At 51.7% G+C, this 60,827-nt stretch overlaps 1 protein-coding gene across 3 annotated transcripts; it reads left to right on the top strand.

Moving 5' to 3' along the window:
• Positions 1-3,668: 3,668 nt before the first annotated feature.
• Positions 3,669-59,048, top strand: RHBDL3 (rhomboid like 3). 3 transcript variants are annotated; one of them, XR_015148230.1, is made up of 10 exons: positions 3,946-4,184; positions 5,768-5,791; positions 24,328-24,486; positions 28,615-28,839; positions 32,599-32,747; positions 34,577-34,689; positions 40,745-40,845; positions 51,680-51,740; positions 52,141-52,225; positions 55,192-55,323. XR_015148230.1 is itself a non-coding variant. In XM_086360253.1 (9 exons), the coding sequence occupies exons 1-9, from the start codon at positions 4,080-4,082 to the stop codon at positions 55,461-55,463; spliced, it is 1,209 nt and encodes a 402-aa protein (XP_086216379.1). In that variant the 5' UTR covers positions 3,669-4,079; the 3' UTR covers positions 55,464-59,048. The 3 variants fall into 3 exon arrangements, 2 of the variants coding, with proteins under 2 accessions (XP_086216379.1, XP_086216378.1); XM_086360253.1 differs by lacking the exon at positions 52,141-52,225 and having other exon boundaries at positions 3,669-4,184; positions 55,192-59,048; XM_086360252.1 differs by lacking the exons at positions 5,768-5,791; positions 52,141-52,225 and having other exon boundaries at positions 55,192-59,048.
• The last annotated feature ends 1,779 nt before the right edge of the window (positions 59,049-60,827 follow it).

Genomic DNA, 60,827 nt, shown 5'->3' on the forward strand with positions numbered 1-60,827 from the left:
TTCTCACCCATCTGGTCATCCCCCGTTTGTGCTCACCCACTGAGTTGTTCCCAAGACAGTCAGTGGCTTTCCTGTCTCTGCTTTTACTGCTTTGGTTCTGTCCCCCGAGAAACCCTTCCACACTCTACTGCAAAGCTGCCCCCTCTGTCCAGGTTCATCTCCATAGCTCATCCTGTCCCTCTGAGTTGGGTTTGCCGCTTCAAGGTTTGAACCGCTTTCTCCCAGGCTCTTATCCTGTTCAGCGTTGACTTAGTGTCTGGCTGTTGTGTGCTTAGTAGCTCAGTCGTGCCCGACTCTTCGCGACCCCATGGACTGCACTCCACCAGGCTCCTCTGTCCATGGGATTTTCCAGGCAGGAATACTGGAGTAGGCTGCCATTTCCTTCTCTAGGGGATCTTCCCATCCCAGGGATCGAACCTGCGCCTCCTGTGTCTCCTGCACTGCAGGCCGGTTCTTTACCCACTGAGCCATCAGGAAACTTCATAAGAGGTCATGGGTGTCGAGGTCTTACACAGTGAAGAGCAGAGTGTAAATGCCAGTCGGCCTCTGCTGACTGTCATCTCCAGGCAGACCAGGGCCCTTGGGCAGGGCCCTGCAGCATCCAGTGAGAGTGGGTGGTTGCTGTGCCCTTTCTCTCCTCTGTCCCCAGTAGGGCTCCGGATGGGCTGGTCCTCAGGTCTTCTCAGAGTGGGACAAGAGCTCTCAGACAGCCTGGCCACTCCTACCCCCCAGGGGTTCTGGGCCTTGGGACCCAAGGTCCACGTCCCACTGCCTGCTGAGGGGCAGGCTGGCCCCAGCTGCATGTTCCCCTGGGCTGAGGACTGCCATGGGCTGGCTGGTGAGGCAGAGGCAAGGCTGAGGGCAAAAGGTGCGTGCGGCCTCAGGTTCATAGGAGCTGCCGGATGTCACAGCTGGTCTCCAAGTCCAGATGGTGGTGCTCCTTCCAGCGGGGACCGGGGAGGGACGGGAGCGGGCTCCTGAAGCGAGAGCCCTGGCTGGAGTTCAGGAATTCCTCCCTAGGAGACTTGGGAACTCTGTTTGCCAGGGTTGGGTGTGATGTTCCTAGGACTGATGAAGGAACAACATCCCCTTCTCGATACTTCCCAGAGCCCCGCTCTCCACTTTATTCTAACTGGTGCTGCCCTCATGACTGCTTCCTTGGATCGTTGTTCAGTCGCTGAGTCATGGCCGACTCTTTGCAAGCCCATGGACTGCAGCATATCAGGCTTCCCTGTCCTTCACCAACTCCCAGAGGTTTACTCAAACTCATGTCCATTGAGTCCTTGGATGTCACCTCCCATCTCCCTATGCTTAGGGTTAGAGAGGCCAGCCTCCTGGACAGATTTTTTTTTTTTTTGGACCAGCTATTGAAAGGCAGTCGTAGTGTGGAGTCCTAAGCACTGGACCACCAGGGAATTCCCTGGAGGGATCTTTTCCAGTGTTACTTCCCTGCTCACAATCCTTTGGTGGCCTCCCCATTGCTCTTAGGGCAAAGTCCAAATCTCTTTCTCAGGAAACTCCTCACAGCCCTTTAAACCTTCAAACCCTCTGCTCCAGGCTGGGTTCTTTTTTTTTTTTTTTAAGACTTTTTTTTTTTGATGTGGACCATTTTTCAAGTCTTTCTTGAATTTGTTACAATATTGCTTCTATTTTATGGGTTTTTTTCTTTTGCCCTTGAGGCTTGTGGGATCTTAACTCCCCACCACCGATTGAACCCTTACCCCTTGCATTGGAAGGCAAAGTCTTAACCACTGAACCACCAAGGAAGTCTCCCAGTTTGGGTTCTCTACATTTGAGTTCCTTGCTCTAATTTCCAGCCGTGCCAAATTGATTGTAGTTTCTTTTCCAAACCATACTGCTGCCCAAGCCCAGCCTCTGTCCATGCCGTTCCCTCCACCTGGAAGGTTTCCCCTCCAGCTTTCCCACTTTGCTCTGTTTTGGGGCATATCCTTTGGGAAGCCCTCTTGGACCCACAGGAACCCTCTCCCTTGATCTTCCCTGGCTATCACTCCCAATTAAACAGCTTCTGGAGGTCTGGGTCTGGATCCTATCTACCTCTCTTCCCAAAGTTCTGTCTCTGGCACTTAGTAGGAGCCCAGCAAAGGTTCAGTGAACTGAATGGAGCCTGCTGAGATCCCTTCTACTGGAGGGGATAACAGAATTGGATGGGTTGATAAGAGCTGTCCCTGGGCTGAAGAAAAGGCAGAACCCAAAGGGCAGCTGAGGTCAGAGACTGCCCAGAGACCAAGCCCTCTCAGCTCTTCACCTCCCCTCTTCCCTGGAACTTCCCATTTCCTGACCACTTCTCCAGCCTGGAAGATCTAAGTGTAAGACAGCCAGCACCCAGGCAGGTCCTGTAAATGATAGCAGTGGGGGTGGTGGGGGCAGTGCCACTGACCTCAGGGCCCCCAGCTGCCCCTTGTCCTTTGGGCTTCTTTCCATAAAGGAGTCCATCGGCCTCTCTCCTGTCCCCTGAAAGCTGTTTCCAAAATCACATCCTATGCAGACAGTTTTATTTACAAGGAAATCTTGGCAGGATCTTGACTTGTTAGTAGAGTAGGGATGGGGGAAGGGTGGTGAGAAACAAAAATAGTTGGAATGATCACACTTTCTGAAACCAGAGATGAAAATTGGTGTCTGTAGCAAACTCACCTAATTAGAATGGAGTTAATTTCCTTCTCTGGGTTTAGGGGGAGCAGTTATTGTCGGCTGAGATGGTCACAGGTTGGATCCTGGGGTTATGTGTTTGCTTTATGAAGATGAGCACATTAATTGCAACTTGCACTACTGGAAAAGAGCATCCACTTCTGAGAGGTAGAGAGAGGAGCAAAGGCCAGTGGGTGAGTGGGTGGTGGTAAGAGGAGTGGAAGGAGGCACCTTTAGTATGGGCTGGGGGCTGACTGGGGAACATCACCAGAAATGAATCCCTGAGAGGGCACCTGTCCCAGCCAGCCATTGGCACCCTTTCCAGGCAGAGCCTCTGCTTAAGGGAGACTGCCTCTCCTGGGAGGTCTTTCCTGCAAGCAAACAGCAGCAATTTTTTTTCTTTAGAAGATCCCCTACTCCTCTGTCTCTAACTCGGTTCCTACTTGCTGTAGTTTCTTTACCTCCCATCTTGCCTGGTCCTACGTTTGTCAGCCTGGTTCCGTGAAGCCAGGACACTGTCCCATAGCTCTGGGTGTGCGGAGGGCAAGATTTCAGGGTTTGGGGTCCGGGACTCCCCTGATTTCTCCCTACCTGAGCCTACCTGGATCTCCCAGGATCTGGGACCGAAGTGAGGGAAGGGTGGCGGTGGGGGCGGGGATCCTGTCTTCCTAGCGTCCTGCTCCCATTTCACTCCCAGTTAACCCCGACATTGCCAACTTAGTGAGAACCTCGCCCCTGCCACCTTCACGCGTCTGCTGCCTCCAAGTCATGTTAGCCCGGTGGGTCTCGGCAAGTAGACACTGCACCCCGCCATCCCTCACCCCACCCGGTCCCGCACGGAGAGACAAACCCGGGCCGGGCTGGAGGCAGGTGGTGATGGGGCCCGGGCCCGCGCAGCCCCACCCCCGCCAGGGCCATGCAGCCACTTCCCCGCCAAGCCCGCCGCAGCCCTCCTCCTCCCCGGGCCGCGGCGCTCTGACCGACTTGGCCCGGGCGGTGGCGCCCGGGGGTGGCGGGTGGGGGGCGGCGGTCCCGGGAGCAGCCCCGCCCCCGCCTGCGCACCGCCCCCGAGGAGTCCGCGGGGAGGAGGAGACTCGGGCGCAGAGCGGGGGCCGCGGGAAGCGAGGAGGGAGCGCGCGGGGAGCCGCGGGGCCGGGGCCGGCCCAAGGGCGCCCTCGCCTCGGAGCCGGGCGTTGGGGCCGGGGTGGAGGCGGAGGCCGGCGGGGCCGCGGGCGCCGAGAAGTTTGCGGCGGAGGGCCTGGCGTCCCGGGGTCGCGAGGCTGCGGCGCGGGGGCCGGGACCATGGGGGCGGAGGCGGAGGCGGCGCGGCGCGCACAAGCAGCCCAGAGCCGCGCGGCCGCTGCGGCGCAAAGTTAGCCAGGCGCCCCGGGACGAGCCCCGCAGCCGCGCCGGGCTCCGGACGCCGCCCCGGCATGGGCGAACACCCCAGCCCGGGCCCCGCGGTGGCCGCTTGCGCCGAGGCGGAGCGCATCGAGGAGCTGGAACCTGAGGCCGAGGAGCGGCCGCCGGCGGAGGACGTGAGTGCCCCCTCCCCAGCCCCGGCAAACTTTCTGGGGGGTGGGGGCCGCGGTGGGGACCGCTGCCCCCGACTTGCCCCCCGCGGGGTAACTGGGAGGTTTCAAGGTGACGCGGGAGCGCCCCGGATTGGCCGGGTCCCCGCGGGCTGGAGGGGGCGGAGGGAACCGGTCTCCCCGAAACGCGCGCGCGCCATCCCCTGCTCGGGCTCCCGGGGCTTCCCGGCGGAGCGCAGCGCCCGCCGCTGCGCCGGGGACCCGCCGGCCACCAAGCCCCCTCCCCGCGGCTGGTGCAGTGCCCGGGACACGGCGTTTTCCCGCAGAGGCGGCCGCGTCACAGCAGTGGCTCCCCTCCCCTCCCACTCGCGACCTGCGGGCTCTCGGAGCCGGGGAAGGAGCGGGCGCCGCAGAGTCCCCGGAAGCCGGCGGCGCAGACCGCCCTGGCGACCCCTTCTCCGCTCGCTGATGAGCCCCGGCCCGGCACCTGCCCTGTCCAAGACCCTGATCGAAATTCTAGCTGGCCCCTGGCCCTGAGCCCGGCTGGAGGACCCACAGGAGAAGTGCCAGGGAGCTTTCGCTCCCAGAGGGGGGCTTAGGAGTCCCAGACCGCGTCGGAGCCAGGGACGATCCCCTGGGTGAGGATAGGGAGGGGCTGCCCCACAGGGCTTCCCTGCCATCTGCTGCTGGAGTCTCCCCACCTCCCTCCGGTCCTGGGAGCCATGGGCAAAGCCGGCACCGGGGAGTCCTGGGAACTGGAGTTTCTTAAGCTTCTCCCTCCCCAGGTTAACCTGCTCCGCAGAGGTGAAAAACTGGGCAGACGCTCTGCCCTGCCCCTGACCTCTCAGTGTGGGGACCGGGAAGTGAAGCCCGCCCCCCCCCCCACCTCCCCCCACCAGCCCCGCCGGTCTACCCAGCCTCCGCGGGGAAGTCTGAATAGGGTTGTATCCCCTCTGGCTCTTGTGCTTAAACCCCTTCTGTTGCTTCTGGTCCCATCGCTTTGGCTGACTCTTAGGGGCTCCTCACTTAGGCTCAGCCTGCAAAGAGACAGGGGTGGGTTTCAGAGCATGCGGGAATCCCCTCCTCCCAAAGTAGAGGCCAAACCTTAATGTTTATGCCCGGATGTGTTTTCCGGATAGGGGGTCTTTGACCCCCAGCAGGTGGAGACTGCTGCAGCGGGTCTGATGGAATTGCAGGAGATGCATCCGGGCATGCATTCCCAGGCCTGGGAGTAGACACCGAGATAGCTAAGCAGCAGAAGTTATTAGAGGCCCTTGGACAGAATGGCACACTTTTTTCTTTTTTTTTTAAGGAATGTTGAGAATCACCCTTGCTCTGCTCATGTCCCCTCCTGCGTGTCCCAGAATGAGGGATGCTCTCCCTCCCCAATCTGAGTTCTCCCACCTTTGCTAGGTGTAGACTCATTTGGGAAACTCTTCCCAGGGATCCCTGGCCTCGGGTCCCTGAGCCTGGGCCCGCAGCGGGAGGCTAGGTCAGAAACAGCAGGGGGCTGCAGAGGCCTTGGTGATAAGTGTGTTTCTTTCTTTCTCTCCTCTTCCTCCTCTCCTGCATGGCTCCTTCTCTACCAGCACTGGAAAGTCCTGTTTGATCAGGTAGGTGAGCAGTTAAATGCCCCCTCCCTTCCTGCCAGCCCTCCCCGCAGTCTCCCTGCCTGCGTGGGCTTCCCCAGCTCCGCACTCCTGAGACGGTGACGTGGGGGTGGGGGTGTGGCCTAAGGCAGCTCTGGGTCTGAATGGTACTGCTCTCCAGGTTTCAGGAGGAGGTTGGGGGGGCTCCCTTAAGAGATCCTTACCTGCCTCCTCCCAACGCCACTTCACGGGAACCAGCTTTATACCAGGGAGAAATCCGATAATACGCATTGAAAGCCCTGGATGTATGTTCTCTGTGTGCCAAGGAATTGGCCGTTTAGGCTGAGGAGGTGGGGGAAGGGCTTAGGTGAACATCCCCCCCCCCCCCGCCCCTTTTTTTTTTCTCCCTCCACCGTCACAGATCCACGGCCATCTCTGAGGTCAGATCTCTGCCATCCTTGGTGGGTGACTCAAATATGAGCCCTATTTGAAAGCTGACCACTCTTGATTTTGCCTCAGGGATGGGGGAGCTATAGGGGGAAAACAGGATGTGACTGCAACACCTCAAGTCGAAGTGTGGGCGGTGGAGTTGTAAGTGCCCCATTGGCTTTGGAACAGGGAGACCAACTCTTGGCCTTCAGCAGGGAAATGGTCTTCTTTGCTGGGAACTGCTTTTGCGTGCTGTTGTCTGTTTCCTTCTCCCTCCCTGTTTCACAAGCTGCCCGGGTGTGGGGGAACAGTGAGCATGGTGCCCTGGGCTGAAGATGATTATGCCAGGAAGTGTGTGCGACTTTAAGACACCAGTCTGGTTGGGTCAGAGGGAAGGTGTTGGGTTCCAGAGGCAGATAAAGCTGAAAAAGTAGCCTGCACCAGACCTCATCCTGTTGAATGCAGGGGAAGCCTTTCAAAGTATTTTTGGCAAGTTTGTTACAAGATCCAGGGGTTACCTTGGGAAGATGCTGTGTGAGCGTTGGGTGGAGATGAGAAGCTGGCTAGGAGCCTGCAGCAGTGCATGGGGACAAGCACCGTGACTTGGAAAAGTGGGAAGGGAAAGGAAGAAGGACATGGTGATGGGCGAATTGGAAGATCTTATTAGACTGGAATAGATGAGGTGAACCCCATCTGTTACTTTGAGATTCTAAATGAAGATTTGGGACTTCCCTGGCGGTCCAGTGGCTAGGACTGTGCACTTCCGGTGGAGGGGGCCTGGGTTTGATCCCTGGTTTGGAAATTAGGTCCCACATGCCACAGCTAAGAGGTCCGTGCTGCAACTCAAGATGCTGCAGCTGCAGTGAAGATCGGAGACAGATCCGAATAGATGAGGCAGACCGCGTGTACAACATCGAGCTTCCGAACCTGATAGGAGAAGGAAATGTAAGGGTTCATAAAACTGACAACTTTGATTTCAGACCAGTTCAGTTTGAGTCAGCTAAATGCAGATGCCGAGTGGGACTGAAAACAGAATTCAGGGGACTTCCCTGGCGGGCCAGTGGTTAAGACTTCACCTTCCAGTGTTTGGGGGGAGTGGGTTCTATTCCTGATGAGGGAGCGAAGATCCCACATGCCTCTGGGCCCCCAAAAAATCAAAACATGAAACAGAAGCAACATTGTAACCAATTCAATAAAGACTTTAAAAATGGTCTGCATCAAAAAAATCTTAAAAGAAAAAACATGGAATTCAGCTTGAAAGACAGGGTGGGCCTGGAGTGGAGATTTGCGGGTGTCATCATCTTAACACAAGGCCTGACTATGATGTGGGGAGCTTCCCACCGCTCCAGTCCCGCTGGGGTAGACCGACTCCCCCTCGGGCTCCTAAGAGCACAGCAGCTGCTGGCCTGATGCCCTGAGGCAGGAGGGAGCCGCCTGCTGCCACCGATGCCACGACCAGCAAGCTGCCAACCCTTCACACCTCCTGCCAGATTTAGAATCGAAACCTAGAACAAAGTGTATCGTTCGTTTTTCCCCTCTGTCTGTGTCTTTCTCATTTGATTAATTTCCTTCCCCAGTCCCTGCCTGTGTGTTTACACTGTGAAACGAACGATTTGGAGGAATGGAGGGAAATTTTTGGGAGGAAGGATTTGGAACTTGAGGGAGCAGAGAAAATGCATGGCACCGGAGAGCAGTGGGTGGTCCACGAAATCCAGTTTTTCCCACTGGAGGGAGATCCCGAGTGTCACAGAGTGCATCCCCCTGCTTCTGGGAAGGCCCACCCAGAAACCATTCTGGACAGACACACTTCTAGGAAAGAAACTCTCCAAGCTTACTCTGGACAGTTTTTTTTCTCTCACTATAAGTTCTGCCTTATGTTTGCTCCCCAGCCCTCATACGGCTTTAGGAGCCCATTTCTGTTGTCTTCCTTCCTATCGGTGCTTTGTGTTTGAGGAGAGCTGCTTGTGAGCAGGGGGCCCAACCTCTGGCAGATACCCATCCCTCTGCACCTGCTCCCCTCCTTTGTGCAGCTCCCCTTAGACCAGCCCCTATAGGGCTGAATGCAGAGCAGGTGTGAGGCTCCATAAATGGTTGTACAACTTCAGAAGGGCCCCAGGAGAGCTGGGGGGGGGGGTCTTATCCTCTCTGACTCTTCCTCTGGGCCTACTTGAAGGCAGGATTTGGTGATGGTGAACTTGTTGCACTCAGGAAGGAATATTTGTCTGGGGGTTACAGGCAGCCTCCCTACAATTTCTTACAGGAATAGACCTGATGGATCGACCTGTGCTGAATGGAGTAGGATTCTCCTGACACTTGTCAGAATGCCTACTGGCTAATGTGGCCCTGGAATTCACCTTTCTGAGGTCATGGGATGGGGAGGCTGGCCCCAGTCAGTCCGCCTTCCTTTCCTGGGTCAAGGGGATACCAGCGATCACCTGGTTTCAAACTGGGATCTGCTGCGACCTTTTTCCAGTGTTAGGGGTGGTTTTGGAGCAGTCTCTCTGTGCTCTCTGGTTCTTCAGCGTGTAGAGTGGCTTTGACCCAACATGATGCTGATTGGAGCCAAGGGCTAGAAACCATGACCTTGGCCTTTTGATCCTATGTGGACACCCCCTCACCAGAATGCCTTCTGGGTAGTTGGAGGTGAAGAAAACAGGTGACTCCAGCCCCATGGAAATTCACCCAGCTGGTCCTGGGTGTTCGTCTGGTCTGTTCAAGCAGGACTGCAACACGCCACCCAGCCTCATCCCTTCCCCTATATTTCCCTGTGGATCCCAGAAGTTATAACGGGTAGGAAGCCTGAAGATCATCACTTCAGCCCCCAGATATTCCAGGTGTTTGTTTCCTGTTTGAACTTCTCACTGAGGAAATGATCTTTTCATTGCCTTGGAATCAGAGTGGTTTTCCTAAATACTGGATCTTAAAGTTTAAATATTAACCTGTTGTTATGGTGTAAAATAATGGTAAAAATGTCTTCTTTTTCTGCAGTTCAGTCTATTGGGCTTTTCCTTCATGATTCCTTATGTTGCTTCAGAGCTGAGACACTTTCCATCCCTCTTCAGATCTCGTAAATTGCTTTTGTTGTTCAGTCGCTCAGTTGTGTCTGACTCTTTGCAACTCCATGGACTGCAGCACATCAGGCTTCCCTGTCCTTCACTATCTCCTGGAGATTGCTCAAACTCACATCCGTTGAGTTGGTGATGCCATCCAACCATCTCATCCTCTGTTACCTCCTTCTCTTCCTGCCCTCAATCTTTCCTAGCATCAGGGTCTTTTCCAGTGAGTTGGCTCTTTACATCAGGTGGCCAAAATATTGGAGCTTTACCTTCAGCATCAGTCCTTCCAATGAATATTCAGGGTTGATTTCCTTAAGGATGACTGGTTTGATCTCCTTGCTCTCCAAGGGACTCTCAGAGTTTTCTCCAACACCACAGTTTTTTTTTTTTAATTTATTTATTTATTTTAATTGGAGGCTAATTACTTTACAGTATTGTAGTGGTTTTTGCCATACATTGACATGAATCAGCCATGGGTATACATGTGTTCTTCATCCTGAACCCCCTCCCTCCCCATCCCATCCCTCAGGGTCATCCCAGTGCACCGGCCCTGAGCACCCTGTCTCACGCATCAAACCTGGACTGGCGATCTGTTTCACATATGATAATATACATGTTTTAATGCTATTCTCTCAAATCATCCCACCCTCACCTTCTCCCACAGAGTCCAAAAGTCTGTTCCTTATATCTCTGTTTCTTTTGCTGTCTCACATATAGGGTCATCATTACTATCTTTCTAAATTTCGTATATATACGTCAATATACTGTATTGGTGTTTTTCTTTCTGACTTACTTCACTCTGTATAATAGGCTCCAGTTTCATCCACCTCATTAGAACTGATTCAAATAACACCACAGTTTGAAAGCATCAGTTCTTTGGCACTCAGCCTTCATTATGGTTTAGCTTTCACATCCATACATGACTACTGGAAAAACCATAGCTTTGACTATATGGACCTTTGTCGGCAAAGTGACGTCTCTGCTTTTTAATATGCTGTCTAGGTTTGTCATAGCTTTTCTTCCATGGAGGAAGTGTCTTTTAATTTCATGGCTGCAGTCACCATCCGCAGTGATTTTGGAGCCCAAGAAAATAAAGTCTGTCACTGTTTCCATTTTTCCCCATCTATTTGCCATGGAGTGATGGGCTTGGATACTATGATCTTAGTTTTTTGAATGTTGAGTTTTAAGACAGCTTTTTCACTCTCCTCTTTCACCTTCATTAAGAGGCTCTTTAGTTCCTCTTTGCTTTCTGCCATTCAGTTCAGTTCAATTCAGTCGCTCATTCATGTCCGACTCTTTGCAACCCCATGAATTGCAGCACACCAGGCCTCCCTGTCCATCACCAACTCCCGGAGTTCACTCAAACTCACGTCCATCGAGTCGGTGATATCATCCAGCCATCTCATCCTCTGTTGTCCCCCTCTCCTCCTGCCCCATTAGGATCTCATAATAGGTGCTTCTATTTCCTACTTCTTTTTCTCTGATTAAAAAAAATCCTCTAACCCTTTACTCCCTCCAGATCTAATTCCTATCCAATTATACCAGCATCACTTATTAAGAAAGCCTTCCTTTACATAGTGAGAAATTTTATCATTTGGTAAGTTTTTATTAATATACGTGGTGAGGTTTATTTTTTATTTCTGATCTATTCCCCTGATATTTACAATTTTGTCCAGTTACCCTTTAGTTATTGCTTTACATTTCTTCCATAGGTTTCCTCCAAGCTTCTCTTTTTCAGGTTATGCTTTGATAGTCTCCCAGTCCTTCCTGGACTCCAGGGAGGTACCCTCAAGGACCTAAGGTCAAGCAGCAGGTTGTGGCAGACATAGGACTGGAGTCTGCTAACTCATAAAAGGCTTTGGGGTTGGAAAACCATTGCCACATTCACACATACAAGTGCCTCCAAGATCTCCAAATGTTTAATGAGCAAAACGGTTTGGAGCAGAGTTCTGTTAAGTCAACAGAGCACAATTGCTTTCCAAGCTCAAGCATGTGAGAAGGAAAAGGGAGAAATAGAAGGAAATTGATCATGTTTCCCGTTTTTCCCCTTCCCACTGGGAGCATGCATTTTTCAGTCTCCAAGAAGAGACCCCTAACTTTTCCAATCTCCCAGAAGGGAAGCAGGCAAATCTTGACTCTCCCTCCAAAATTATAAACATGTTACAACCACAGCAGGAGGCTGCTTGGGTGGGCTGCTGGAGAAAACCCTATATGTGGGGCAAATAGTCCTGGGTTCAAGCCCTACTGACTCTGTGATTGGGGTCAAGTGACCTTAGCTCTCTGAGCCTCAATTTCTCTATCTCTAAAATGGACAGGATAATCTTTAAGTCTAGGGATGATTGTGGGAGTTAAATGGAAGTGGAAACTCTCTTAATAATGTCTGATACCCAGTGGATATTGGTTGGTGTTTTTGTTTGTTTGGGTTTTCCTGTTTTGTTTTTGGCTATGCTGAGTAGCATGGGTGATCTTAGTTCCCGGACCAGCGATTGAATCCACGCCCCCTGCAGTGGAAGCATGAAGTCTTAAGCTGTAGTATACCTTTGACAGCTGTTTTTTGATGGGGAATCAGAATTTGCTAGAATAAGCCCAGAGTCATTTCTGAGATCCATTCCTCCATAGGGAAGGTCTCTGCCTCTAGACAACCTCCTTCCCAGCCCCAACTCCTGGAGACAGAGCCACTTGTATGCTCAGAGGAGTTTTCTGCTTGCTTTCCCCAAGTATCTCCTCTACTCAGTCCCCTTGCCCCCAGCCTGGGGTCCTTCCTGAGCCTGACCCTAAAGCCTACCTCATTTACTCTCCTGCTGGCTGGCTTAAGACGATTCTGGGAGCTGAAAAGAGGTGCAGATGAGACTGCTGTATGGATTAGTGAGGAGCCGCAGAGAAAACACGTGCCCCAGACTCGGGGGCCTTGGCGGCGCCCCTGGGGACACAGGATTAACCAGCAGAGAGGGGTTGCCTTGCCTGGGCTCTGTGCCTCCAGCCCCTTATCAGGTGGTGTCCAGGTCCCTAGAGTCTGTGGACTCTCCTCCACCACAAAGGCCGCTCCCCTCCCCTGCCCCCAGGGACCCCAGCAGTCATGCTGCATTAACACTTTTATGCCTGACTCCCAGAAAGGCACTGGGTAGCAGCTGAGCAGTGAGGCTGAGGGAGCTGAGGTGGTGTGCTGCCCGGCTGCCTGCCTGACACGGAACAGGCACACACATGTGGAAGCGAACAGGTCCAGCTACATCCCTGCCCACGCCGTCTCTGGCTCTGATGTCCTCTCCAGGCGCTGGCCCTGGCTGTGGGCCACCTCGCCCCGGTCGGCCCCTCTGGGGCTGCGGCCACCTCGAGGACCTCGGCTTATCAGGAGGTCGATGGAAGCAGCTTGTCCAGTCTGCTCATTTTGCAAATGAGGAAACAGAAGTCTGTGACCTTAGGAGGTCACTTGGTGCTGGAGTATCAGACTGAGACAAGAGCCCAGCTCTGCTTTCTCTCTGACCTGTGTTTCTGCCGCCGGGCCATGCAGACTTCTGGCCGCTTCCTCGGCACCCCGAGTGACTAAGGGACAGGCGAGGACACGGAGTCTGGCTTGAGTCCCAGTTCTGCTTCTCCTTGCTTGCTACGTGACAAGGGGCCAGCTGGGTGATGTCTCCAAGCCTCAGTTTTCTCATCTGTCAGCTGCCTGCCCTCAGGGCTCTTTCGGGGCCTGATGAGATGCTGGGTGCACAGCAAGTGGTGGTGTGTAGTGAGCCCCTGGTAAACACATGTGGTTGTTACTGTGTTACTGGAATTTGAAGAAATTGACACCATTTTCAAAATTACCTCTGGGTAATAGTTCTAGGTCTTGAATCAAAGTGTCCAGATCCCCATGCTGGGGTTCCTTCCAGCTTATCAAGCTGATTTCTTCAGGGCAAGAGCTGGAAAACCATGTTCCCTCTGAACTTTGCACAGAGAGGAGAGAAGTTTTTGGATAGAGACTGCGGAGGGTAGGGGCTGGGGGGATGGACGTCCAAGCGTTTTTCCCTCCTCTCACTGGCTGTGGGAAAGTCTGTGGCGAGAATAAGGCTTCAGGCACCAGGTGATCAGAGCCCAGGGCAGGCCTCCTCTACCCAGGGTTCCCATTTGACAGTTCCTGGTGAGCCTGGGCACAGGGCCCTGGTTTGTGTTACGGAAATGAGCTGATGAGCGTCTCGAGCTGTGGACAACTTGGCCAGCCTTGTTCCACCGGCTTTTTAAATTTATTTTGAAAATGTATTTATTTATGGCTGCACTGGGTCTTCGTTGCTGTGCGCGGGCTTCTCACTGCAGTAGATTCTCTGGTTGCAGAACACGGACTCCAGAGCGGTCTCAGTAGTCGTGGCACATGGGCTTAGTTGCATCTCGGCATGTGGAATCTTCTCAGACCAGGGATCCGATCCATGTCCCCTGTGTTGGCAGGTGGATTCTCAGCCCCTGGACCACCAGGGAAGTCCTCCGCCAGCTTTTTAAATTTATTTATATCTTCTATTATTTTTTGGCCACGCCACATGGCAGGCAAAATCTTAGTTCCCCAATCAGGGATCAAACATGAGTGCCCTGCAGTGGAAGCCTGGTCTTAACCCCTGGAGCACCAGGGAAGCTTCCCATCACCTTTTTTAAAAGGACGGTAAGGTTTGAGTTGGAAAGTATTCCTCTGAGAGAGCAAACACTGAGCATCTGCTGTGTGCACACAGGTCATCTCATTTCGCTCTCTTAATACCCCTGGGAGGTGAGTGGTGCAATCCCCTCTTTACAGAGGAGGAAACTGAGGCCTGGGGGCGGGGCCCAAAACAAAAAGCAAATGAGGACCCTCTGCAGAGGGGTTTGTGTGAGTGCACAAGGCTCCTGGGTGGCTTCAGCATCGGGGCTGAGGGCCACAGGAGACGAAGGAGCCTGGTGACCCTGCATCCTGCCCACCCTGCTCCTGGTCAGAGGTCTGCATCCCACTTCCCTCCTCCCTGCATCCAGCGGGACCCGTTGGTAGTTTCCAAGAGAAACAGCAGGAGGACATGGGTTTAGGCTGAAGCAGGTGGGGTGGGGAAGATGTAAGACCCCCTCCCCACTCGAACCCACTCCCACCTCTCCCTGCCAGCGGCCGCCCTGCCTTTACAGCTGTGACTTGGCCTCAGTCCCCCAGGAGCCGTGACGGCCGGGCCTGGATGAGTCAGCACAGGCGTTCCGTCTGCCTCTGGGACCCAAGGGGCCAGCCTGAGTCCCAGCCCCCAGCTGCCCCCCAGGGCCTGTGCATCTCCAAGGCCTTCTTTGGGGAGGGGACTCCTGAAGGGGAGAAGCAGGGTCCTCCAGGAGGCTCTCTTTCAGAGAGGAGATGGGCAGGGCCTGGGGAAGAGGTGGCCCCCATGCCTGGGCACCCACCTGACCCCCGTTTCTGCACCCCGGAGGGGGAGTCTGGGAGCTCGTCTTCCCCTCACGGCCCAGGTATTGAGAGAGAGGGCCGGATGGTTTTCTGGAAATAGACCAGCTGCCCAGCAGCTCAGCCTGGATCCAGGCCAAGACATCCCCGGCTTCTCTGCTTGAGGGAATGTGTTCCAGCCTCCTAATCAGCCTGCCAGCCTCAGATCCGGGGGATCAGCTCTTCGACTAATGGGGAGTGATGTTCAGGAGTCTGGCCTACAGCTTCTGGGAGAAGCCCCTTGGGAGGGATGGAGCCCTGGGCTGGCAGCTGGAAGGACAGAAATAATAAAACTGGGAATTCTAGAATTGTGGAAGGTTCACTCGCCGTCAGATGTCTGGCCAGACCTCAGGGGAGCTGAGCGCCCCTCATGCCTCCAGGTGGGGAGACTGGAGGGCAGAAGAGGTCGGAACCAGGCTTTTAAAAACTGGTCTCTCCTTCCCAGGGAGACTCGAGGTCTTCATAAATCCACTCCTAGCTTCAGCTGCTTTAAAGCAGGCCAGAGGGGTACCCTGTTCTACTCACTGAAGTGCCTCTGGGCAGATCATTCATCTTGGTGTGCCTCAGTTTCCATATCTGTTAAATGGGACTAATCACACTTATACTCTAGGATTGATGTGAGAATAAAAGTGGTCAGAGGAATTCCCTGACTAGGAATGGTTAGTGTGGTTAGGACTCCTCTTTCACTGCCTAGGGCCCAGGTTCAGTCCCTAGTCGGGGAACTAAAATCCCACAAGCTGTGTGGGGCAGCCAGGAAAAAAACAAAACTGTGAAATTATTGTGAAAATATGTATTTCAGGTCTGGGGGAAAAGACAGAGCGGATGGTGTGAGGTGGTTTTCTCTATGGGGCGAATTAGCATCCTCATTTGCAAGGCAGAAGTGCTAGGGAAAGCTGCTACTCCCATAACCTCACCTCCTGACCTCGGCAGCTGCAGGCCTGGACCTAATTTATGGGGCTGTAAATATCCATGAATGGACCAGAGTTCCCTGGTGGGCTGTAGCTGCTGAGTGGGGACAACTCTGCTGAGCCCGAAACCCTAGGGCAGCCTCATTAATTCTGCCCAGCCCAGAAGCCGGGTAATGGTGCAAGGAGCCAGCAGAGGAGCTGTGATAACCCCCTGAGTTGGGAGGGGTGGCTGTCTGCACCCTCCCCTGCCCCAGCATTCACACTATGTGGTCCTTTCCCAGGGATCTTTTTGTCTTGGTAAACAGGGGACAGTGGGGCCGAGATGGAAGCCTTCCTTAGACTCTAGGTCCTAACCTTCTGGGTCTGAGAGGTCTGTACCAGGATGGCTCTCTAGGTGGGGCTTCCTGGGTAATGCTAGTGGTAAAGAACCCTCCTGCCAGTGCAAGAGACATGAGAGACAGGTGTTCCATCCCTGGGCCAGGAAGATTCCCTGGAGGAGGGCATGGCAACCGTCTCTGGCATTCTTGCCTGGAGAATCCCATGGACAGAGGAGCCTGGATCACACATATAAATGAGCCATCCAGTAGGCGTGTTCCTTCCTCTTTCTCTTGTGCCTTGCTGCTGCTGAAGCTTGGCTGGGCTCTCGGGCCTGCGGCAGGGAGGGAAGTGGCGCCGCTGTCCTGGGTGCTGAGCAGGCAGATCTCAGCTCAGCGGCTCATTAGGCCCATCACTTCCTCCTCTTTCTCTCCCAGGGTCTGGTACCCTCCTCAGCCCTCTGCCTGGGGCCAGGATCTGGGAGATTTCTAACTTTGCTGGAGGACACCGGACAACTGCCTCAAGGGCCTGCCATTCATGAGGTGGGGGTGAAAGGCTGGTTTGAAACCACGGACAAAGGGGCCTGGTTTCAAAGAAGGGAAAAGCACCTCTATTATGGATTCATGCATTTCCCCCAAAATTTGTTGCATGGAGTGTTGCTGTGAAAAAATATTATGATCAAAGATCCAATATGTTTAGAAAATGCTGGGCTGAACATTTCAGACAGGTTTCTCCACTTTATAAGACCTTGAAGAACTGTTTATGCATCATGCCCTTCCAAAAGGGTTTCCCATAATTTTTTAATTATATTTTTTGGCCACCTTGCCTGGCATGTGGCCTCTTCGTTCCCTGTGTGTGTGCGTGCCAAGTGGCTTCAGTCGTGTCTGACTCTTTACGACACTATGGACCGTAGCCTGCTAGGCTCCTCTGTCCATGGGATTCTCCAGGCAAGAATACTGGAGTGGGGTGCTGTGCCCTCCTCCAGGGATCTTCCCAACCCAGGAATCAGCCTGCGTCTCTTCCATCTCCTGCCTTGGCAGGCAAGTTCTTTACCACTAGCGCCACCTGGGAAGCCCCTTAGTTCCCTTACTGGAGCAAACCTGTGCCCCCCACCTTGAAAGCATGGGCCATTGGACCATTAACCATTGGACTGCCAGGGAAGTCCCAAGCGTTTCCCAAACTTACAGGACCACAACACCCTTATTACATGCACCACCTTGGGCCTGGTGCTTCATGAAACACACACTGGGAAGCACTGAGCCAGTTATATTTCAAATGCCAGAACAGGGCAGAGAAAAACAAGGGAGAGCAAAGCTGCACCAGCTAGCCCCCATGGAGGAACACTGAACTGTTTCCATTTTGGTCACTGACTTGCTCTGTGACCTTGAACTAGTTCCTTTTGCCCTCTGCACCTGTTTCCCTGTCCATAATACAAGCATGATACCTGACACATAGTTGATCCTTGGCAAGTACTTGTTGAATGAATGGATGAGAAGACTGAGTTGGGGTCTCTCAAACCCTTCAGGATGCCGCAGCATCTGAAACTGGGAGAGTGTAGGCTCTGGCCCCTCCACCTGGATGTGAGTCCACCTGCCCAGTTACCAGCTCTTCAAACCTGGGCAGCTCTGTGCTGGATGCCTCGTCTTTCTCCCGTATAAAATAGCACCTCCCTCGTAGGACTGTTGTAAGGTTTAAATGGGGGGATCGTTTAGTGTCCACCCTGGGACTGTTTTGAGAGTGAAAGGGGGCACTGTTAATAAACATGCTGAGGGACTTCCCTGGGGGTCCAGTGGTTAAGAATCCACCTGCCAATGCAGGGGATGCAGGTTTGATCACTGGTCATGGAACTAAGATCCCACAGGCCTTGGGGCAACTAAGCCAGTGTGCAGCCCTACAACTGGAGAGCCAGAAGACAGCAGTGAGGTTCCCACGTGCCACAATGAAGATGGGACGCAGCCAGATGAATAAGCTGGAATAAACAAATAAATCATCCTGTCATCTCCAGTTCCTGCTCACCCAGTTCCTTCTGAAACATGCTGAGACGATAGGTGTAAACCAGGACTGTCACAGACAAACCAGGACGTAGGGTGACCTGAGGTTTCCACGAGGTAGCGCCTGATGCTTGGCTGCTAAGTTGCTTCAGTCGTGTCCGACTCTGTGTGACCCCATAGATGACAGCCCACCAGGCTCCCCCGTCCCTGGGATTCTCCAGGCAAGAACACTGAAGCGGGTTTCCATTTCCTTCTCCAGAGCATGCAAGTAAAAAGTGAAAGTGAAGTCGCTCAGTCCTGTCTTGACTCTGAGCGACCCCATGGACTGCAACCTACCAGGCTCCTCCGTCCATGGGATTTTCCAGGCAAGAGTACTGGAGTGGGGTGCCATCGCCTTCTCCTGATACTTGGCAGGCACTGCATATGCAGCTACTATTGCGTCTCTGTTCAACCAGGGAGCCCGCAGGAGACCAACAGAGAAAACAACTCAGGAACGTCCCTGGTGGTCCAGTAGTGAAGACTCCAAGTTCCCGAGGCAGAGGGCATGGGTTTGATCCCTGGCTGGGGAACTAAGATCCCTCAAGCTGCACAGTGCAACTAATAAAAAGAAACAAAAAACTGGAAACAAACAAACTCAGATGGGGCCTCTCTGGCTGAGGAGGCAGAGGGGGCTGTTCAGCAAACCCTTCCCCACCTCTCTGGGCCTCAGAGGTCCCCCCAACTCCTAGAACTCTGCAGAGCAGCTTGAAAACCACTGAGGTTCCTTTTCAGCTCCCGTGGACCGTGAGATAACAATCTCCTGATCTGCTGCCTGTCTCCCCAGTGTCACCAGGTCCCTCGTGCAACACAGACCTCAAGCCCCACCCCTCCACCCCTGCTCCTACCATGTAGCTGCCTCATCCTGAGTCCAAATTTCCCATCAGCCCTTTGACCGAGCAAGGATGCAGAACTGAAGATCAGCCGCTCCACGCACTGTATGGGTCGTGAATTTCTCTTTCCCCGGCCATCATCTGCATACGATGTGTTTATGTGTGCAGGGCTGGGGACAGACCCCCTTACTTCCATCCAAGAGGGGAGAGTTCCTTCCACATGATGGATAGAGAAATCCAGGCAGTGTGGCTAATGCTCTGCCCAAGATGGCACAGCAGCTAAGGGTGGGGTTCTTTCCAGAACTCTTCCCCAGCTCTTCGCCCCAGAGGAGGGGAGGAGCCCTCAGAGAGAATGTGGTGGGTCCTTTCCACAGTCGGCTTCCACAGTGGCTGAGATGATAAAGAATCGGCCCACAATGTGGGAGACGCAGGTTCAATCCTGGGTCAGGAAGATCCCCTATGGCAACCCACTCCAGTATTCTTGCCTGGAAAATTCCATGGACAGAGGAACCTGGAGGGCTACAGCCCATGGGGTCGCAAAGAGTCGGACAGGACTGAACTGCTAACACTTTGCACAGCTGAGGTTGTAAGTAAGCCAGGAGGGGGCCCAGGGCGGGAGACAGGGATATATATGTACAAACGGCCGAGCATGCGTGGGGCCCCAGGCAGGGGAGAAACCGGCAACCCAGAGGATTAAGGGGCCAGGGGGCTGGGCATTCTGGGATTAAGCGCCCACCACCCCAGTCTCGCAGCTCTTTTCAAGGTCCAGGCAGGTGGGCGGGGGCTGCTGGAGGATCACTCCTCATTCTGTGTTTTCCTCTCTTTCTGCCCCAGCAGCCCCCACACAGGCTGAATGTGGGTTTGGCTTCCCCTTCACCCACCTCCACAGTCGGGCCTATCCAGGAGGCAGCTGCGAGGGTGCTCCTGGCTTCTGACTCCCAGGGGGCCCTCTGCCTGGGGCCTGTTCACAGCCCCGCCACCCTCAGACCAGCCCCAGTCAGGCTGTCTCCAACCCACCCAGCCTGGACCTCACCCTGAGAGCGCCCCACCCAAAGTGGATGAATCTGGGCTTGGAGCACCCAGGACCCGCAGTTTCGGGGCCTTCGGTACATTGCGTGTGTGCTCAGTCACTCTGTCGTGTCTGACTCTTTCGTGACCGCATGGACCGTAGCCCCTCACGCTCCTCTGTCCATGGGATTTCCCAGAATTTGAATGAGGCAAGAATACTGGAGTGGGTTGCCATTTCCTCCTCCAGGGGATCTTCCCAACCCCCAGTTTGAACCTGCTGATTGGCAGGTTCATTGGCAGGCTGATTCTTTACCACTGAGCCACCAGGGAGCCCCATTCGGTACATTATTGATGAGGAAATGAAATTGCATTCGTTTGTTGGGGTGTTTGTTTTTGGCCATGCGTTCTGTGGGCTCTTAGTTTCCCGTTCAGGAATCCCCGCCCCTCGCATTGGCTGCGCGGAGTCATATCCACTGGACCACCGAGGAAGTCCCAGAAACTACATGTATAGGGTTTGTCTCTCCCAAAGCTCCAAACCACTGTGCTCGTATGATCCTGTCCCCATCGCTGCCCTTGAGGAGGCCCAGGGTGGGAGTCGTGTCCAGGAGGGTCGGCCAAGCCTCCGTAACACGGCTGCTCTCCCTTCCTTTGAATGAGGCAAGTGGAACTGGACACTGAGTCCGGCCGACCCTGGACCCTGGAGAGCCCAGCCCTGCGTTTGCTTCAGCCCACTGCACCCTGCGGAGAGGCTCGCTCTGCTTGATAAGTGAGGCCGAGGCAATTATGGGTCGAGATCATTACCCGAAATTACGCAAACTGCTCCATGGCCGAGGCAAGAATGGGATTTTGCCTTGTTCGTTGCAGCCTTCTTTAGAAGCTCTCAGCATCCTCCCGGGCAGTGGTGCCTACCTCTCTCCACCTTCTGCATGAGTCCTCTCTCTGTGTGTGTTTCTGTCTCCCCCTCACTCGCTCCCTTTGTTCCCTGGCTCCCCCTGCCCCATCCATGCCCTCTGTCAGCCTGTGCTCTTGCCCTCCTCTTCCGAGGTGTCAGGGGTGGTGGTTGGAAGGTGTCCTGTGTCCATTCCTGTGGGGCTCAGGCAGCTGGCCCCCTCCTTTCCTCTGCCTCCCCCCAGTCACCCTCCTTCATCCCTGAGGCCTCATTATTAGGGTAGCCATGACCTCGCATTGTCTGGCCTGTCTGGCCCTGGCATGAAAGGTAGAGTTTTGGCAGAGAAGGGGAAGCTCGGCCAGCTTCCAGCTCCTTCTCTGTAACATGCTGGGGGCAGACACGGCGGGGCGGGGTTGGGAGCTGGGGCAGGAGCCCCAGGGCAGCCCCTGTCACTAGGGCAACAGCAGGGAGCCCTGGGTTGTGAGGGGGGGGGAAGGAGACCAGGGGAGCAGGTGGTTCTTTGTCTGGAGCCGGAATGAAGGAGAGGGGCCCTTGCCTGATCCCAGCCCCTTCACCCCATCCCTCGGGAGAGCCTTGGATGGGCCCCCCGGGGAGGGATTATCTTCCCCCCACCCCAGGCTGATGCAGGAGACGCTCCCTGTGGTGCTCACCAGAGGAGGGGCGGGGAAGGGTGAATGTTTTCCAGGATTCAGGGCTGCTTCTGAACACCCCCTACTTGGAACCTCCCCCCCCCCCGCCCAACCCCCATCAGCCCACCCAGGACGAGGGTCACAGGGAACCAGGCAGGGCCAGGCTGGTGAGTCCCTGTTGCCGGAGGGGTAGGGGCCCAGGCAGAGCGGGAGACCCCCACCCAGCTGCTGCCACTTGGTCACCACAGGCATCATTTCCTGTCTGAGCTGTAAGGAGATCAGAGCTGTTGCTGTGTGAGCGCTTTCCTGCTTTAAAAATCTGTTTAGAGTGGACCCTGGAGGCTCCTGGAGCCCCTCCTTTCCGGGCTTTGCGCTCACCTCTTTGATCCTTACATTTGGCTTCTGAGCAGCAGAGCAGGCTCTGAAGGCTGACAGGCAGCGGCAGCCGGTGGTGATGGTAGGGCCGGGCTGTTCGGGCCTGGAATTCTGGGGTCTTTGGCTCCGTGGCTCGCAGGCCTGTCACTTAACCTCTCTGCGCTCATCTTCCTGAGTCTTCACTTCCTCATCTGTGAGACTGAAACCATGTAACTCGGACTGGGACTCGAACCCACGTCCCAGGACTTGAACCCACGTCCCTGGACTCGAACCCACGTCCCTGGACTCAAACCGACCCAGGCTTTTAACTGAGATCGCACACCTGGTTTCAGGACTTAATGAAGCTCAGGCTCTTGATGTCTCATCACAGAAAGAATTCAGTGAGAGACCAGCTGATAGGTAAGAAGTGGATTTATTTAGAGAAAAACACAGTCCACAGAGTGTGGGCCATCTCAGAAGGCGAGAGTGGCATCGAAATGGGGTGGGGTTACTTTTTATGGGCTAGCTAATTTCACAGGCTAATGCGTGGGAGGATTAGTCCAGCTATTTGGGGGAAGGGGTGGAGATTTCCAGGAACTGGGCCACTGTCCGCTTTTCAGTCTTTGATAGTCAGCCTTGGAGCTGTCATGGTGCCTGTGGGTGTGTGACTTAGCTTGCTGATGTGTTACAGTGAGTATATACTGAGGCCCAAGGTCTAGTGGACGTCGACTCATCGGCCACCTCGCGGTCATTTAGTTCTAATAAGTTTATGTCATGTCATTTGGCTATGTCGTTCTCTTAAAGGCTGTGCCCTGCCCCCTTCCCTCTGGTTTCAATATGAAGATAATTATATGACATACTCGTAAGGTTGTGGTAGGAGGTTAAATAAGTCATATATATGAGGTGCTTGGAATGGTATTTAGCCCCATAAAAACACTCAGCAAATAGTAGGTGTTTTTGCTCCTAGAGATCTTTCTGGAGCAGGGTGGAGGTGAATTTCCTGCAATACTCCTTGTTGGGACCCAAAGAAGTGTCATTCCTGAAATCTGTTTTTTTGGGTGGAGGGTGGGGAACAAGTGCAGACTTTTCAATAGGCCTCCTTGGAGATGTCCCCTCTCACTGAGTTCTGGGGAGGATTGAAGGAGTCATATCTCCTGGGCTGTCTTAGAGAGGCTGCACACAGAATCAACCTTTCCAAAAATAGTCTTCACTGACCTTATCCAGGAAAGGCGGAAAAGTGGGCTTGATTTTCCAGGCTCCCTGTCGTGCACATGCAGATGTCCGAAATGTCTGTTCGCTCATTTTTTAAATGCCTTTTTAAAAAATATATATATTTTATTTATTTGGCTCTGCTGGGTCTGAGTTGCATTCTGTGGGTTCTTTAGTTGCAGCCTGTAGCATCTAGTTCCCTGGTCAGGGATTGAACCTGGGGCCCCCTGTATTGGGAGCACAGTCTTAGCCACTGGACCAGCAGTGAAGTTCCTATTTGCCTGTTAAAATCGAAGCAGCCCGCAGAAGCATCTCCAAGTGCAGTGAGTTCATGTGGGGAGGCAGTTTGTGATCAGGAACTGCTCTGGGTGTCTGTAAAGCCAGTTAGTGTGCGCTGACTGGGGACACTGGGTGCGTTCTGTGGGGAAAGAGATGGGGCAGTGAAAGGGGGACCTGAAGGTCACGGGCCTCTCTGGGGGAAATGAATAAGCCCCTTTTCTTTTCCTTTTCTTCTCTTTTGGCCACTCTGAGTGGCACGCGGGATATTAGTTCCCCTACCAGGGATTGAAGCTGCAACCCCTGCAGTGTAAGCACAGAGTCTTAAACCACTGGTCTGCCAGGGAGGTCCCAGTCCCTTTTCTAATGGAACCCCTGAGCCGTTCCTTGGAAAATGACTGCCCATCTTTTCACCCAAACATCCACTTATTCACCCAACAGATCTTCAGTGGGTGTCAAACTATGCCAGCCTCTGTGCTGAGCCCCAGGGATAAGTTGTGATGCCAACCTTCAAGGAACCAGTGTCCAGAGAGGAGTTGAAAATAGATAGTGGGGTGGAGGCTGGAGAGCTGTTGGAGATTCCAGGGAAGCAGATCATGTGTTGGGGGAAGGCTGGCTGGACATGGGACATCTGAGGAGTTGGAAGGGTGAATCCGAGTCTCCCAGGGAGATGAGGGGCCAAAGGGCAGCAACCAGACGTTCAGAGCACGGGGTCTTTGGGGAGCCTTGTGTGTAGGGTGTGGGGTGCATGTGGCCTGGGCATGGGAGAGGGGCTGGCAGGCTGTGTTCCCCACTGCCTGGGGCCTCTTGCCTTCACCCACTCAGCCCCTCCAGCCCAGGGTCCAGATTTCTTCCTCCACTCATCACCTTTTCATTCCCACTTCCCACTTGTCCTGGGTCAGAAGTAGGGCAGAGAGTCACCTCTCTGAGCCTCCATTCCCCTTTTCTGTGCACCAGCTGGTTGGATTGGGCGATCTCAGAGGTCTCCAGGGCCTTCTAGGGTTGTTCATGGTTGTCTGCCCTATTTGGATGTTTCCCCTGGGGGCCTTGGGAACAGTCCAGATGCCGTCTGGTCCTCTGTCAGCAGAGGGCTGAGGATGAAAGCCACGAGTGGTGGCAGTGATGGAGCGCCTGGGGCCTGCAGGTGGAGGGACGGAGCCCCACTGACCCTGCTGCTGTGTGTGCTTCTCCCTCAGTTTGACCCTGGGAACACAGGCTTCATCAGTACAGGCAAGTTCCGGAGCCTCCTGGACAGCCACAGTTCCAAGCTGGACCCGCACAAGAGGGAGGTACTTCTGGCTCTCGCCGACAGCCATGCCAACGGGCAGATATGCTACCAGGATTTTGTCAACCTGGTGAGCACTCTGGGTCCCTCACCACTGGGAGTGGCCTGTTTGGGGGCGTGGCTTAGAGGGCCCTTTTGGATAATTAATTACTGGGATTGGTGGGTCTTCAGCATTGAAAAACTCCAGGACTATGGCAGCAGCAAAGTGGCTGCAGCTGTTCCAGCCCTCACGCCCTCAGACCTCACCCCAAAGGAGAGGAGAGGAGAGGAGCTCTTTTTATGGGAGCTCCCACATGAGGCCTGGGATTTCCTTCCTTCCGTTGGCCTAGATTGGGTCAGTGGGATGTGCTGATTGACTCAAACTGATCAGTGCCCACCCTGGGGGCTCAGAGGAGAGTCACTTCCATAGAAATGAAGGGCCGGAAGTGGGAAGTCATCGTTGGCAGGAGAAGAGCTGGGGAGTGGATGTTGGGAGGATCTGGCCAGGCCTTTCAGGAGCAATGGGGCATGTGGGTGAAGGCTGAAGCTCTTCAGACCTGCTGGCAGTGGTCCTGGGTGATCGGAGGGGCTGGAGACAGGAGGCCCATGCATCCTGCTCGGTGGTCTGGTGTCTTGGAGTCAGGACATCCTCCTTACTGGGTACTGCTGTGATGTTTCAGGGCTACAGTGGCAGGATTGGAATGGGGTTCAGTGGGGTTGAGCAGGAAGCAACCCACCATGGGTGAATGGGATGTGAGCAGAAGCCGCATGAACTAGCGGGATGAACACAAGGCTGGGAGATTCCACGCGGTTCCCTCTTGGTGGAATGGAAGAGTCGCCTCTCTTCTCGTCGCCCATTAACTAAATGACTGGTGTGAACAGTCAGTTCTTGAACATCCAGGCTCCTGGAATTCACAGGCGTCAGTGATGGGGGAGCCAGGACTTGCCATCGTGCCAAGTCCGTTCTCTGATGCGAAGGCTTTGGTGGTGTTTTAATTGCCTCTTAACTGAGGACCTGCCTTCATCCAGAGATTAACAGATGGCAGCGAGCAGCTGTGAGGCTTTTAGGGATGAAGTAATCTGCTGTTCAGATTGGACCCAGGGAGCAGACCTTTTAGAGGGTGGGAGGCAGAGCTCAATTAAGCAGGGAAGCTGGGGACATTTGGGATTCACGGGATGGGTCATGGAGGTGAGTTGTGTGGCTGGGAACCCAGCAGCGCCAGCAAAGATCAGGCCACAGGTTCGAGCTCGTGGCTCCTCCACAGCCCCAGCACTAGCATGTTCGACGCGTGCTCTGGTCAGCCCGGGGCAGAGCGAGGGCATGGCAGAGCCAGTGAGTGGCTTCTCTTCAGCTGGGGGTTCAGGAAGTCTTCTGCGTGAATTCGCAACAGCAGGTTGCTTGTTGCCATCAAGATTTCTCTGTTCAAGTTCTGAGCTGGAGTGGCCAACCAGAGCCCGGATTCCTGTGAGCAAGGCTGCCCTGGAGGGCGGGACTAAGAAGGGGCTCACCGGGAGGGAGGATCTGGGAAGGGCAGAGAGCTCGGGGGCTGGAGTCAGGGGGACCTGGGTCCTGCTTAATGCGCTGCCTTTGCCACTCAGTGGGAAAGATTCTCTGAGCCCATGTGTAAAATGAAGCCAAAGTACACCTTCTTCAGAGTGGTGGTGGTGTTTAGTCACTAAGTCACGTCCGACTCTTTGTGACCCCATGGACTGTAGCCCGCCAGGCTTCTCTGTCCGTGGGATTCCCCAGGCAAGAATACTGGAGTGGGTTGCCATTTCCTTCTCTGGTTGATCTTCTTGACTCAGGGGTCAAACCTGTATCTCCTGCATTGGCAGGCACGCTCTTTACCACTGAGCCACCTGGGAAGCCTCTTCAGGATGGTGGCAAGGATTAAATAAGATGAAATGTTTGAAAGTTTTTGTTGCCTCTTAATGTTCTTCCAGGTTAACTCCTCGGCATCTTTTGTGAGCCTTTTCCCACGCCCACCCAGGCAGAATGAACTAACCTTATCCTGAGCCCTCCAGTGCTTTGCGCAAGCCTCTCTTCTAACACAGACCACATTGCATTACAGCTGAGTGGTCAGGGTTGTCATGTATGGGTCTACAGGTTGTGGACTGTATAAGGATGCCAGGCAGAGAGACGAATGACTGAAATCTGCCCTGGGCTTTGTTCAGCAAGGCCTGGAAAGGGTGCATCCACCTGGAAGAAGAGGCTTCCTTATCTAACTGGCATGAAAGCACCATATGGGCCAGCATAGGCCCCAGAGTCAGGCGGATCTGAATCTGAATCCTGACTCCATGATTTACTAACTATGGGTCCTTGAGAAAATTACTTTCCAAGGAAAATTACTCTCCAAGCTCCCATCTCCACCTTTATATCACGGGGATAACACAGTGCACCAGATAACAAAGGAGACATCATCTTTTGCTGCTGATTACACCTCTGTCTCTCCTATAAGCTCCGTGAGGCTGGAGACCATGGCCGCTGCTGTGCCTAGCACAGTTCTAGGCACATCAGGGCAAAGGTCAATGGTGAGTGTGTGTGTGCGCACACGCACTTCTTCTCCCATACTCATGCTGAGCGCCTCCCCCCATGAGTCTTGCAACTGTGTGTTTGTGAGTGCATGTACACACCTCGAGATTGGGGGAGAGGATGGCTATACACTAATCGGATCACATGATCTTGTCTTGGGCTTGCAGCGAATGCAGAGCCCTAAGCCCTGCCTAAATTTATAGAGCTGCCAAGCCACTGAGAACCAGGCCCAAGCTTTGCAGGCATGGAGGGGATGGGAATAAGGAATCGTTGGAAGGGGTTCATCCGGGAAGGCCTGCTAGAGGGGGAAGGCTTCAGCCAGATTTTGCAGGTGTGTGCAGAACCCAGGAGAGGGGATGGGAACTGCTGATGGAGACTCATTCGTCCTGGCCTGGTCTGAACCCAGATCTTCCCCAGCTCTCTGCCCCGAACAGGGCTTCAAACCCCTATGCCTTTATCCGGCTGGCTCCCCTTTGCATCCCTGTCTGGACTCCTGCCTTCGGGTTTAGCCTGATGTCCACTTCTGGGCCCGCAGTCCCAGAAATGCATTGATAATCCCTACTCAGTGACCGTGGGGCAGCCCCTGGGCAGCACTGTGGACTCTGGTTGGGAGAGCTGTGTCTCTAGAATATTTCCCTGTATGGAGGGTCTAGAGTGTGGTCGGGGAGAGTGTGTGGGAGGTAGCAGAGGCCTCTGGAGGCTGAAAATCAGCAGGTCTGCCTCTGGGAGTCAGGTTGCCAGAGCTCTGTGGGGGAGAGACCCGGCCTGGGGCTCCTCGAGTATCACAGTTCTCTTGGGGTCCTTCAGGACTGATGACCTTCCACAAGCACAGCTTTGGGTTCTGGCTCTAGGGGCCAGGGATGCAGACTCCTACTTGTCCTGTAGTTCTCACTCATGCCACCTCCTCCAGGAAGTCCTCCATGACCACCTTGGGACCAGGTTGGGCCTCCCTCCTGTGTGCTCCCACAGCAGGCTTCACTGTGAACCATGATTGCTGGTTACTTAGGTGGCTCAGACAGTAAAGAATCTGCCTGCAGTGCAGGAGATCTGGGTTCCATCCCCGGTTGGGAAGATCCCCTGGAGAAGGGAATGGCTACCTACTCCAGTATTTTTGCCTGGAGAATTCCATGGACAGAGGAACCTGGTGGGTTCCAGTTCATGCAGTCCCAAAAAGTTGGACATGACTGAGTGACTAACACCTTCACACTTTCTTCACTTTCACTTATCGGCCTTCGACACCTCTGTATTCCAGTGTCTGGCAACACCTGATGCTTAATAGTTGCTCAGGAAATTGTGAGGGATGACAGGCTGGTGGGTGGGAGGAGATATCGTGGATATGAATCCAGGCTCTGGAGCCTTGCTGGGTTTGGACTTGATGGATTCTTAGAACTCTACGCTTTGGGCTCGTCATCTGGTGGGATGGGGATATTCATGGTCTTTATCTAGCAGGTAGACTAGATGCATCAAATGAGCTGAGCTGTGATGTGCTTAGAACAGCCCCTGACACAGAAGAGCTTGGTGAATATTGCTTGTTAACTTACATTTAACTCCTTGCAAACTATTACAGAAGAAAGAGGAAGGTGGCCTCAGGCCTGGGTGGTCTAAGGAACTGGCTGGCTGGGAAATGGGATGGGGCTCCCCTGAGACCCCGGTTCTGACCCCCTCCCCTCCCCTGTTCCCATGTAGATGAGCAACAAGCGGTCCAACAGTTTTCGCCAGGCCATCCTGCAGGGGAACCGCAGGCTCTGCAGCAAGGCCCTGCTGGAGGAGAAGGGGCTGAACCTCTCCCAGCGACTCATCCGTCACGTGGCCTACGAGACCCTGCCCCGGGAAATTGACCGGAAGTGGTACTACGACAGTTATACCTGCTGCCCCCCGCCCTGGTTCATGATCACGGTCACACTGCTAGAGGCAAGGATGGGGGTAACGAAGGGGCTGCTGGAGGGTCAAAAAGATATAATTTTTTTTTTCCCTGCACCGTGTGACATGTGGGATCTTAGTTCCCCAGCCAGGGATTGAACCCACACCCCATGCAGTGGAAGCATAGAATCCTAGCAATTGGAACCACCAGGGAAGTTGCAGGAGGATATCTGAGATCACAAGGGGAGGGGCAGCACCTTCACCACCGAAAGGTGATGGTTGAGGATCAAATAGCAGTTGTCACGGCAGGTCAGGCCCTGGTACAGGGCATGCAGGTGTTGTTATAACCCCTCGGCCACAGAGGTATTACAAAGATCATGACTTGAAGTCACATGTACTGCAGCAAAACTCCTGTATGACCCTTCCCCCCGCCCAAATCAACGGCAACACGAACAGTGTCAGAAGGTCTTTGATTGGGGGCATTTCACCAAGCAAACTCATTAAAGCAACTTCTGTTAGTTCCTCCCAGAGTGAGTGGAGTGAGCCTCGTGGATGGGTCATTTGTTCCCCCCGGACTCCATCTTCCACCTGGAAAGTGGGAATAACCAGACTTGCCCTCCTTCTCCCACGTGACTCCTCTGTTTAGAGCCAGAGAATTGCTGGTGGTGCTTTCTGAGCACAAAAGCATTATATCAATACGTATGGGAAGGAGTGTTTATGAACAGGTAAATGTGGGCTTCACATATTTTGCAGGAACATTCTCCCCTTAGGGAATCATCCTTACCTATTGTAATTCTAAAAGTCTCATCTTATGCAACATGATCCAAAGTACCACTTTCTGAATCAGCACTCCTGTATGAGGGACTCTGAATGCTTCCGGCTCTTCAGCCCCAGAACTTGCGGCCCACCCCCATCCCCAGCGCGGGCTCTCAAACGGATGCTTGGCTTCCTTTTGGCATTTTATAATCTCCACCGTTTCTCTTCCAGAGCTAGGGGCCTAATTACCGCCCCTGCGTACGTTCATATAAAATTCCTGCCGAATCAAACTGCAGGATCATTAAGCCTCATGGCATCCTGCTTCTTCCTTTCTTTAATCAGAATATCTGGACTGCAGACCAGAGCTCCTCGGTTTGTTGTTCTGGCTTCCTCCAAGTACGTGTTGAAGTTGCGATTTTTCCGAGATATTCTTGGACTTGTTCTCCAAGCGCTTACTGTGTTGGTCTATTTATTAACTTCTATTTGAGGACCAATAATAACGAGTTGGCTTGCAAGCTGTGTTTGCTGCCAGGCCACCCGCACGCATGGTGTTAGGTGAACAGATTCGGCTCCCAGGGAGTCCAGCTGCTGGGAGCCCTGAGCCATTCCCAGGCTTAGCCCAGGAGGGCTTAACCCCAAGCTAATTACAGCTGCCTTCCCTCAGCTGATGCTGCTCACAGGGCTGGCTCTTCGTGTACTTTATCTTTTAAAAAAAAAATTATTTATTTTGACCACGTCGGGTCTTAGGGCTTCCCAGGTAGCACTAATGGTAAAGAACCTGCCTGCCTATGCAGGAAACGTGAGACGTGGGTTCGCTCCCTGAACACAAAGCTCCCCTGGAGTAGGAAATGGCAACCCACAGTAGTATTCTAGCTTGGAGAATCTCATTCTAGCTTGGGGAATCCATGCTGAATCCCACGGACAGCAGAGCCTGGCAGGCTACAGTCCATGGGGTCACAAAGAGTTGGGCACGACTGAGCATGCAGAGAGAGATCGGGTCTCAGTTGCAGTGCACAGGCTTAGATGCCCACAGCGTGTGGGATCTTAATTCCCCAACCAGGGGTTGAACCAGGTCCCCTCCATTGCATGGTGGATTCTTAACCACTGGACCACCTGGGAAGCCCCTGGTGGGAAGCCCACCTTTAAAAAAACATTTTATAGTTTATCATTTTTAAGCCTCACAATCACCATGGAAATGTAGACATGAGTATTCCCATTTCCAAATGGGAAAACCACGTGTGTGCTCAGTCTGACTCTTTGCAACCCCATGGACTGTAGCCTGCCAGCCTCCTCTATCCATGGAATTTTCCAGGCAAGAATACTGGAGTGGGTTGCCATTTCCTACTTCAGGGGATTTTCCCAACCCAGGGATCAAACCCACATGTCCTGCATTACAGGGGGATCCTTTACCACTGTGCCACCTGTGAAGCCCCAGAGAAATGGACGACCAGTGAATTAAAATAATTTGCCCAAGGTTATCCAGAGGAGCTGGATCTTTTGTCCAGATTGGTTTCTGATTTTCCAAAACCTCAGCTGTGTAAACTCAAATCACCAATCTAGAAGAAACTGGAAAATGATGAAATAACTGTTTCAGAGTCCTTATACCAAAGCCCAAGCCTTTTGTTTTATATCCTGTTCCAGTAACCTAACTTTCTGATTCCGTAACAGTGAACATAATGGGAAGCTACTGGAAGAGGGCCTCCTCCCTGCCAACAAGAGGAAGTAAGAACCTGGTTGTGGTAACTGGTTAACAACTTGCTGACACCCCAGGCATGGCAAGAGAGGACAAGAGAAAATGTACAAGCAAACCTGAGTCACAAAGAAACAAGAATTTGGGATCATTTAGTGCAGGAGCGAAACCCCCGTCAGTTGCTGGAGAAGACATTGCTCCTATAGCCCAGATCAATACCTGAGGCATCCTTAAAATTAAGAACCTAGGGACATGAATTATGCATTGTAGAGAGAGTTCCAGGGAGAAATAGTTAAAATAAACACCCTTTTCGGGCTTAAACAAGTATGCTTCAGTCATCTTCACAAATTCTTATGTGAGGTGTTGATGAGAATTCAGAGCAATTGAAATCCTTGTGTACTGTCGGTGGGAATGTAAAGTGGTATAGCCATTGTGGGAAACAGTATGTCAGTTCCTCAGAAAATTAAACCAGAATTATCACACGATCGTGCAACTCCACTTCTGAGTGTATACCCAAGAGAATTGAAAGCAGGGACTCAGATATCTATACATCCATGTTCACAGCAGCATTGTTCACAGTAGCTAAAAGGTGAGCGCAACCCGAGATCCATCGACAGATGAATGGATAAACAAAATTTGGTAGCTACATCCAGTGGAATATTGGGAAGGAGATTTTGACACATGTTACAACGTGGATGTATCTTGATGACATTATGCCAAGCGAAATAAACCAGTCACAAAAGACAAATGCTGTGTGATTCCACTTCCACACAGTCCCTGGAGTAGGCGCGTTCGTAGAGACAGAAAGCGGAATGGTGGTTGCCAGGGGCTGGGGGGCAGGGAATGGAAATTAATGTTTCATGGATATAGAGTTGCTTTCATCACTTGTACAAGATGAAAAGAATCCTGTGAATGGATAGTGGTGATGGTTGCCCATTATGAATGTATTTAACACCCCTGAACTCTACACTTAAAATGGTTAAGATGGTAAATTTTATGTTACATGGCTTTTGCCACAGTTTTGTGTGTTTTTTTTTGGAAATCAACTTATATGGCATTGCCTCAACCCCAAGTGGGTATGTGAGTTATTACTGGAATTAAAGTTTAAAATCCTCCAAACCCTTTCTGCTTAGCACCGAGGAAATGTGGGCAGAGACCTTGAGACCATTTTGTGAACCGTGAACACACAATGAACAGAAGTGGAGTGAGAGGTGGTAGAGAGCTAGCTTGGGTGCTGGTCACCGGGGTGTGAGAAGGACAGATGGCAACTTCCCTAGGGATTCCGCATGATAATAAGCTCAAGAGGGCTTCCGGGCAGTTTCCTGCCTAGTAACGGCCTCTCTGTACTCTCTGCTCTCCTCCAGGTTGCCTTTTTCCTTTACAATGGGGTGTCGCTGGGCCAGTTTGTACTGCAGGTGACCCACCCACGGTACCTGAAGAACCCACTGGTCTACCATCCACAGCTCCGAGCACAGGCTTGGCGTTACCTGACATACATATTCATGCATGCAGGGTGAGTACTGGTGTCCTTCACTCTATCAACAATCCCTGCAGAAAAATAACTGGTCCAGAGAGCCTGGATTGAAATTTTATTTTTTTTTAGTTTATTTTTGTCTACCTGGACACAGGATTTGAGATGGCTTCTTAAAACTTATCTAATACCAAACCGGTATGTGTAAATTATTTGGAGTATATGGGAGATGAAAATGTTTTACAGTTGGTGGTGGTGATGTTTGTGCATACCAGGCCATTAAAACTATACGGTTTAGGGGACTTCCCTAGGGGCGCAGTGGGTATGAATCCACCTGCCAGTGCAGGGAGATTGATCTCTGGTGGCGAAGATTCCACATGCCATGGAGCAGCTAAGCCCGTGCACCACAGCTACTGAGCCCTGTGTGCTGCAGGTACTGAAGCCCATGTGCCCAGAGCCTGTGCTTTGCCGCAAGAGAAGCTACTGCAATGAGAAGCCTGCGCACCTCAACGGAGAGTAGCTCCCACTTGCTGAAAATAGAGAAAGCCTGTGCAAAGCAATGAGGACCAGTGCAGCCAAAAATAAATAAAATTATATATTTATTATATATATATATATAAATTGTACAGTTGAAAAAAAAAAGAGTGTATGGGAAAGAGAAAGCAAAGTGAGATCAGCATACACAGCATGTGATTCTATATCTTTGCTGTAAGTAGGTTATAGATTTATTCTGAGCTTCCTGGTGGCCAAAGCAAAGAGGGAAATGTGGTCAACCACCAGGTTCATTGTCCATAAACTATGTGTGAGAGCTCCTATAAGTTGAAATAAAGCACTGATTTGTTGAAAGGAGGTCTACCTATATGGTGACATGAGTCTTCTGGAGGAACTCTGGAAATATTAGAGTTTCTGTTTGCAGAGCCATGTGACCTCTTTTGGGACCTGGAGTGCCACCAGTTCTCAGGGATGCATTTTACCCCATGATAAGGACCTCCTAGCTGGCCAGGTGACCACCCAGGTCCAAGTCTCTTGAATGCACGATCTTGGCTGGAGAGTTTTTACGTAGTGGAAGTGTGGAGTTGGAAAGTCAGAATCCCCGGACCCCAGACCTCTGCAGTGTCTTCTACAGACTCTAGAGAAGTGGAGAGAAAGCGTGGAAAAGCCCTGAGGGTGCCTGTCCCTCAGGCAGTGGGGATGCCAATGGGAAGAAGATCACCCGGGCCCTCATGGTTCTTTCCTTGGGAGAATGACCCACAGTGGCCACGAGGAAGCTCCACTGTGAACCTCTGCTCCTGCTGAGCTTCTAAAGGGGCCACAGAGCCTCCCCCAGCTGGCTGCACCTGCTGGGGAGGCTGCTTTGGGGTGAAGAGACTTCTCTGGTGGTCACTGATGAATGTCTCTACTCTGAGCCTAAGGGGATGGCAGCCTGGCCTGCTATGTCTCAGCTTCGATTTCAGGGCTGAGGAGGAGAGTGGGGGAGGCCCTTCATGCTTGGGTATCCTCATGAGCCAAGATGTGGACACAACAGGAACTGGGGGAATAACTTTGACTTACTAAGTTGTTTTTTTTTAAGTATTTATTTATTGTTGCACTGGGTCCTCATTGCTTCATGTGGACTTCTCATTACAGTGGCTTCTCTTGTGACGGAGTCTGGACTTCAGGAGCACAGGCTTCAGTAGTTATGACACGAGCTTAGCTGCCTGGCAGCATGTGGGGATCTTCCCAGACCAGGGATCAAACCCGTGTCCCCTGCATTGACAGGCGGATTCTTCGCTACTAGGCCACCAGGGAGCTCCCAGCCGTAGGGTCTGGTCCACTTCTGGATGCCCAGCCTCTTGACATGCTGACTGAATGACTGTGGTCTCTCTGTACAGGATAGAACACCTGGGGCTCAACGTGGTGCTCCAGCTCCTGGTGGGGGTGCCTCTGGAGATGGTGCATGGAGCAACCCGCATTGGGCTTGTCTATGTGGCCGGTGTCGTGGCAGGTAGGCAGGTGGGCCCAGAGTTCATAGGGGTGTACCTCCCCAGGGCGGCTGATGAGACCCTGTGCCGTCAGGCAGGCCCCAGGCTTCCAGCGGACGCTCATCACCCAGGCTCCCGACTGCTAGGGTTCTCCTCCGGGTACCTCTCCCCACCTCCCCAGGGAGACCGGACGGGGATGCCACCCAGAGGGGGAGGCGTGTGATGGCAAAGCGGGTGGAGGGGTGTGATTTGGAGCCGGCAGACTGACCGAGGTTTCAGTCTCTCACTGCCGTGTTGTAGCCGTGTGAACTTGGGGAAATTCCTTACCTTCTCTTGGCGCCTGTTAAGCTTTAAGAGGGAACTAATGAGATCTGCCACAGAGAGTCGGACACAACTTAGCGACTGAACAACGAAAAGTGAGATATGCGTGCAGGATGTGAGGAGGGCGGGGCGAGGTGAAGAATGAAATAAAGCAAGGGTAATGAGATCCCAGGGGTGGGTGGGGGGGCCACCTGTACCCGAAGGGCAGTCTTGCCTCTGCCTGGGCTGGCCCTTGATTGACCCACTGCAAGCAGGAGATAGTCTGGCCCAAGAAGTCGTGAGCACTTGTGCCAGCTGGAGGAGTCTGGGCCCTGGCTGACTCAGCCCACGTGGCAGGTGATGCGTGTAATCACTGTGGCCTTGAGGACAGTGTCGCAGCTCCTGGGCCCCCGCCCCGGTGGGAGGGGAGGTGGACCGGGGCAAGGTGGGGAGAGCGGAGGAGATTTCTGCAGGAGTCTGCACCAACTGTGCTTCTGAACAGAGGAATCTCCCTGGTGATGTCTCCAACTTTATTGCTGGCTTTTTTCTTTACAAGGTTTGCTGCTTCAGCTCTTCACCTTGACAGCGGTGCCCAAGGGAGCTTTGCGTGTGTGTTTAAGTAAGATCTTAATCCTTTCTGAGTGGCATTAAAGCTGTCATCAGGAGAGCAGGGCAGCGTCGGCCTTGTAAACAGAGGGCAGGCAGGAACCCCGGGAGTGAGTGGGAGGGCTTCCGGAATCAAAGAGGGAAGGCTCCCACCCTGCCCGCCCACCCGTCCATCCCGGGAGAGGCTGGTCTGCTAGTTTGTAAAGCCTCAGCCTGGGAGGTTGGCCCAGCGCTGTTCTCCTTCACTCCTGGGCTGAGGTTGAAAACTTGGCCACCTTGGACAGCGCCCACACCAGCCTCTCTTCTCCCAGAATCCAGCACCTTCTGCATCCTTGAACAAAGGTCTGAGGAGCGTCTCTGTGCGCCAGACTTCCTCAGTCACCCACACACTCCTGAGCGTCGACATGCGGGGATTCAGAGCCACGTCTTCCATACCTACTCAGAGACCCAGATGGTTAATGGCGAGGAACAGGGAAATGCTCGTAACACTTGCAGTTAGTAGTCAATTAAGTGGGCGTGCCGGAGTAACCTAGAAGACAACACAGATTCAAGATGACTCAGGTCTCGTCCAAACCAGATGATGCCCAGCGGGGAAACAGTGCAGATATTACTTCCCAGGGACACCAGTGCAGAAGGGGTTGGTGTACAGGCAGAAGGGGGCTTGCCAGCTGAACCTGAGGGTGTGGGTCTGTACTGCAAAGCAAACGACGTGCACTGTCCTATTTGAGTCATTGATTCAGAGCAGAGGGCATTCTGGTCACCACATGTCACGCCATTGATCCCCAGGATTGAGCTGATTGATCCGCCTGCACCCTTTCCTCCTCCTCTGCTCTGTGTGTGCATCGCTCTTCAGAGAGGGGGTGCCGGTTCAGACAGTCAGGCTCTGACCAGATAGCCAAGTGCGTGTCCTGTGCAGGCTGTATTTAATCCCCGCAACAACCTCCTGAGGCAGGTACTATTACCCTTCACCTGTTACAGATACAGAAGTCAAGGCTTGGAGAAGGAAAGTGACTTGCCTAAGAAGATACAGTCATAAGTGGTGGAGCTGGGCTCCGATCAGGCTGTCTGACCCCAAAGGCTATGCTCTAACATGACCTTAGTGTTATGAGAACCAGAGGCAAGACTTATCCTTCATGCATGGAATTTATTGGAAACCAAGGGAGGTCATTGTTTTCATGTTAAAGATTTTTTGATGTGGGCCATTTTTAAAGTCTTCACTGAATTTGTTACAATATTGCTTCTGTTTTGGGTTTTGGTTTTTTGGTCGTGAGGCATATGGGATCTTAGCTCCCAGACCAGGGATCGAACCCACACCCCCTGCATTGGAAGGCGAAGTCTCAACCACTGGACCACCAGGGAAGTCCTCCAAGGCGGGGCAGTCTTCATAGACATTAAGCCCTGCTCTTTAATTCCTGCCCAATGAAAATATTCCAAATCCAAGGCCATCGCATTTTGTAACAATTATAACTAATCTCTGCTCAGCATGTCTGATGGTCCAGGCATGTGATAAAGGGTTCACGTGTATTATCTCATCACATTCGTCTGAAGTGGCTACTGACACCCCCATTTTATAGGCAGTTCAAAGAAGTGGAATCACCCTGTTTGCTCAGCCAAGAAATCCTAGAACTGTAGTAGAAACTTCCCCAAACCTGTGCTTCTAGCCAATGCTTGAAGCCAAGATGTATCTCACTTCTGCTAATGATTATAGGGCTGAATTTAAATACTTTAACATCCAGTCTTGGGACTTCCTTGGCAATCCAGTGGTTACGACTCTCAGCTTCCACTGCAGGGGAAATGGGTTGAATCCCTGCTCAGAGAACTTAGATCCTGTAAGCCATGTGGTTCGGCCAAAAAAATCAAAATAGCCCGATCTTTTCACTGTTTTGCCCAACTTTGATGATAAATTCTGTAGATCAGAAGCCATGGGCGCACCCCCCAGAGCCTAGCACAGGCTTTGGCACATGGCAAGCACTAAATGAGAGGGTACATACATAAATAAAGTTATACTGCTTAAAGGTAGGTGTTCTGGCAATTTTTATTTGGATTTGCTTTTCTTTAGCAACCAAGGGCGGAGAAGGTGATTGGCAACCCACTCCAGTACTCTTGCCTGGAAAATCCCATGGGCGGAGGAGCCTGGTAGGCTGCAGTCCATGGGGTCGCTAAGAGTTGGACATGACTGAGCGACTTCACTTTCACTTTTCACTTTCACGCATTGGAGAAGGAAATGGCAACCCACTCCAGTGTTCTTGCCTGGAGAATCCCAGGGACGGGGGAGCCTGGTGGGCTGCCGTCTATGGGGTCGCACAGAGTTGGACACGACTGAAGCGACTTAGCCGCAGCAGCAGCCGCAGCAACTAAGGGAGGTGCTGGAGGACACCTGCTTTAAATTTTCCAGGCTAAAATTATCACAGCTGTGCGTTATGGCAAAGTCGCCAGTTCATCACTGTGCTGGCATGGACCCAGGGTTTCGGGGAGTGGAAATTCATAGCCCTGACTAGCACTGGTCCTTTGGTTTGCTGCTGTGCAGAGGTGTGGCTTGCTTCTCTGTCTTCTACCTTCCTGACCTCCGTGGGTTCACACTGCATCCCATAGGTTTGTCAGGAATCCTCCCTGGCCCTGGCTTCCTACCCTGGAATGGCTTTGCTCTGTTGATATGCAGAGCAGCCCACATTTCTACTTGACTTCTCCCAGTCCCTCTGAAAATGAAAGTGTTAGTCACGCAGTCCAGTGTGACTCTTTGTGACCCCATGGACTGTAGCCTGCCAGACTCCTCTGTCCATTGAATTCTCTCCCACCAGACTTCTCTAACCATGGAATTCTCTCCAGGCAGGAATACTGGAGTGAGTAGCTATTCCCTTCTCCAAGGGATCTTCCTGACCCAGGGATCGAACCCAGGCCTCCTGCATTGTAGGCAGATTCTTTACCATCTGAGCCACCAGGGAAGCCCATAGTCCACGACTAATTTGCAGTCATTTAAGGAAAGTCTTTCTGCCACAAATGGAGGGCAAGTGGGTCCAGATCATTTCCTTCTAGATTCTTATATCAGTATTCAAACCCCAGACCCTGGATCTTAGGCCAAGGCTTTTATTATTGTATTTCTGATCTGGAAGGAACCCTGGAGGTCCCCTCCAGTGAATGGCAAACTTTACTCCCCATGTCTCACCCCCATTCAGCCTGAGCAGCTGTCTGCCCTCTGCTCTGTGGGATAGGGGTATAGGTCAGGTTTCTTTGAAAAGAGAGTCTTACTGCTCAAACATTGGACAGCCTTAGAACTAACCTCCTCATTTCACAGATATGAAAACTGAAGCCCAGAGAATTCAGGGGCTGTGTCCGAGGTCACACAAGTAGCCAGTCTCGTCCCCAGTCGACCATCCTGCCACCATCCAGACTGACCTGTGGCCCTGCCTGGGGTCAGGACTCCCATCCCTGGATAGGGTGAGGGAAAGGTCAGTGCATGGAGGCTGGACCCTGCCGCCTCCCTGCTCTGGTGGATCCCGCCGGTGAGGCCGAAGGAGCAGAAGCTGGGCCCATCTGCAGGGACTCACACGGAGGAAAGAGGCCAGCCTGGGAGCTTCCTCTGTCCAGACGGTAATTAAGAGGAGCCCAGCCCTGCAATGCAACCTCCTCCACCAGCCCCAGCCGGGAGCGTGGGAATCCTTTGTCATGCAGATCTCTGCTGGCCTGCAGGCCACCCTGAGATTTTTTTTTTTCCCCTCCTGTTATATAGGGTTGACCCCATGGCTCAGCAGTTAAAAAAAAAAAAAGTTATCTGACAATAGATCAATACCTAATTAAAGCCGAAGGGGAAGCATGAAAGGAGAGAGGAAAGATTTATAGTTGCCCTGGGAGGGGAGAAGGACTCGGGTGTTCTTAGTTCATGACAGTTTATGTTTTCCTTGAGAGATGACATCCCCCTGGAGACGAAGAACCTGTTGTGGGGAATCTCTTCCTGGTAGGATCACAATAAGCTCAGAGCCTTGAGAGCGATCTGGGGTGGCGGCAGCAAGCGATGGGGGGAGAAGGCAGATGACATTGCTGCTACCTCTCCAGGCCCAGGGTGTCAGGTACCCTGGTTCCCAGGCGGGCCCCAGCCTCTTCCTTAGGAGCTGACCCTCCACCCCCATAGGGCCTGCAGAACTTGGCCTTCTGCCTTGCCCTCCTCTCTCCACCCAGGCAGTGACTAATTGGCTCAGGAGCCTGCGGGCATTTTCCAGTGGTGATTTCTGCACACTCACCCTGCCAGCCACCTCTCATCCTCTGAGCCCTGAGTTCTAACTCCCAGTTATTTTTAGTCTCCTGTGTCCTTCCCTGGAAGCCAAAGCATTGATCACACTTAAATGAGACCAGAACAATGCATTGCCCATCTCCTCTCTGCCCAGCTTCCCTCCCAGGACCAAAGTTTCTCATCCTCCAGACCTAGAGTCTGTACCATTCCTTTCCCCCAGGGGGTATGACATCATCTTTCTTTCTTCCCTGGAACTTCTCAAGGACATTTTTCCTCCAAAGATGCTCAGCTCTAGAGATCCTGTTGGTCTGTTGCAGTTTCACTCAGTTGGAGGTGATGCATGGCAGGTTTCTGGGTGCTATTGAGAAAGAGTGAGGGTAGAGGGTGGGGATTGACAGGTTAGGGAGTGGCTGCTGGAGAGGCCAAGAGTACACGAGTTTTGTGTTAGGCAGGCCTGGACTCATGTCCTGGCTCCAGCCATTCCTACCAGGTGACTGAGGCCTCAGCCTCCTCATCTCTGCGATGAGGCTGTTAGCGCCCGCCTCAGCGAGTGGGCTTGAGGGTCACACAAAATGTTTGGCAGTTGTCTGACACATAGCACCCCATAAGGGTGGCAGTTTCAGCAAAACTACTGCTACCATTTTCTTGACATCGCTCAGAACCCTGAGATAGCACCCGGTGAGGCCAGATCACCAGGCAGATGGTCTGGGTTGGAGCTCTACTGTGGACAAGTCACTTCCCTCCTTGAGACTTTGCTTCCCAGTTGTAAAAGGAGAGGTTTGAACCAAATGGTCCTTTCGGTCGTAGATGAATCTTTCAGGAAGCTCCAGGGTGATGGAGCTTTCGCTCTGGAGTCTCAGCCCTGAGGCTGCAGCATCCCAGCGCCTGGGACTCGGGGTGGGGAGCGACTCCAGCATCCTTGAATTCTCCGTCTCTCTCTGTACCAGGGTCCTTGGCAGTGTCTGTGGCTGACATGACCGCACCAGTGGTGGGCTCCTCTGGAGGGGTGTATGCGCTCGTCTCTGCCCATCTGGCCAACATCGTCATGGTGAGCACCCCTGTCCCTGAAGTCCTTTCTTGGCCCACCCCACCCCTTCCCCGCCGTCACTGGGCCTGGATGTTAATCTACCGGAGTTGGGTTTTAGATTCTTTTCTGTGCTCCAGCCTGGGCTCGGAAAGCCCCAGGTGGCCTTGGCCAGTAGCCAAATTCAAGGAAACTTCCTCACCCTCTGCCGGGCCATTTCCAATGGGTCCCTTCTGTATATGATTCCAATTTTCTCCAGCCTGGCTTTGCCTGTCTCCCTATTCCAACTCTGCTACCCGGTGGCTTTAAAAAGTGAAAATTCTTGACCACTAGCACCCATCAAAATTGTAATTTGTTGTTTCTCATAGTTTGGTAAAAGTAAAGGGCCTTAAGGGCTTCCCTGGTGGCTCAGTGGGTAAAGAATCTGCCTGCCAGTGCAGGAGACACAGGTTTGATCCCTGATCTGGGAAGATCCCAAATGTCACGGAGCAACTGAGCCCGTGTGCCACAACTACTGAGCCTGTGCTCCAGGGCCCAGGAGCCCCAACTACAGAGCCCTCATGCCCTGCAGCCCCCACAATGAGAAGCTGTCACACCGCAACTACACAGTAACCTCTGCTCACCACAACCAGACAAAAGCCCCTGAAGCAGTGAAGACCCAGCACAGCCAAAATAAATAAAATTACAAATAAAGAAGTAAAGGGACCTTAGAGATGATCTCACCAAAATTCTCAAATAGGAAAGAAGGCCCCGACAGGTTAAATGATTTGTGCAAAGTCATAATCAAATTGGTGACAAAAATACGGTCTTGAGCCCACATCTCCTGGCGACCATTTAAGTGCCACTGTCCTCCACCAGCCCGTCACAGTGTCTGGACACCGTCATCCCGTTTCTCATGTCCTTCCTTCCCTTTTCCTGAAAGGCAATCTAGTGAACTAGCTAACAGCAGGGGCTGTTATTCAGCTTAGATCTGAATGGCAGCCACCTACTTCCTGAAGAGTGACCTTGAGCAAATGACTTCAGTGCTTTGTGCCTCAGTTTCTACATCTGTGAAATGGGATGGGGTGGGACGAATGAGATACAGTGAAAATAACCACTTGCTGTAAGTGTTAGCTTCATGCCTGAGCCCTCACAGAAGAGGCTGGGGTGGACTCAGAGTAGAGACAGGACCTTCAAGGCAAGAAGTTGAAAGCCATCTGATAGTCTTAGAGGAGGCCAAGGAAGACAGCTTCCTTGTTTTGGAAGCAGTCTGAAGTTTGGAGGCTGAAAGAGGAGTCGTTGGCAGTGCTTGGTTCACTCTGCCTGATGCCCCCCACACAGGCACAGCCCAGGTCTTACCTATCTTTTCCCCAGTGCCTGGAATAGGGCTGAACGCATGGCAGAGGGTACCCACTGAATCTGGGGGCAGGCGGGAAGGAAGAACCCGGGGTTAGGGGAGCAGGGACCGTGTCCAGGAAAGGAATTTCTCTTTGGGAGCCTCTTGTTCTCACTTTCCTCCCCCATCACTGTCTTCACCCACGTGGCAGATATTCAGATGCTCAGTTACAACAGTTCATAGAGTTCCTCAATTCCCCCACGTCTTATTTATTTTGCCTGCACTGCCAGGCATGTGGGCTGTTGGTTCCCGGACCAGGAATCAAATCCGCGCCCGCTGCAATGGAGTCTTAACCACTGGACCACCGGGGACTCTCCTCCATTTCTTCTTTATCACTGCTACTGTCAACTGTCCTGCTCCTCAACACGATTCCCTCTTTTTGCACCAAAGTCCCATTTGTACCCTGAGAGAGAAAGAGAGCTGCCGCAGAGGCTGGAAAACCCATGTGAGGGCGTGGCGGGGTGGGGGGCGGTTGGGGGCGGTAAGTGTGTTTACACACAGGGTGCGTGCCGTGGTCTGCTGAGCACCTGGGAGCCCAGGGCCGCCTCACGTGGCCCTTTAAATGGGTCGTTCTGTATCAGCGCCACCGCTTTCCCCAGACACAGCTTTTCCTCTGCTTTTCCTCTGAATTCTGCTTCCGCCACTCCCCCCTCCCCCTGCCCCAATTCCTTTCTGCAGGGGGAAGAAATGCCACCCTCCCCCAGCTGTTCCCCCCAGGATGTGTCTGTGTGGAAGGACATGAACCAGCACAGCTGAGAAGGGAGAGGCAAGCAGGACTTCATAACGATGCCCTGTTTCCACCCCTTGCCGCCACCTGGGAAGTAGCTCTGGTGTTCTCAGAAGTTCCCACTGTGAGAGCAGACCCAGGGCCCAGGGTGGGGCGTGGGGTTGAGGAGGGGGTATTTGAGAGCAGTTTTCTTCCAGTTTGTACTTCTTTCTGCAAGTAGCCAGTGGTGGTGCAGCTGAGCCCAGTGCTCTTCCAGAAGGACATGGCTTTCTCTGGCCAACAGGGAGCTTTGGGGTCCCCTGGAGCGTGACATTTGGTAGCCCTCCTTTAAAAAGCTGTGTGCTGTTTATTGGACAGTGAAGAATGCTCATTTCACTCGCTTCCTTCTTAGAAAGGTCAGTTTCTTTTCATCAAGAGGCTACCTTTACCCAAACTAGCTCTGTGCCCAGCGATTCGGAGATGCATTAGGACAAGCCAAATGAAATTGGTATTTCTGTGGGTCAGAAGCATTTCAACCTTGGCAGTTTGATGTGGCTCAGCCTAATAGATGACATATTTTTTCTCCCTAGAATGTTAGCAAACGTAAGAGGAGAGTTCTTTTTTTTTTCTTTATTTTTATTTTATATTGGTGCTTTCAAACTGTGGTGCTGGAGAAGACTCTTGAGAGTCCCTTGGACTGCAAGGAGATCAAACCAGTCAATCGTAAAGGAAGTCAACCTTGAATATTCATTGGAAGGACTGATGCTGAAGCTGAAGCGCTGATACTTTGGCCACGTGATGCAAAGAGCCGAGTCCTTGGAAAAGACTCTGATGCTGGGAAAGATAGAAGGCAGGAGGAGGAGGAGACAACAGAGGATGAGATGGTGGATGGCATCGCTGACTCAATGGACATGAGTTTCAGCAAGCTCTGGGAGATGGTGAAGGACAGTGAAGCCTGGTGTGCTGCAGTCCATGGGGTCACAAAGAGTCGGACATAACTGAGTAACTGAGTAACAAATAGTTGATTTACAGTGTCGTATTAGTTTCAGGTGTACAGCAAAGTGATTTACTTATATATATCCTTATTCTTTTTCAGTTCTTTTCCCGTGTAAGTTATTACAGGATACTGAGTAGAGTTCCCTGCGCTGCACACCAGGCCCTTGCTGATTATTTTGTATACAGTGGTGTATATACGCTTAGTGGGCTTCCCAGATGGCACTAGTGGTAAACAATCTGCCTGCCAGTGCAGGAGACTCAGGAGACATGGGTTTGATCCCTGGGTCGGGAAGGTCCCCTGGAGTAGGAGATGGCAACCTGCTCCAGTAATCTTGCCTGGAGAGTCCCATGGACAGAGGAGTCTGGCAGGGTACTGTCAATGAGGCTGCAGAGTCAGACATGACTGAGCGGCTGAGCACATACATTTAGACTGTTGATCTTTAATTCCAAAATGAAGATTTGGTCTGTGTGTATATACCCAATAAAGCACCTCACTGGAGCAGAAGGAGAAAGAGCATGCACCTGTCAGGAAATGTGGATTTGAGGTCTGGTATTACCATCTATTATGCTGTGAGTTCCTTAACTCCTTAGGGATTCTGTTCTCTCATCGGTAATCCTTTCTTCACAAAGTAGTTGTGAGAAAGACATGAAAAAAAATGCATGTGAAAATGTCGTTTATGTGGCAGATCGTCATCCTGGGAGATCCTGTAGGTATATGTGTGTTTATATTAGTCAGTTCAGTTGCTCAGTCGTGTCCGACTCTTTGCGACCCCATGGACTGCAGCACGCCAGGCCTCCCTGTCCATCAACAACTCCCGGAGTTCACCCAGACTCATGTCTGTTGAGTTAGTGATGCCATCCAATCATCTCATCCTCTGTCGTCCCCTTCTCCTCCTGCCCTCAATCTTTCCCAGTATCAGGGTCTTTTCAATGAGTTAGCTCTTCGCATGAGGTGGCCAAAGTGTTTGAGTATCAGCTTTAACATCAGTCCTTCCAATGAACACGTAGGACTGATCTTTAGGATGGACTGGTTGGATCTCCTTGCTGTCCAAGGGACTCACAAGAGTCTTCTCCAACACCACAGTTCAAAAGTGTTTATATATATATATTTTTTCTTTCTAACAATTTGTTCCTTTATTTAGCCTGAAACTTTTTATAAAGGTAAAAAATAATTTTAAGGATGAATATCATCATCATTTTATTTGAGCTCTTTTGATTTAAATTTTATTATTTTTCTTTATTTTCTAATTGAAGGATAGTTACTTTATAATATTATGTTAATTTCTGCCATACATCACCATGAATCAGCCATAGGTATACATATGTCCACTCCCTCTTGAACCTGCCTCCCTCCTCCCACCGTCCACTCCTCTAGGTTGTCACAGAGCCCTGGTTTGAGTTCCCCGAGTCATACAGCAAATTCCCAATGTCTGTTTTCGTATGGTAGTGTATATGTTTCCGTGCTTCTCTCTCGATTGGTCCCACCCCTGCCCTGGTGTCCATAAATCTGTTCTCTGTGTCTGCATCTCCATTCAGTTCAGTTCAGCTCAGTCGCTCAGTTGCTGCCCTGCGCATAGATTCACCAGTACCATCTTTCTAGATTCTATAGTGTGTCGTGTGCTTAGTCGCTCAGTCGTGTCCGAATCTTGCCACCCCATAGACTGTAGCCTGCTAGGCTCCTCTCTCCATGGGATCCTCCAGGCAAGAATACTGGAACGGGTTGCCATTTCCTTCTCCAGGGAATCTTCCAGACCCAGGAATGGAACCTGGGTCTCCTGCATTGCAGGCAGATTCTTTACCAACTGAGCTGGATCCTATGTGTATGCGTTAATATGTGATATTTGTTTTTCTCTTTTGGATTTATTTTACTCTGTGTAATAGGCTCTAGGTTCATCCACCTCATTAGCACTGACTCAAATGTGTTCCTTTTTATAGGTGAGTAATATTCCATTGTATGTATGTACCACAGCTTCTTTATCCGTTCATCTGTCAGTGGACATCCAGGTTACTTCCATGTCCTAGCTATTGTAAATAGCGCTTGAATGAACATCGGGGTGACATGTGTCTTTCTCAATTATGGTTTTCTCAGGGTGTATGCCCAGTAGTGGGATTGTTGGGTCATATGGTAGTTTTATTCCTATGTATATATTTTATACATATTCTTTAATTACAAATTCCACCGGATGTCTGCACAGGGAATAATCTGAAAATGTGTACTTTATGCTTCAGATACATAACAGAAAAATGTCGAACCCTCCTGTTCTCAGGACTGTACTTAAGTGAAAGAGTCTGCCTGAAATGAAAGCGTGTCCTATTTTTCATAAAAAAAAAAAAAAAAGCACTTTGAGTTTCAAAAAGCTTGTTTACATCTGGGGATTAAATCTAGAAAATATTTCAACAAACGATCTGGATGGCATTAAAGACCTGCAATCAGGACTTCTTATTTGAAATTCTAGAAGTATAAAGACGCACATAATTGAATAATTTATTAATTGCTTTTTGCTGCGGCCCATAGAGCAGACTTTCATTTTTAAGTATACAAGATATTTTCTTATACTTTGCCCCACTCAATAGATGTTTTTCTAAAACGTTTTGAGATCGAAATTTTCACAAATTGAACCGTACTGTCAAAGCACAGGAGAGATTGTTGTCTGAAAGTCGCAGAAGATTGCTGCGTTACAAGGTTCAGTTTATTAAGTAAAAAGCCTGCTGTAAGATTTTTACTTAATGACATCTAATTTTATCTGTGTCATGCTTTCTTGTTTCCTGTGTTGGGTTTTCTTGAAGTGATTTGACAAGAAGTTGTTTCCACTGGGGGTATGTAAAGCAGTCTGGGAACAGAACCTCCCGCCTGGGTTTCAGCCTGTGAGCTCTTAGCTGGTTGGATGAGCAAGATGCTGAGAGGCCTGGTTCCCGTCTTGTTTGCCGTTGGTGAGTTACCATCTCACCCTGCAAGGCTCTGGGAGAGAATGAAATTAAAGGGCCTGAAAAAAGTATATATTCCCCAGGGGCCTGCAGGCTTTTCAACATTTATAGCAGCAGCATGGCTGGCGCTGTGTGAGGTTTTTCCCCTTCTCCTGTTGTTTCACTGTGCTTATTTTATTGGAGAGAATAATGGGGAGGGGGCTGGGAGATGAGGCAGCTGGTGCAAAGGAGTGACTTTCTAGTTTAACCCGTCAGCTGCTGGGAGGCTGGTCACTTACTGACTGTTCACTCAGCTTTGGGGGGCAGCTGGGGGCAGCCGGCAGGGACAGACAGCACAGACAGACAGAACATAACCTTGCCTTGGAAGTGTGGGCAAACAGAGCCCTGGACTGGGAACCTTGTCAAGCTCGACCTTAACTCACTGTGACCTTGCCCTAGCCCTCCTTGACCCTCAAGTGCAGATGAGAGGGTGTGACTGGATCAGCTTGGCAGACTCCAGTATCTTCCGGAGCCAGGTATGGTGTGGTGGATGAGGCTGGCCCGGCGGGGGTGCTGGGGGGGCAGGGCAGCCATGTGGGAAAACTGGAGTTCCCTGGCTTCATCGAAGGTCATTGAGATTCTGCAGAATTTTTTTTTTTTAAGATTTTTTTTTTTTACTTTTTATACAATTTTTACAATTAATTCATTTGTTTTATTTGGGGCTGTGCTGGGTCTTTGTTGCTGCACACAGGCTTTCTCTAGTTGTGGTGCCAGGGCTTCTCTTACTGTGGATCTTGGGCTTTAGGGCCATGGACTTCAGTAGTTACGGCACACGGGCTTAGTTTCCCCGTACCATGCGGGATCTTCCCAACCCAGGGATCGAACTCTTGTCCACTGCATTGGCAGGAGAATTCTTAACCCCTGGCTTCCAGGTTGCGCAGTGGTAAAGAATCTGCCTGCCAGCGCAAGAGATGCAGTTTCAATCCCTGGGTTGGGAAGATCCCCTGGAGGAGGCTCCTGGAGTCAGATGGACTCCCTGCCTGTGGGAGTGGCAACCCACTCTAGTATTCTTGCCTGGAGAATCCCATGGACAGAGGAGCCTGGTGGGTGAGCGTCCATGGAGTTGCAGAGTCAGACTTGACTCAGGACACAGATGTGACTTGCATACTCCTTAACCACTGGGAAGTCCATTTTTGTACAATTTTAAAATGTTACTTTGCACTTACAGTTATTACAAAATATTGCCTATATTGCCTGTGTGAAACAAATCATCCCTGAGCCTGTCTTACCCCCAGTCGTTTGCACCTTACGGTCTCCTACCCCAATCTTGCCCCTTCCACTGGTTACACTAGTTTGTTTTCTGTATCTGTGAGTCTACTTCTCTTATGTTCTATTCACTGCTGCTACTGCTGCTAAGTCACTTCAGTCGTGTCTGACTCTGTGCCACCCCAGAGACGGCAGCCCAGCAGGCTCCCCCGTCCCTGGGATTCTCCAGGCAAGAACACTGGAGTGGGTTTCCATTTCCTTCTCCAATGCATGAAAGTGAAAAGTGAAAGTAAAGTCGCTCAGTCGTGTCCGACTCTTATCGACCCCATGGACTGCAGCCTACCAGGCTCCTCCACCCATGGGATTTTCCAGGCAAGAGTGCTGGAGTGGGGTGCCATTGCCTTCTCCGGTTCTATTCACTAGTTTGTTATAGTTTTTAGATGCCACGTATAAATGATATCGTACAGTATTGGTCTTTCTCTGACTTATTTCACTTCGCAGAGATTCTGAAGTTTTAAAACCGTTCTGCAAGGCAAGCTCACTGTCTTTGCCGCAGGTCTAGATACTATCAGACATTTAGATGGATGACTCTTACTGTGTTCCAGTCTGTGTTCTTTACACATATTAATTCATTTCACCTTCGTAACAATGAGGTGGGCTATGAGATACGTACTGTTACCTCAAATTTATAAACAAGGACCCTAGGAAAAAGGAATTCTGAGTCATCCCAGGGTGATCTTGCCAGACCAAAAATACAGACGGTACTTTTTAAGGCAAATCCCAGGTTGGACCCAGAGGGGTGAGGACCTCAGCTGAAGGAGAGCGTGACCAATACATTCTAAACTTACTTTGCCCCATAGTATCAGTCAGAACTCAGGGAAAGAGACATGAGGTAAAATATCCAGAGAGCTTTTATGAGGAAAAGGGATATTAGAAGTGTTCCATGTCACTTTTTTTTTTGAGAGTGTTCAGTACATTCATATCATAGTACGATACGAATCACCATCTATCTACAGAACTCTTTCCATTTTGCAGAACTAAAACTCTATACCCTTTTAACAACAACTTCCATTCCTCTCTCCCCCACCTCCTGGACTCCTCTGTACCTCCTATAAGTGGAATCAAATGCTCTTTGTCTTTTTGGGAGTGGATTATTTCACTTAGCAGCATAGTATCTTTAAGGTTCATTCCAGTTTGGGATGAGTCTTAACGTCTTTCCTTTTGAAGGCTGAGTAATATTCCACTGTGTGGCTAGCCCACCTTCTATTTCTCTGTTCATCTCTCCTTGGACCCTTGATTTGCTTCCACTTTTTTGGCTGTTGTGAATTACACTGCTGTGAATGTGGGTGTCACTTTTAAGAGAGAATGAAGAGCCATGGGTGGACATTACAGGGAGGCAAAGCCTGGCTGCACAATGGCAGGAAGAAATTTTCCGTGATTGTAACCCCTTCCTGGGGCTGCCCCAGGAGCTGGGGAGCTCCCCGTCACAGGGGCTTCTTGGCAGGGGTGTCCCTTTGGGAGGAGATGGCCCACCAGGTGACTCCCAAGGTCCCTCCCATCCTAAGGCTTCCTCATGGAGAGGAGCTGAGGGGCTACCCAACTTCAGCCAACTGAGCCAGCTTGGACTGGGTTGCCAGATCCAATGGACGGCACCAACTCCTGTTCTGTTCCCTGCCCCCAGCAAGAGTCCCCTGTGGGCAAACCCCAGCAGGGGACAACGTTGTCCTGCCATCTGCTTCTTAGTACAGAACATGTCAGCAAGCAGAGATCAGACTTTCCCACCTGAAGAGGGACCGTGTATCGCTCACCTCCCCCTTTTTTTTTTTTGGTTGCAGCATGTGGGATCTTTAGTTGTGGCACGTGGGATCTAGTTCCCTGACTAGGGATCAAACATGGGCCACCTACATTGGGAGCTCAGAGTCTTAGCCACTGGACTACCAGGGAAGACCCTCACTTAGCTTTTTGTGAGGAAGGACATGCTGATCATTGAGGAATAATGGGGAAGAGGGAGGCGAAGGGCAGAGAGCTGAATGTGGCAGGATTTCTGTCTTTGGGACAGCGTCCCTCCATTCCATTCGGTCCACTGAAGCTTCCATAGACATTGCTGTCCGTGCCAGTGTTCAGGAGCCCCGTCAGATTTCATGCATGGGTCCCCCTATTTCAGAGGAGTTCAAGATGTGCCCTTGAGCTGGGCCTGGGCCAGGGAGCAAAGGCAGGGGGAGGTGGGTGGGAGGAAACAGAAGCCGGGGCATCCCCACTTGCCTCCTCCCCCAAGACTGATGTTTTCCAGGGAGTTTCCGGGCTCCTTTCTGCTTCTGGGTAAATGGAAGGGAGCTTTGAAAGCACTGCAGGAGTGGCCCTCAAAGGAGCCCTGTGGCGAAGTCTTTTGTAAAGTGAACAGTCCTTTTGTAAGGTGAATAATTGTGCTCTGATTATCTGCTTTGGAGGTTCAGAGTGTTCAGAGATTCTCAGGGGAAAGAGGGATTTGTCTGAAGGCCATCTGGCCCACCCCGCTTCCAATGCTTGATTCTCTCAAGCACCCGCTCTGAGTGATGCGAAGCCCCCATGTGGACCCCTCTGTGATGGGAAACTCACCATCCCATGGATCATTCCATCTTTGGACAGCTCAGCTGATTAGAAATGGAAGCGTATCCTGAGCTTAAAAAGAAAAGTCTGTCTCTGAAGTTTTATCCATTGTCTCTGCTTACAGGTTACACTAAATATACCTTTTGCTTATGTTGACTCACTTGATAGCTGACCACAGTGAACTTGACCTCCCCCAGATCTTCTCCTCATTTGTTTCTCGAATGCAGGCTTTTGAGTTCTCCTATCGTCCTGATGGTTCTGTTTTGACTTGGCTTGCTTTGCTGGCCTGCATCGCTTTGTAACCATGAGACCTAGCAGCTGGGGCAACATTCAGATATCTATCTGTGTCGTGGAGACAGGGACTCGTGTCTCCCAGGATCTAGATTCTCTTCCTGTGTTGGTGCAGCTCCAGAGCTTTTATGACGGTACCAACCCCTAAAATGTCCAGGCTGTGCTGGTGCGATCTGGGACTGCGCCACAATCACTTCATTTAGGATTTAATAGAGATGATTTCTTTTTAAACTCCGTCTTTATTTTTATTGTACTCCAACTCTTTTAGCCTTTCCTTTGTTTACACATTTTCTTTTTTTAATTTTTAAAACTATTTATTTTTACATTTATTTGACTGTGCCAGGTCTTAGTTGAAGCATACAGGATCTTTAATTGTGGCATGCAGACTCTTAGTTGTACCATGCGGGATCTAGTTCCCTGAGCAGGGGGTGAACGCTGGCCCCCTGCATTGAGAGCATGGAGTCTTAACCACTGGGCCACCAGGAAAACCCCACTAATTTTATTTTTAAATTTATTTTTGGCCTCACTCTACAGCTTGTGGGATCTTAGTTTCCCGATCAGGGAACAAACCCAAGCCCTTGGCTGTGAAAGTGCGGAATCCTAACCACTGAACCACCAGGGAATTCCCAGAGATGACTTTTTTAAATGTCAGCTTTTCCTAGGCTGGCTACCTCTGCAGAGAAGTGGTCTGATCTGAAACTAATGAAACTCTCTCTCTTTTTTTTTTTTCCTAGAACTGGTCAGGCATGAAGTGTCAATTCAAGCTGCTGCGGATGGCTGTGGCCTTGATCTGTAGTAAGTTCTGATAGGGCTGGCTGGGGAAGGGGGGCCCTGTACCAGTCCTGGGGGATGTAGAGATGGCACAGTCCCTGCTCTTTAGGGACTTGTGGTCAAAAAGAGAAGGGAGACATGTCCACAGTGTGCAAAGAAGTGGGGGTTACAGGAGGGTCTGACCTCCAGTGCTGCTCCCTGACCTCTACTTTTCACAGACATAGACTGTGCAGAGAGGAAAGTCCACATAGAGAGGAGAGTCCACGTAGAGAGGAGAGTCCACGTAGAGAGGAGAGTCCACATGGGATAAGGCTGTAGCTCAGTGGTCAGATCAAGAAGAATAACCTTTGGGGGCTTTTATTCCTTTTGGTTTAAAAAAAATTCTGGTTTCAATATTTTTATTTAAAAATGTTTTTCCTTCCAGTTTTATTGAGATAAAATTGACACACGGCCCTGCATGAGTTACAGGTGTACAGCCTGATGATTTGACTTATATACATCACGAAATGGTTAGTACCATCAGCTTAGCAAACATCCGTCATCTCGTATAGATGCAGAATTAAAGAAATTGAAAAAAAAATTTTTTTCCTTGTGAGAGAAGTAATTTCTTAACCTTTTGGGTCACGGAGTCGATCCTTTGAGATCTCCTACTGGAAACTGAGGATTACTTTCCAGAAAAAGGCACATATGGGCAAGCTCACATGGGCGTGCACACACACACATACACACACTCTAAAACTTGCAGTTTAGCAGGCTCACGAGCTATAGCTAATCCATGAACCCTTGTGAACAGGTGTGATAAGGGCCTTCGTTGAGAGAAGCCAGTCTACCTGCAAAGGACATTTTGAGTGTGAAAGACAAGACAGGTGTTCACCAGGTAGACAGGATGCAAGAGGCCACTTCAGGTGCCGCAGAAACAAAGATGCAGAAGAGTGAAGGGTAATGGCTGGCAAGTTGGTTAACAAAACTGACCCATGAGGTTTAGGACTGTGTGTGATTGTGTAAGAGATCACTGGAGTCAGACCATGGAGGGATTTAAATGCAAAGAGAAAAACTGGGCTTCATTCCCGGATGCACTAGGAGGCCAGTGAGGGGCTTTAAATGAGGGAGATGTTTACAATTTTGAGTTTTCAGTGATTCATCAGATTGCAGTGTGGAGGGGGAGGTATGTGCAGGGGATAAGACCAGAGGCCAAGAGGCTCATTCTGAGATGGAAAGAGATGAGTCTGAACAGAATAGAGAAGAGGGACACACAAACTCTCATTCAGTTCCCAGAACATGGCTATGAAGAGCGGATTGTTTTTAGGCTCAATTTACAGGCTCAGAACATGAAGGTCACCCCCCTACAGGTGGTAGAGGCAGAATTCAGAGTGAGCCTGTGCCGTCTCTAATGCCCTGCACTTTTGCCAGGCTGGGCAGGAGCTCCGGGACTATCTCTGTCTGGGTCAGCCACTTGGTTTGTGGGGAAGAGGAAAAACTGAGCCAGAACAGAAATGGAACGGATAAGGGGCCCAGGTGGGCTCCATTTAAATCCACTTCCACATCCTTTGTACCCCATGGCTTTCAGGATCCTCTGATCTCTGTTTCCTGGATGGCGTTGGAGGATTTCTAATCCCGGAAAGGACCTTCCAGCTCTAAAACTCACAGAATCTTTGAATCAGGGTCTGGGGGCGGCAGGGGGTTGGGAGAGGCTATGGGAGGCAGTGGGCTAGGAGCTAGGGGGAGCATAGCTTCCTCATCTTCTCAGCCTGAATTTGTCTGTTTGTAAGAAAGGGAGCAGAGTCATGAGTCTTACAGTTTAAAAGAATACAACCTGGGGACTTCCCTGGTGGACCAGTGGTTAAGACTTCTCCTTCCAGTGCAGGGGCTGCAGGTTAGATCCCTGGTTGGGGAGCTAAGATCCTACATGTCTCCTGGCAAAAAAAAAAAAAAAAAAGAAAAAACAGAACATAAAACAGAATTGTAACAAATTCAATAAAGACTTTAAAAAATGGTCCACATAAAAATTTTTTTTAAATAAAATAATCTAACTACAAGCATTATAAAAACTAAAATGCAATTTTGGAACTGAGACCAATGTCACTCCAACCTCCCTTGTGGACTGCAGGGCCTGCAAGGGAAAGGGCAGGAAGACGCCTTGGCACCCGGGGAGGCAGGAGGAGGTAAGGATGTGTGTCCCTTGCCACTCCGTTTCTGCCATCTATTGGCCATCCCTGGGGTTGCAGGGCTCAGGCCTGGAAGCTTAGGCAATTCCCCGGGGAATGGACATCCTTGGAGGTGCTGGCATCTCTGGGGTGGTTAGGGTGGAGAGAGGCACCCTGGTTAATTAAATGGTAACCTAACAAGGTTCTTTGGGTGATAGGTAATAAAATGGCACTTAACCCTTCAAGAGAGCACGTCCCCATTGAATTGGCCAAGCTGAGTTTGCACAAGAAGGATGGATTGGAGAGCAAGATGGGGGCATTTTAGATTCTGACATTCTAACACTTTGTTGAGATTATTTATTTCCGCTCCTTCTTTGCCCTTCTCTCCCTTCATCGCTTCCTTTCAACCATAAAAGCACCAGTTCTGAGGGTTCTCCAGGGTTTAGAGCTAGTACATGAAGACACTTAGTAGACTGTAAAGGTCTCACACATAATGAGATTCTTATTGATGTCCCAGCAGTGTAGCCTGGTATGTAGAGTCTGAGACTATACAGATGGGGGGACTGAGCCTCCAGCACTCATGACTGCAGGGGTGCAGGCCCTTTGGGCTTCTGCACAGAGCTGTCCCCTCGGCCTGAAGCGCTCTTCTTAAGGTCTTCTCTCTCTTTTTAAGATTTTTTTCTTGATACGGACTATTTCTAAAGTCTTTATTGAATTTGTTACAGTATTTTGTATTTTTGAATTTTTGGCCACGAGACCTGTGGGCTGTTAACTCCCTGCCTTGAAAGGTGAAGTTTTGACCCGTGGACCACCAGGAAGTTCTGCGTCTTCTCTTGATATTCAAGTGTCCCTCCTGTGGGAAGATTTGGCCTGATTCTCCAAACCAAACAATCCCCTTCCTGAAACACAGCCTTGATTTTAAATCACCTATTTTTTTCTTCCCGTAGGGTTTCTTTTGGGCTTCCCTGATAGCTCAGTTGGTAAAGCATCCGCCTGCAATGTAGGAGACCCCAGTTGTATTCCTGGGTTGGGAAGATCCGCTGGAGAAGGGAAAGGCTACCCACTCCAGTATTCTGGCCTTTTACCGGATTATCTTACTATGTAATTATATGCTGGTTGGTCGCCAGATTCTGTAAGCCCTGGGAGAACAGTAGTGTGTCTGCCGTCTTCATGATTATATGTCCAGTGCACACAGCAAACCGTGCTTGGCCTGTTGGGTAGTGAAAGAATTAGTGGCTGGATGACTGGGTGGCTGGCTGGAGTGCAAGACCTCTCGTTCAGCTCCCGCCCTGTGCCCTCTGGTGACCTGTCTGTGCTTCCTCCCCTTGCAGTGAGCATGGAGTTTGGACGGGCCGTGTGGCTGCGGTTCCACCCGTCAGCTTACCCTCCCTGCCCTCACCCGAGCTTTGTGGCGCACTTGGGTGGCGTGGCTGTGGGCATCACCCTGGGTGTGGTGGTCCTGAGGAACTACGAGCAGAGGCTGCAAGACCAGTCGCTGTGGTGGATTTTTGTGGCCATGTACACCGTCTTCGTGCTGTTCGCTGTCTTCTGGAACATCTTTGCCTACACCCTGCTGGACTTGAAGCTGCCGCCACCCCCCTAAAGGCCTGAAGGACCGTGGTCCAGGAGAGGAGGGAGAAGCAGCATCAGCCAGGAGCAGCCGTATTCTTTTTCTCATCACCAGCTCAGTGAGGCCAGAGAGGAGAGGACAAGAGATGCTGGGCTGCTGTAACATTTGTGTTCAGATCTGAACAGACAGTGGAGGCCTTTTTCTGAAGGCACCCGTTGGAGGAATTGGATGTGGCTTCTGTAGTTTTTCTAGATTGTTCTGAGGACCTCGGGCCAGGGCGAAGGCCTGGGGTGACGTGAGAGTGGCTGTCCCCTCGGGCTGGGCATGTCCCATGTGTTCAGGGACACAGACTGGGTAGCAGCCTTCTCCTTCATCCGCCACCCAGAGGTGCCTAAGAGTGTAAGGAAGGCCCGCGGCTTCTAGTCATCCAGTAGCCAGGCAGGCCGTGTCCAGCCCAGAGGTCACTATGGGGCCAGGATGTGTTCCCTCCATAGCTATTGGGTATGGAGCTCTGGAGTGGAAGGGGGCCTGGTGGTGGAGGATGGTCAACTTTGGTCTCGGCTGGGGGGACCCAAGACGCCCTCCCATGCCTGTTGGTGGGCACTGGGGTGCCCACCAGTGGGGCTCTCTCTCAGGCCTGGAGAGCGCAGAGGGAGATCCTATAGCTCCAGGCTCCCCCTTCCCTGCTCCCTTGCCCTCGGGGTACCTGTGAGAGGAGCCTGAGAGGGAGGCAATAACTTTGTTCAGGGCTTCCCTAGTGGCTCGGGTGATAAAGAATCTGCCTCCTGTGCGGGAGACCCAGGTTCGATCCCTGGGTCGGGAAGATCCCCTGGAGAAAGGAATGGCTACCTACTCCAGTATTCTTGCCTGGAGAATCCCATGGACAGGGGAGCCTGGTGGGCTACAGTCCGTGGGATCACAAAGAGTCGAACAGGACTGAGCAACTTTCACTTTCACTCCCCTCCACTCCGCCCTTGCCCTCCCCACCCCCAGTGCCAGTGGGGAAGGGAAGGGTATCAGCTTCGGACTTCTCCCGGGTGCTGACGTCTCACACCAGTGTCTGGACATCCAACCCCTTTTGTTCAGGGTCTTTTCCTCCCCTTCCACTGCCCACAGCCCCCAGTGTGCCTGTCCTCTGCTTACAGAGCCAATGTTCTGGTACATGTGTATGTGTGTGTGTGTGCATGTGTGTGTGTGCACATATATGGTTTGGTGGGCAGATGCACATGTGATGGGAAAGATGATGTGAGGCCAGCTGGAGGCTGCAGAGGAAACCTGCAGAGGGCAGGGGCTGTGGGGGAGTCCGCCTGAGAGGAAGGGGACACTGAGAGATAGGAAACTCCCACCCCCTTCTTCCCCATCCCCGTTCCTCTCTGGTGCCTCCCTGAGACTCCCTGACCAGTGGGAGACATGCTGCGGTGGAGGGAGACCTCCGCCCTTCCAGGGACCTTGAGGATGCTGAGGTTTCCCTCCCCTTTGCCACGTTCTGCTCTGACTCCTGTCTAGAGGAGCCTTCCTGTCTGAAAAGATTCTGTTGTGTCTCCCTTAGGAGGGAGGGAGCTTTGGGGGTGCAGGAAAGGCTGGAGCAGGAATGTTGGGGCCTTTTGAAGTTGGGGGCACAGGGATTCCAATTCAGACAGGAAACTGCTCCTGGAGAAGAATTAGTGGGTGCTTGAGGGAATATCGCAGGCAAGGAGGACAGCCCATGGATGCTCAGAGCCGGGAGGACACATGGAGATGGTCAAATCTGCGCCCCCACCCCAAAACAAGTGGCAGAACAGGGCTGAGGCAACAATCCCCTGCAGGAGCTGGTGCCCACCCCGTGGGGAGGGTGTGGGGAGGATGGCCTTTGATGAACTGTGTCTCTTTATGCTGCCCTGGGAACTCCCTACACTGACAACCCAGAGGGCTGTGTTCCTGCAGGAATGGGGCCGCCACAAGCCTGTCAGAGCCCTTACATATGCTAAGGTCCAGAGTCAGCCAGGCCAGGTATTCACGGGTCTTGGGCCACTGTGATCACCCATAAATGGGCAGGGTCTTCCTACCCCACGACACCCCTACTCACCCCCGGGCTATGCCAAGCCCTTCCCTGTCTTGGCCCAACGATAGATTGTTCTGGTCCCCACATAGGGCTCCCGAGGTCATGCTGCACTTGTGTCAATGCTGTGCTAAGGACACCCTGGCAGGATGGCCCCGGGTGTTTGGCTGAGCCGTGCCAGTCTGTCCCTGCCAGCCATCCTCCACCCTCCTGAGGGCCAGGTGTGGTTGAAAGAGTGAGCTTCTTAGGAGAGGAGACTCTGAGCTGGAAAGGAGGCCAAGAAGACGTGGGCAAAGATGGGGGTGGGAGGGGCTCTGCTGTGGACTGCCACCCCTGCTAACCCTGAGTGATGCTGTCCCTTCTGGGAGCGACAGAGGCTGCTTGTGCTCTGCTGGGAGGCAGGGCATCGCCTCTGTCCTGGCACCTGAGCACTCTGGGATGTGGTGGAGGAAGTGGAGACACTTCTGCCTTTATCTGGTATGGTCTGGAGCTGGGGGCTTCCGCTCTCAGACGTGGGAAGACTGTGAACTGGAAGAGTCTAGAAAGCCCATCAGGGAAGCACCCAGTTCCTTCAGGGCTTCAGATGGAAGCTTGTTACTGAGGACTGCATAAGGCAGAGGTGTGGAGTCTTGCCCTGCGAGGCCTGGGATACACTAAGGGCTCCTTCTCTACACCCCGCACCGCCGGCCCCAGCTGCTCCTGGTCCACAAGCAACCTCGAAGTTCTTTGTTGTGCTCAACGCCCACCTCCGCCGCCTCTCCCGACCACCACGTCCAAGCAGGACCACGCAGTGGTGGCAGGAGTCACTTCAGACGCTCCAGATCTCCAGCCCAGGGCCGGCAGACAGCTGTCCGGTAAGGTTTACTTCTGGGGGTCTGGCTTCCTCCCGGGCAGGTCCTCTGTTCCCACATTCCCTCCTCATCCAGTATGGCCACCTGACCGGGTGCTGAGAAGCAGAGGGTGGAGAGAATCTTCAGGCTGTGGAAGGTAGTCAGCCTTTTATCCACAGGCTTCAGAGGCTGAAAACTGAAGGTTCCCCTAACAGCAGCCCCAGACTCACCCTCTCCTTACATGGAAGAGGAATCACAGAAACTCGGGAAAGGAAAACGACCTTCCAAGGAGAAATTTCATTTTAGTGACACCACTCATCATTAGTTTTTTAATTAGGAAAAGCTCCTGGATGAGACGCTTTTGCCAGCTCACAGGGTTCTCAATTTCCATGAGAACCATTCTTGCCCAGAGGATTAGGGGAGTCCATGCTCACCAAGCCTGGATCTCCCTGCAGTGTCCAGTTTCGTTTGCAAATAATGCTGATTCCCAGGTGCAGTGGAAAACCCTTTCCTGGCATCATTCATGTTCCCAGTGCTGGCCGGAAAGCTCCAATATTCCTCTGCCTTAAAAAACTGCCCAGCCCAACACCTGTCTCCCTGCCCCCAGGACTGGAGTAGGTGGAAAAAAAAAAAAACCACAAGCTGCAGTGTTTGTTTCTAAATATTTTTGTATCGTGTACATTCTGTATATTTTTGTTGTAACATATTATTTGAGCACAGATTCCATTAAAGATTTTTTTTTTTCTTTAAGTCATTGGTTATACAGTTATTCTCACCAGTTTCACCAGTTACTCGGGAAGGGCTGGCATTGGAGCCTGTTTCATCTCGGTCTGGGTTAGGGTTGGGGAGGCAGAGAGGGTGGCCAACAGTGGGGGTGGGTCTGTGATGTATGCCGTACGGATGGGGCATCCGTGCTCAGCACTGGTCTTTCCGGCTTGGTAGTTCTTAGCCTTTCTTGAATACAGTTCTTTTGAGTGGTTGATGGAAGCTATGATTATTCTTCCCATAAAAATGCACAGATAGACAATTCTATGTATAATTTAGAGGGAAAGGGCTGTGAATAAGGAAACTCATCTAGGGTTTCAGGTCATGAACCTTTGTGCCAGCTGTCCTGGTGGGTGCCTGGCCTTCCCCTTCCACTCTTACACTGTACCCCAGAGAGCTTAATATTCTATTATTATTGGATGAGTCTTCTTCAAAATATCCTAGATACTTCCTTCATTACCCCAATAGCCTAGTCTTTAGGTCTTTTCTTTCTTGTCATGCAGGATCTTAGTTCCCTGACTAGGGATTGAACCCATACCCTCTGCATTGGGAGCATGGAGTCTTAACCGCTGGACCACCTGGCAAGTCCCTAGGTCTTTCTAGGGGCTGTCAGCACCCTGATCCTAAAAAAGAAATAGGAATGTCCTTGGGGTAAAAGAGCATGGACAGTTCACTTACAGAAGGGGAAAAATAAGAGGAGAGCAAATGTTAAAGGTAGTCTGGTGCTTGGTATGTTTAATAATCAAGTGGGCTTTGAGTGGGTGAAGCCTGAGAAACCATTCTCACCAGTTTCTCTAAGCTAATGGCAGTGTATGTGGTTTGGCCATTCACAGCTTTCAGTGGAGGATTAAACTACCCTGTTAAAATTCAGGGTATGGGAGTTGTTTCTGATCATGTTTTCACATCAGTTTCTTGTGTATCATTTAGAAATATTTCTACATGCTTTCTGGGATGGCAGAAGTCATCCCAGAGCAAATTTTAGGGCATGGTTCAGGCTCAAGATCTAGGATCTGTTTGGAGTGTGGGGAACAGAGTCCTGTCAGCAGCCGTGGTCCCGGGACTCGGTTCCCAAAGGTAAGCTCCCTGGCAGCCGGCAGTCGTTAAACCAGCTTTGCCTCTGACCTCCTACCACTCTGCTCTTCACTCTTGCTTCCTCCCTTCCACCAGCTTCTCATTCTTCCTATAACTTAAAACTGATAATAGGGTAATTATACAGACCACTTAGTGGGTACCTACTCTGTGCCTGGGCACTGGGCGAGGCACTTTCAGTCTTATTTAATTGCACAGCTACTTGAAGTGGGTATAAGTACACCCATATCTACCCACGAAGGGACAGCCTAGAGAAGTTCAGTAACTTGCCAGTAGGATCGCAGCCAAGACGGCCTGGTTCCAAAGTTCCTGTGCTCAGCCCTCGGGTGTTTGTATAGAACTTTAAGGACACTTAAGTTTGTAGAAGTGTCAGGGCGTTTGTTTAAAGATCCAGTCTCGTTGCCCTTGGCCTGGGGCCATCTGGTCACAGTCCTGAACCTTGGCGTATTTGCTTGGTGTTCACTTAACAGGATCTCCACTTTGTCAGCCCTCCCAGAAGTAGTTCACAAGAAAACTCACAGCTATCAATTCATTACTGCTCCCTATCACTGCCCCACCAACCCTGACTTCTGAAATCTAGCATTTCCGCCAACTTAGAGAGATATGAAGTCTGTGAGGCACATTTCAGAAGTTTAGCGGGTATAGGACTGGAGCTGCCCTCTTAGGCCTCCAAGT

This window comes from Bos grunniens, chromosome 19 (assembly GCF_055505025.1).
Source record: "Bos grunniens cultivar Pamir isolate PY7600 chromosome 19, Bosgru_T2T1.0, whole genome shotgun sequence".
NCBI lineage: Eukaryota > Metazoa > Chordata > Mammalia > Artiodactyla > Bovidae > Bos > Bos grunniens.

Bases quoted from the DNA above. Each gene is read 5' to 3' on its own strand.
- RHBDL3 (XM_086360253.1), top strand. From the start codon at position 4,080: ATGGGCGAACACCCCAGCCCGGGCCCCGCGGTGGCCGCTTGCGCCGAG. The intron at 4,185-5,767 runs GTGAGTGCCCCC...CTTCTCTACCAG, and splicing joins AGCGGCCGCCGGCGGAGGAC to CACTGGAAAGTCCTGTTTGA. The intron at 5,792-24,327 runs GTAGGTGAGCAG...CTTCTCCCTCAG, and splicing joins GGAAAGTCCTGTTTGATCAG to TTTGACCCTGGGAACACAGG.